This window comes from Quercus suber, unplaced genomic scaffold (genome assembly GCF_002906115.3).
Source record: "Quercus suber isolate HL8 unplaced genomic scaffold, Cork oak 2.0 scaffold_472, whole genome shotgun sequence".
Classification (NCBI taxonomy): Eukaryota; Viridiplantae; Streptophyta; class Magnoliopsida; order Fagales; family Fagaceae; genus Quercus; species Quercus suber.
This window is the reverse complement of record NW_027069923.1, coordinates 17,073-89,161: the sequence shown is the minus strand read 5'-3', so window position 1 is coordinate 89,161 and position 72,089 is coordinate 17,073. Positions and strand designations below refer to the sequence as shown.

The window sequence follows — 72,089 nt, the reverse complement described above, 5'->3', positions numbered from 1 at the left end:
AGTGGAATTTACCCTAAAAATTAAGTAGGGGGAGGGAGAAGGGAGAGAAGTAGTTGTATAAATTGATAATTATAACTTTTATTTACTAAATTTAAAGAAATAGATAAACATTGACATCTTAAGGGTAAAGTCGATCTTTTAAATATTTTTAATATAAGTGGAAATCTTCCAAAGAATCCAAACTCCTCCAATTTGGAGAAATTAAAAAAAGCAGAGGTTAGGAATGGTCAGATACCCCCCTCTCTTCCTCTTGATGTTTTTAATATAAGTGGAACTCTTCCAAAGAATAATTAAAAAGGGGGGCGGGGGGGTGGTTTGGAAGGGTAAGATGCCCCTTCCTCTTGGAAAACATTGTTGTAAGATTGGCTGGCTCTGCTTAAATGATTTTTGGGTGCTTTTTATTTTGTTATGTGAGTTTTTTTTGGGCAAAACTAAATGCTTTTTTAGTAAGAAGAATATTAGACATATAATGATAATATATATAAGTCCAATTTCATGGTTCACGCTATTTCTTTTATAGAATGGTTGTAGTTTAACTTATTCTTCCAATTTTCTTATGTAATCAATTTAAGATACAAACATTTTTAGTCGTAGATATTGTCGAAACTAAGTTTTGCAACAAAACTAAAAATAAAATTTTAATAGATTTTTTGTTTGTGCACATTAAGAAAAATTGCAGTAACATTTAGTATAGAACCAATCATGGATGATTTTCTCCATTTAAAAGAACATCGAGCTCCATATTGATAGATCATAATGGATTAAGTAAAAACTGCATTAAGAAATTTTCATAAATGATTGATCTCATGCAGAACAAAAATCAAGCCTATTGTCGTTGATCGGTAAAGCCAAAAAAAAAACCATGACAAAAAGCAAATTTGCCACTCAGCTATTATAGCAAACCCAAAAATCTATAAAAGAAAGTGAGGGTTTAAAACTTTAAATAGTGACATCCTAGGGTCACTGCATGAGGTCATGGGCTGGAATGTTTAAGCAATTGGGACAAAAATCATACAAAGATGGTGCCACTGTGCCACGTAGCACAATGGACTCTCTTAATTTACCTGTGCAATGGAAAATATGGACGACAGTGCACATGGACTATGAGTCTATGATTATGGACTTTTAATTCAACAATTGATTATTCTTAGCGATTATTGACATGCGCATTAATTAATTGGATTTCCAAATAAATTAATCATAGCATATTAGAAGAAAAACTCAAAAAATAAAATAAAATAATTTGACAAAATGAAGGGCTAATTTGACAAAAATTGACAAAATCGTGAAGCAACATATGGGTCCATTTGGATACTGCTTATTTTGCTGAAAACTGAAAATTAAAAACTAAAAACATTGTAACAATATAATTTTTAAATGTGTAAATAGTGTCGTAGAACCTATTTTTAATGAAAATTTTGTTAAAAAAAGAGATTTGTGAGTCCTGTGAACAATGCACGGGACTCGTTGGAAAGCAATGAAACACGCTTCTCAATAAAAAAAGAAAGGCTACACTATAGCTGTGGGTCCCACATATGAAAATGCCAAATGCCAAAATGCAAGAATAGAAACGCTAATCAAATGGCTATTAAAGGTATGTTTGGATACCGTTGATTTTGCAGAAAACTAAAAATACTGTAACGAAATAATTTTTAAATATGTAAATAGTACCATGAGACCCATTTTTAATGAAAGTTTTGTTAAAAAAAAAAAATTAAAAGTCCCGTAAACAGTGCATGGAACCTACCAAAAAAGCCAACACAACCAATGTTGTAAGATTGGCTGGCTCTGCTTAAATGATTTTTGGGTGCTTTTTATTTTGTTATGTGAGTTTTTTTTGGGCAAAACTAAATGCTTTTTTAGTAAGAAGAATATTAGACATATAATGATAATATATATAAGTCCAATTTCATGGTTCACGCTATTTCTTTTATAGAATGGTTGTAGTTTAACTTATTCTTCCAATTTTCTTATGTAATCAATTTAAGATACAAACATTTTTAGTCGTAGATATTGTCGAAACTAAGTTTTGCAACAAAACTAAAAATAAAATTTTAATAGATTTTTTGTTTGTGCACATTAAGAAAAATTGCAGTAACATTTAGTATAGAATCAATCATGGATGATTTTCTCCATTTAAAAGAACATCGAGCTCCATATTGATAGATCATAATCGGTTAAGTAAAAACTGCATTAAGAAATTTTCATAAATGATTGATCTCATGCAGAACAAAAATCAAGCCTATTGTCGTTGATCGGTAAAGCTAAAAAAAAACCATGACAAAAAGCAAATTTGCCACTCAGCCATTATAGCAAACCCAAAAATCTATAAAAGAAAGTGAGGGTTTAAAACTTTAAATAGTGACATCCTAGGGTCACTGCATGACGTCATGGGCTGGAATGTTTAAGCAATTGGGACAAAAATCATACAAAGATGGTGCCACTGTGCCACATAGCACAATGGACTCTCTTAATTTACCTGTGCAATGGATTGAAATATGGACGACAGTGCACATGGACTATGAGTCTATGATTATGGACTTTTAATTCAACAATTGATTATTCTTAGCAATTATTGACATGCGCATTAATTAATTGGATTTCCAAATAAATTAATCATAGCATATTAGAAGAAAAACTCAAAAAATAAAATAAAATAATTTGACAAAATGAAGGGCTAACTTGACAAAAATTGACAAAATCGTGGAGCAACATATGGGTCCATTTGGATACTGCTTATTTTGCTGAAAACTGAAAATTAAAAACTAATAACGCTGTAATAATATAATTTTTAAATGTGTGAATAGTGTCGTAGAACCTATTTTTAATGAAAATTTTGTTGAAAAAAGAGATTTGTGGGTCTTGTGAACAATGCACGGGACTCGTTGGAAAGCAATGAAACACGCTTCTCAATAAAAAAAGAAAGGCGACACTATAGCTGTGGGTCCCACATATGAAAATGCCAAATGCCAAAATGCAAGAATAGAAACACTAATCAAATGGGTATTAAAGGTATGTTTGGATACCGTTTATTTTGCAGAAAACTAAAAATACTGTAACAAAATAATTTTTAAATATGTAAATAGTGACATGAGACCCATTTTTAATGAAAGTTTTGTTAAAAAAAAGATTTGAAAATCCCGTAAACAGTGCATGAGACCTACCAAAAAAGCCACCACAACCACAAAAACGCACTTCACAGAAAAAAAAATAAAATATATATATATATATATACAGTGTCCAAACGGGTACTAAGGCATAACTTCTTAAAGAGAAGTAGAGGAGACATCCAAACATTCTTTTAAATGATATACCTTGCTGTAAACAAACAAACAACCAACGATGTTGTACACCAATCATATTTTTACCCATCAATCTGATTTCTTTCACAATTCATTCTACCTTGCAAGCAACAGCGCTAAAAGCAAAATGTCAAAAAGCGTTTCTACATTAAACTCTCTCAAAAAATTTCAACCAGATCTTTGAAATCGAAAAATCCATCTCAAAATCTCGCTCTTTACCCTGTACATACAGAGGAAGAATGTACCATTTGAGATAGATCTCATCAACAATTTCTACCCAATCATAAGAATGTCATCAATTAAAAGGGAAGGAAGCATCCAAAACAAGGGCAATTAACAAAATCCCATATACTTCAATGCCTGCATTTTGTCAAAGTTGAAATATTTGATCTTTTCTTTTTTCCTTTTCAAAAAAAGAGGAGCCTACACAATAAAAAGGGACTTATTTACACCCTCTTGGGCTTCTTCACACCCCCTTCCTTCTTATCACCCTCTGCACCTTTTTTCTTATCCTTTCTCTCCCTCTTCTTTAAAGCTGTCATGTGGGCCTTAAGGATAGTTGCATAAGAAGCTTGGAAGCGCTGATGATCCTTTGCTCCAACCTTTTCCAATGAAAACCAATTAATATCGTTAGCCATGCACAGAAAGAAAGACATTTTCCACCACAAAGAAAGAAAATAAATAGACATTCACCTCAACAAACATAAAGTTACATTACTCAAAAGGTTTCAGGATTGTTGGATCTTCAAAGAAAAGCTGTTTAGATCATGGATTTTTTTTTTTTTTTTTTAATGTCTTTGAAAGATAAATAAATAAATAAGTAAAACCTAGGCACTAGGCAGTCACATCTCAGTTTCCAAAGCAATTATACTTGATAAGGAGAAAAAGGAGATGAGCACACCCTTAAAAAGGGCATGGCAGCATTCTCAGATATATGTACACTTCATTAACGTATAATATCTATATATATTACTGCAACATTTCTTTTTGCTGGTGCATTCATTAGTGCAATCCAGAGTCATGGCTACATCAACAAGGCAATTATGGTACCTTGTAGGTCCTCAATTCCGAGCTGATTACATTTAATCAAGCAAAAGAGGCAAAGTACCTTTTTTTGGATAAGTTTAAAGAGCCAAAAGACTTTTTGGGATGACATCTTCATGTTGTCAAAATATCTAACCCAGAAAGATGGTTGCCATACCTGCTACAACAGGATACCATTCCCACATACATATCTAATACTATAGTTATATTTTAGGACATTGGATATTATGTGCCTAAGCTGCTTCGCAAATGTTGACAAGGCCAGAGTTAATTTTGGCAAGTCAATTGTTGATAGTCTAGCTATGCTGAAGCTCAAACTTGGCATGGTGTCCCACTCTACATGTGGGCACACAATATGAGAATAACATTGGTACAAATAACTCTTACCTTACTTTTTTCCCTTCTTAATAAGCTAGTTTTGGCACCAAGGGGAAGGAGAAGGGGAACAGGAGGCATATAAGAGACCTACGCTTAATGAGTTATGATCCATAATTGATTGTGCTACCTCTTGGGATGAGGTCTGAATTCTAGCTAATTTTGATTTTAATCTAATCATGTACCCAATCAAAGCTTTTTTCAATTATAAACTAAAGGATGGACCCCAATGGACTCTCAAAGCTTTAAGTAGAAAAACTATCTAGTCCAACAAAATATTTGGCCACGGCATGGGTTTAAGGTCCAATAAAGTCAGACTTAGTTGTAGACCACATAAAATGACAGCTCCGTTTTTACATATTGATGGATGATACAAAAAGAAAACAGAAAGGACAAATGGAGTGGTGGCACAATAACAAAAATCATGTTAGTGAGCTTTATAGCCTCCTACATATTTAGTTATTTCATTCATTAGTTAAACCAAGCCATCTCAAGTCTCAACTATCCCTTACTTCCTAGTTATGTTTTGTATGGTTCTCTTGTCTGAAGAACTATTGTCTTGCTTAAGTAGTAGGACTTCATATGGTGTGTAAAAAGAGGTGACCACAGTTCCTGTATCACATCCAAAGATTCATTGCCCAAGACTCATGTATATTCCTCCCATCAATCAACCAATTAAAAGATCAAGAAGTATATGTTCTATCTAACTAATTCTTATGACTCTCCATCTAACATCTTGAACCATCTCCCAAAAATTTCTAATTTTCAGATCAAGGGAGAAATTACCGCTGAAGTTGCCCTCAATTGATGTGCTCCACCATGATACTACTTTTTCCAGAAAAACTAATGTTTCAAAGAATAGAAACCACAAATAAAAAGGCCCTACCAATCCTAAGGCACCAACAATTTCAAATGCCAGTGTAACAAACATATAAGATTGTATTATCGAATGACATGAAACAATAAATGAGACATATTCATCATTCAGATCTCAGATCTAAACTTACATTCAATTCCAACAACAGAACTATGTGAATCCCTCAACCAAAAAAAAAATCCACAATACTCAAAGTCAAGCACCCAATTCAAAGCTTCTTAACTATGTAACTTCAATAACAAAGCTAAAGAACGGAAGGGGATGCAATGAGTATAAGGGACAAAAAGAAACATACTGAAGTAGAAATCGTCTTTTTCCCATCAGTAGCACGGATAAGGCATCTGTACTCAATTGCTTCACCAGCAGTTGTCATTTTATTTCTCTTCACCTTAGACTTTAAAGATGCTAAAACATTGCAAGAATGAAAAGCACTGATCAGGATACTAAACATAACACCACAAAATCGTTTAAGAGAAAACAATGGAATGCAGATTATACATACATCGTTTAAGAGTAACCCAAACAGAACCCTTCTCGGTGCTGCGCTCAAACATGCTGGTGAGTTCATTAAGAAACGGGTCTGGCTGTAAAAGAACCTGAACATTCCAAGGCAAAAAAAAGCCAAACAAACTTAGTTTCAGACAATAGCCTAGTAAAAAAAATTAGGGAATCAAATCATGTACGCAAGCATCGCAAATAGCGGCACACATACAATAAAGAAATTATATCTTAAACACATAATACATAGAATTTTTTTTATGGATACAATAGCATTCTAAACCTAAGGAAATCACTCCATGACAATTTCTCCTTATTACCAGGCCAAGACACCAATAAGATTTTTCTTTCCTTTCTTCAATAACCGGAATTCAAACCCACATCCTTTATTTGATGAAATAAAACTATACCAGTAGAAACCACTTGTAATACATAAGAACAATTTTATTTACAATGAATCATAAATCCATAACAACAACCATTTTCCAACTTGGCCAATGTGGAATGCGAAAACCATGCAATATATATATATATACAAATCTGAAAAGCAATGTATGTCTATACACAAATGCATACATACATACACTTTGTGCATTATATAAATTGAACCACAAAAACTTAAAAGGCACAAATCAGATTTGATATTCAGCAACGAAACCTATACATACACACAGAATATATCTATACACAAAAACAAACAACAGGATCACCCAAAAATCTTTGAATAAAGAAAATTCAACTTTGAAAACAAGAAGCTCCGTACACTGCAATTCAATATATATATATATATATACACACAAATTAAGAGAGAGAAAGTGAGAGAGAAGAGAATTTACCATGATGAAGGCTGTGAATGAGATCTGATCGCCGATGCAGAAACCCTAACAGTCTCTCTCTCTCTCTCTCTCTCTCGCTCGCTCTCTCTCTCTTTGTTTCTTTCTCTCTTTTTGGACTTATAAGAGTAGCGCACAAGTTTTCTGCGATTCTTTAAAAACTGAATACCTCACACTTATATATCGCTCAAGTGCTGTGCTTAATACGTACGTAATTACGAATAATTGGACCAGAAGTCTTTTGGGTCTTCCACCACTTTGTTACTCTCTAACAATATTTAAATATTTTTGGCAAAAAGTTAAAAAAAAAAAATTTTAAATAATATTTAAAATTAATCATAATAAAAAATAAGAAGGGTTGATAAAGTAATAAAAAGAAACCCAAAAATAATATTCAATTGATGTCTTTAGTAAAAAGGAAACATCATTGAGTGAACTCTATCTATATATATATATATATAAATTAAAATCAAAGAGTATGATTGAGTTTTGCAGAATTAAACTATACCAGTAGAAACCACTTGTTATACATAGAACAATTTTATTTACAATGAATCGTAAATCCATAACAACAACCATTTTCCAACTTGGTCAATGTGGAATGCGAAAACCATGCAATATATATATATATACAAATCTGAAAAGCAATGTATGTCTATACACACATGCATACATACATACACTTTGTGCATTATATAAATTGAACCACAAAAACTTAAAAGGCACTAATCAGATTTGATTTTCGGCAACGAAACCTATACATACACACAGAATATATCTATACACAAAAACAAACAACAGGATCACCCAAAAATCTTTGAATAAAGAAAATTCAACTTTGAAAACAAGAAGCTCCGTACACTGCAATTCAATATATATATATATATATACACACAAATTAAGAGAGAGAAAGTGAGAGAGAAGAGAATTTACCATGATGAAGGCTGTGAATGAGATCTGATCGCCGATGCAGAAACCCTAACAGTCTCTCTCTCTCTCTCTCTCTCTCGCTCGCTCTTTCTTTCTTTGTTTCTTTCTCTCTTTTTGGACTTATAAGAGTAGCGCACAAGTTTTCTGCGATTCTTTAAAAACTGAATACCTCACACTTATATATCGCTCAAGTGCTGTGCTTAATACGTACGTAATTACGAATAATTGGACCAGAAGTCTTTTGGGTCTTCCACCACTTTGTTACTCTCTAACAATATTTAAATATTTTTGGCAAAAAGTTAAAAAAAAAAAATTTTAAATAATATTTAAAATTAATCATAATAAAAAATAAGAAGGGTTGATAAAGTAATAAAAAGAAACCCAAAAATAATATTCAATTGATGTCTTTAGTAAAAAGGAAACATCATTGAGTGAACTCTATCTATATATATATATATATAAATTAAAATCAAAGAGTATGATTGAGTTTTGCAGATTTAATAGTGTTTGAATTGTTTAATTTCTAAAAAATTATATATGTTAATCAACATATTTTAATGATATGTTATAGGTTTCGATTTATAAGATTACATTTGGCAACGTCCAATAATTTCAAATTTTTTTTTAATTGGGATAGTTAAAAATTTTGGTATTTATAAATTTGTCAAAATTCAAACTTATAATAATTGATGAAGAGAATAATGACACGTCATCTCAGTTTAGAAATGAGGTCGAGTTTGATGGCATGGTCAGTCAACTTGGTGTTGTGGGCCTTGTGGCAACTTAGCCATGGCGCGAAAAGGCTGCCTAAACAACTAACCAAGTCAACTCTATCTATTCCATCCAAAAAAAAAAAAATTTCAGCTCTATCTCTATATGGAAGTGCATTCATGCCCATCCACCCTAACTGAAGTTATGATATCAATTATAACATTAGATAACCTCCAAATTAGAGGTGCAAATTACATAAGATAACTTATCTGATATCTCAAAGAGATTGGTTTCTTAAACCGCATACATAAAATCAAAGGAAGACCTACAATAGCATTAATATTAATAAAAAAATTGAATTAATGATAAAGTGGAGGAAAATAATTCTCTTGAATATCTATAATCAACCCCAAAATTTTAGGATTAAGCCTTGATCATTGTTATTACAAATTTTAATTGCTTAAATTTTATACATATTATTTTAGTAATAAAATAATTAATTATTTGAATATTATAGATAATATTTGTATTTGTGAAAATTAAATATTTTTATTCTAAAAATAAATCTACGTAAGTAGTTTTTATTTATTTATTATTCAGTAAGTAGTTTTAAGAAAGTAGAGTGAAAAGTTGGATTTAAATAATTAGTAATCTATATGCGATTAGTGACATTTTATATCTAAAAGGTTGGAGTTAAACTTCTCACTTAAAAAAAAAAAAAAAAAATTGCAATTCTCAATAATTTTTGTCAAATGAATAATCAAAATTTTATAAATTTTTAAGAGTTTAACAATTCTTATCCCACATTCCTATGTAGTGAACATACTAGTGAAAGAGTAGAAACTTTCCCTATATTTGGATGTCTCCTCCCCTCTCCTCTCCCTCCGTTCCAAACATACCATTTATTGTGTTTTAGATCTAACCCAGTTTCACTCTCCCGGCATGAAGCTTTGAGTAATAAAATAATTAATTATTTGAATATTATAGATAATATTTGTATTTGTGAAAATTAAATATTTTTATTCTAAAAATAAATCTACGTATGTAGTTTTTATTTATTTATTATTCAGTAAGTAGTTTTAAGAAAGTAGAGTGAAAAGTTGGATTTAAATAATTAGTAATCTATATGCGATAAGTGACATTTTATATCTAAAAGGTTGGAGTTAAACTTCTCACTTAAAAAAAAAAAAAAAAAAATTGCAATTCTCAATAATTTTTGTCAAATGAATAATCAAAATTTTATAAATTTTTAAGAGTTTAACAATTCTTATCCCACATTCCTATGTAGTGAACATACTAGTGAAAGAGTAGAAACTTTCCCTATATTTGGATGTCTCCTCCCCTCTCCTCTCCCTCCGTTCCAAACATACCATTTATTGTGTTTTAGATCTAACCCAGTTTCACTCTCCCGGCATGAAGCTTTGATTTTTTTTTTTTTTTGGAGCATGAGTGTTAAAAATCATCCTCCCTAATGCATTGTAATCCCATTTGAAATGTTTGAAGGAGAATGATTGCTTGCTTCAGAGTGATTGGTCGCATCCCCTTTATAAATTGAAGGGGCACTACTTGTATTTGTTATGCTTCATTATCAAGCTTTTTGTCTTTTGATCTTAATGCTTTATCTAGACTGCTTATTGTTTATACGAATTGCAATGAAAGCCCTTGCTGAGTCCCTGCTCTAAATAAATATTGAAGAAGGAATTGGCCACCTTTCAGTTTAAACAAGTTTAGTTTGTATAAAAGTTCCTTCCATAATCTAAACAAAGATATACCATATCCGAATGTGAAATCAAAATTTACATAATGTTCAGTTCATTTCTTGAAGCTGAATGACTACATCAAAGCTGAATTTTTGACCTGCCTCAAATGTGGCTTCAAGATCTTCGAAGCTCTGCTCAACTCTCAAGTCTTTGCCGACTTTTAAACCTTCCTGTAATAATTTAAAAGCACAGAGCTAAATTTAGGCTCCATGGGATTGTACATAACACAAAATCTCAATAGCCAAGAGACTGGGGTAATCATGTTGTTGGATGATGCATGACTAGGAATAGAGATTAGGCATCAATGTAAGTGAAGTACATCAAAAATGATTTAAATGATGGAAGAAGCATTACACTTCATCATGGCTGTGTTTTGTAACAATCAATTAATGCACTGATGTAACAATTATACATGGCATATTCAAGAAAGCTTGGTTAAGCAGTTAGTCAACAATTGCCAAGAGTGTTTAGTTACAAAGTAGCTAACCTAAGCCACCTGACTTTGCACCTATGAAGTATGAACAACAAAGTCTAAGAATTTGTAAAGAGGTCTTTGATTAAAAGTAAACACTATTTAGTTTAGAACTGAGTTTTCTTCCGATAGCAATCTTGAAGAGTTGTTAGCAATCTTCCGATACAAATCTACAATAATGCTATTATTATCCTTAACATTGACCACCCACTCATAGATCATTTCATCCCTCATAATGTTTAATGGGAAGACAAGTCCTCTATGTTCAAACTATGCACAAGCTATTAAGGCTAACATTCCAGGCACTAAATCAAACTACAATACACAATGTTCTAGTTTCCATTACAAAATGCAACTTTCGACTTTTTATTACAATTCTGGAACTTTTGATATTGGAAAAGATAAACTTGGTTTAAAACTAATAACGGTTCCAATGTTGAAATCATATCTCTTTTTTTTTCTTTTTCTTTTTTGTTCAATAGTTTGAAACCTTGATTTTTTAAAATGAAATTTGAAACCATGATTTCAATTTCCTACCATCAAATGCAGGCATTTGAAAACATTCACCTACTATTATCAAGCACATTAATGAAGCTAACATATTGAAGTAAATAGAGAGCATTGTCTAGATAAAGGAGACAAAAGAAAAATAAGTAAAAAATCATGTAATTTAAATAAATATACAAATAAAATAAAATATCATTCCTACCTTTTCTACATATTCAGCTATGGTAGAGTTAATCACCTCCTTGATTACTTGCTCGTAAACTTTAGAAGGTCCAAGTACCTCTAACAGAATGTCTTTTGGTATCTGCTAGACACAAAAAGGTATAATGCAACCGCCACCACAGTCAACAAAATTCTGCATCCATTATGCTTGTGTCTGTTTGTGTGCTATGTATATCAATCCACGTAAACATATATAATCGTGTTTGTACAGATCTTTCTCTCTTACACACACTGAGACACAGACACATGCATGCATTTCTATCTGTGTTCATGGGAGTGTCCCATTGTGCATGCATCTCCATTGGATGGTGTAGATGGATGCAACCAATGGATAAGATAAAAGTTATCATAACAGATTCAAAGGAGCCATAAATAAAACAAGAGAGCTTCCAACCCACACGGCCATGGTTGCATTTGAAGAATAATAACTTTCAAACACACATCATACTGTGCGGAGAGAGAGAGGAAGGAGAAGAAGAGAATAAGTTATAAAATCAAAGTGGAAAAAACTCTAATGGTTTCATTTAAAGAACCACTTCTAAACACTGGAAAAAAAGACAGTGCAATAGAAGGGAAAAAGAGAGAGAGAGAGAGAGAGAGAGAGAGAGAGAGAGGAATTAGTCCCATTACCTAAGCAGTTGATATTGGTTGAGAAAGGAACTACCCTCAATCTCACTCTCAGTTCACCTAATTGTAAAAATTAAAGGTGTTTCTAGTAGCTTGGTAAGCATATGAATTAATGTTTAGATAATGAGCCATACTATATTAGGAAAGAATTTTTTTTTTCTATTTCTGGTCAGGAGGGAGAAATAATCTCAAAAGAATTCATTGATAGGTAACAGACACACACCTATATAGATTTTCAACAAACAAAATTTGATTTGCCACACACACACACATATAGATTTTCAACAAACAAAACTTGATATGCCAAATATTTTCCCCAACCAACCATTTTCCAAGCCTTTATCTGTAAGGTGCATCAGGCATGCCTCATGTGTTGATGGTTGCGGTTGGGGTTGATGATGTGTGTCAAGAATGCCACAGTGAGACATCCTTCACTTACACTTGAAAACCATTTCCCAATTGGATTACTAATCACAATAAGTTAAACAAGTTGATTGCAGGCTGCAGCAGAATCAAAGTACACAGAAACTTACATTTGGTGTTTTTCCTGAGTTGTCAAATTGTTTGTCCAAGACAAAATAGCCAAGGGAAGAAATCATGAAAAGAAAATGTTAGAGATATATTCGTAGGAGGAAACCAAAAAACAGAAACGTGGTAGATGAAATATATATATATATATATATATAAGAAGTTACAAAATCATTTCCTAACTTATATCATTTAGACAATTTATATTAGCAGTCAAATTAACAGTGTTCAAGCATCCAGAAAAGGATGAACCAAATATCTCTGTTCATGTTGCTTTTATTTTTCAATCCAAGTTTACACAAGAACTCCCTCTTGTGGCAAAGAGCTCTGGAAAGAGATAATCAACCGAAGAGGACAAAAGAGACTACTGCTAGAAAATGTCAATGAACAACGGAGACAAGGCAATTGCCTTGCTATGCTTGTGAGCCTGTCTCTATTTCACATTCTAGCCCTTTTGTCAATGTTTTTATTTTTGGAAGTTACTAGTACTAATGATGATTTGAAGACAATTTTTTTTTTTTCCTAAACTAGACTTGTATCCATTCTCAAACTTATATGTTTTACCACATTTATTAATAACTCCCAGTATTCAGTTATCATTTTTAAAGCTTTGTTACATACAGTCCATAATTTCTAAGCTTCAACTCTCAATAAATTATTATAATGTGTGTAGAATACATCAACCATGTCACTTAAGGAACACAGATGGTTAACAAAAGTCATGGTTGAAGCTACAAACAGTACCAATGTTGGAGGACACAATGGTCTGATATTTTTAATTGCCTATTAGAGGTGTAATTTCTCAAACCGCATGCACATAAGAACACAGAAGTGGTACTAAGAAGTGCATGGTTAGAGCATGTGGAGGCCCCTCCATAAAAACCACAAGTACATGGAGTGCTGCTCTAAACTAGTCAACCACAACAAAGGATAGTTAAATAGTCATTAAATGATTGGAAGCCACTTCTATTGACTACTGTAACTCTTCATATATGACCATATGCAGTTAGAAAACAAAAACGAAAAACAAAAGAAATGAGCCTCTCCATGATAAAATAAACATCAAATTGAAAATCTTACCTCCTTTTACTCTTCGAAAGCCGGGTATTGGCTGTGCTGCAGCAACCATTTTGTCAAAAACATTGTCAAAAATTGCTTGAGTTTTGGCACCAAAAATCTCAACACTTATCTGGTGGCAAAAATTACAGATATAATTTGTGGTCAAAACCTCAACGCTTATCTGGTAGTAAAATTTACAAATACCATTTGTTGTCAAAATTCAACAATTGCAAAATGCAAAGACTATTTATGAACATATGCATTACAAATTTACCAATCCACCAACAAAAAAAATAAACAGAACAAAGGTGATCTCTATAACAATATGGGAATAGATGTCTTCATATCATCATTAATACTACTAACTACCAAAAATAAAAATCATTTTAGCATACCTTTAGTTCTCTACCCTTACTAGTACTCGTGGCAGCAACAGAAAAATCATCAAACTGAGAAGAAGAAACTCCAACATCTTTTACACCTAAAAAGTAGCACAAAATATTATATTATTGTGCAGAATAGTTAATAATATCATTAGGAAGAAGCTCAACGGTACATTTTGGAGGAGAATAAATTGGATCTGCACCTGATATTACGGCACAAACAGCAGGATGATATTTATGAATTCTCCTGTAAAATGAAAGGGAAACATGAAGATCAAATAAGGAATACATGCGGAATTTTTCAGTACTAAAAATTACTGGAATTGATACATTAAACGACACATTTTTTGCAAGACCTCATACAATATATATATATATATATATGCCCCCAATAATTAAACTAGTCTATATTACTTATGAAGCACTTAAAAGTAAAGAACTCCAATCAATGACCTCAATCTCAATTGTTATGGTGATGCACTGATGCCTCCCTATTATATACTACCAACTTCTTCATCCAAAATATAATCTAAGCCACAATGGTTTGACATTTTTCGATGGTACATCCAATCTCCTCTTAAGTCCCCGTCCCTCCCCCATTTTTTTTTTTTTTTTTTTTTACTGCATTTTTTAAGGCATATTCAGTTAAAAGTCAGGCATAGACTTATCTGTAGCATTAATGGTGTGTTTGGATGGCAGGATTTGGGCACATGCATTTACAGTTTGATAATTAAAATTCAAATACCTTGTTTGGATAGTTTACAAGGGTCAAGTATTTGGAATTCACAAACCCATCAAGGATTTTAAACCTTAAAATCCTTGAATTTGAAATAACTTCTAAACCCATAGAATTTTAAAAATCCAAATGACATAATTTAAGAAACCATAAAATCCTTAAACTTGGATTTTAAAATCCTTAAATTTGGTTTAAACCTTGAGGTTTTTGAGGTTTCTTTAAGGTGAAATTCCTTAATTCCAAATCCATCACTTCAAAATTCAAGTATCCAAACGCAACCTTGAGGTTTCGATTTGGAATTAAGGAATTCCAAATCCATCACTTCAAAATTCAAGTATCCAAACGCATCCTTAACGAAACCTCAAAAACCTCAAGGTTGGAGTGTCATCAATACAAACGTTTTAAATTAGTGTCATTTCATCAATCCTCAAAAAAGTTTGCTGTAATTTAACTAAAAAAAATTATGACAAATGAAATGAGTTTGCATATATTACATTTTTTAACAACCAAAGACATAAATTGCTTTATCATACCCAAAAAAAAAAATCTGCTTGCTTTTGTTATTAAAATGATTTTAAACCAAAGAAGACAAAGTTGAAAACTTTTATACCTTTTCATTTGATGTGGAGCGTCATATCTGAAATGAGGTGAAAAACGCAAGTTTCTGGGAGTAAAGCCGTTTAATACTGGTTGCTTGTGTTTGTGACTTACTGTTATCTGTACCCAAAACTCCAATTTGTGAAGTGAGTAATAAATACCATTGGAATGTAACGAAAATTTAGAGGAGAGAGAGAGAGAGAGAGAGAGAGAGAGAAAGAGAAACCTTTAGATTTAAAGCTGAGAAGAGACAATTAACGGCTATTTCCATTATTATCTTCAATTCTTCTCTCTATCCCTCCCTTGGGTTTTTGGCTCTCCAAGTAATGCTCAGTGAGTGTTACACTTCTCTTTCTAAGAGACCGTGGAAACGACGACGTTGTGGCGTTAGGAAGTAAAAACGATGGCGTTTCTTTGTAACAGAATAGTATCATGTTTGAATCTTCCGAATAAGATTTTATTTTCTCAATTTAATTTAACAATGTAATAACTAATAACCACTAGTAACTAATGCATCAATTTTCTAAAACTAAAAAAATAAAAATAAAAACTATCACATCATTATTTTTTTTTTTTTTTGAGGGACAAACATCATTTAATAATTAAAGTAATCCTTTGGGATCAATTTTTAATAATATGATATTAGATATACTTTTAGATATAGAATTTATACTCAAATCCATAAAAATGTATTTGCACAAAATCCTTATACATTTTCTTTAGATTTATTACTTTGGACAAAAAGTAAAAATATATAAAATAAGATATCTACACAATTTCTTAATTTGTGACTTGGTGTACCTTAAACCCCTCAATTAACTTCAATCATGTAATTGTATTGACCAATAAATCACATAGTTAAAATCATGTTTGAACAGAACAGTATCATGTTTGAATCTTGAATAAGATCTTATTTTCTCAATTTAATTTAACAATGTAATAACTAATAACCAACAGTAACTACTACATCAATTCTCTATATATTAAATAAAAAAAAAAAACAACTATCACATCATTAATTTTTTTTTTTTTGAGGGACAAACATCATTTAATAATTATTTTTTGAAAGATAATTACAACAGCTGTTATCTCCGCGGCTCGAACATTTTTCCCCCTAGACTCCCAAAATCCTAATACGTTTTCTTTAGATTTATTGCTTTGGACAAAAAGTAAAAATATATAAAATAAAATATTTACAAAATTCCTTAATTGGTGACTTGGTGTACCTTAAACCCCTCAATTAACTTCAATCATGTAATTGTATTTACCAATCAATCACATAGTTAAATTAGTTTTTCTTGAAAAATATAACATCGCTTTTGTATATTTTTTTAATTAAATTAAGGGGCTGTATTCAATTGTAAACCTAAGATACACTTAAATAATTTTATCTAATTTTTGTCCATAAAATATTACACAAGGTATCGTATTTTAGTCATTTTAGATTCCTCTCAAGTTCGTGTTGCCTTGAACATGCCACCCGCACTAGATTATAAATAGAGACCAAAACCCCATATAAGGAGTACAAACTCAGAGTCACTCTAGCTATTCCTAGTAGTTTATAATGGCAACAAGCTTTTCACCAAAAATTCTTACCAATATTTTCTTGGTATTGGTCGTAACCGCGGCCATGTATGCAGCCAAAGCTACGGAACTTAAAGAAACCAAGCTATCCTTTTACATGCATGACATCTCAGCCTTCGGCGACCCCAAAGCCACGACGATCCCAGTTGCAGGCATTGCTGGCAAGGCTTGGACATTCACCCAATTTGGCACAGTTTATGTCGTCGACGACAATATCACCAAAACCCCAGATCCAAAGTCACCTAAAGTTGCGCAATTTCAAGGCCTGTACGTGACAGCCGCGCTTGATGGGTTGCGTTATTTTGCTACGGCATCAATAGTGTTCACAAATAAAGAGTACAACGGAAGCACCATACAAATACAAGGTACTGATAAGTACCCTGCTACAGAGGTTGCAGTGGTGGGCGGGACTGGGGAATTCCGATTTGCTAGGGGCTATGCAACTTCTAAGATATATTTCTGGGACGTTGTTACCCAACACTCGGTTGTCCAGTTGAATGTTACGGTGCAAACTAGTTGAAAATATTGACGGTTCACAGATATATGGACCAGTGGAACATATATACGTGGCGCGAGGAATAGGCGATATGAACAGTAAAATCGACTCCTCTGAAGTCGAATTGTTAGAAATGCAATATGTTTGAAACGTTGCCTAACTAATAATATTGTTTAGGTTTTGTAGTTGTTTTCTTAAAAATCCCCGTATTTTAGCGTGTTCAGTAGAACTAGTCATTAGACAAATACCTCTCCTACTTATTTTCTATAATCCTATTTGTGTTTATGGTTTAAAAGCAATAATATCGTTGTCCTGTGTTATTGAAATAAAGTACTGGATTTCATCTTTGAATTTTTTTTTTTTTTTTGGCACTCATAAAGTATTACTATTATCATTTTTTCTCAAAAAAGAAAGAAGGAAAAAAAAAAATGTATTTCAATCATCCCATGACTGAAATTATTCACTCTTCCAAAAAATCCTATCACTAGTGCCCAGTGATCCTTCTCTCTAATCGCAAATTGCCATCTATTGTAAGATGCTAGTCATGCAATGTAAAGAAAATCTAAAACCTTCATGTTTGTGAGTTTGAATGGATATGCCAAGATATTGAAATTTTCATTCAAAGGATTAAAAATTTTAGTTTATGAAAATTCAACGGTTGATGTACATGATGTGGTACTGAAAATTACTTTAAATTAGTCGCAACGCCACGCAATGCACAGGAATATCTAATTATTTTGTAATGAAATATAATATATAATTTATTTTCTAAAATATTCATAAAATTATATAATTATGACTAATCATCTGTAACAAAGCATTTTTCTCATAAGAGAATTTTATTTTAGATGTATTAAACTATTAATCAATAATTTTTCTTTATATAACTGTTTACCAAACTAATAAAGGGTTTGGTAAATAGAGGGAAAGAATCTTTTTTTCCCCTAAAATAAACAATGTTATACTACTTTATTGGAGATTCTAGCATTTTACCCTTAATTTTTAAAAAAAAAAAAAAAAAAAAAAAAAAAAAAAAAAAAAAAGAGCAAGCATGGAACTCGAGTTCCATGCAAAAAATTTTTTACGATCGCCCCATATCAGGTTCAAGGAGCTCTATAGTGGCATTTTTAATCCCTATAATGACGTTTTAAAGCCCTACAGCAGAGTTTTCTTGCAAAAAAAAAAAAAATTTAAGTGTGATCGCCCCATACCAGTTCAAGGAGTCCTATAGTTGCGTTTTTAAACCCTATAGTGACGTTTTAAAGCCCTATAGCGGTGTTTTCTTGCAAATTTTTTTATAAGTGTGATCAACCCATACCAGTTCAAGGAGCTCTATAGTGGCATTTTGGAACTCGAGTTCCATACATTTTTTTTTTAAGTTTGATCAAGCATAACTCGATTTTCTACGAATCGAGTATCTCATTGAAACTCGATTTTAAGATATTCAAGTATCAAAACAGGGGCATATCCCTATATAGTTTTGAAATAGGGGCATATTGCTAAAAATTTTAAAAATTATGGGCAAAAGGCTAGAATTCCCCTACTTTATTAATATTTTTTAAGTAATGACTTTTGTGTTCTCTATAAATAAAAAATTATATATATTTTGCTTTCTTTTAATATTAAAATTTTTATCTTCTCATATTATGAGCCAATTTGCTAGTGATCGAATATAGTGTGTATTAAAATATTTTTGCCACCATTCAAAATTTCAACTTGTAGCCTTCTATTTTAATGTTATCCTTAATCCCAAATTACTCTCTCTCTCTCTCTCTCTCTCTCTCTCTCTCTCTCTCTCTCTCTCTTAAAGTATACAAAGTATGATCATGATCTCTCTTCTTGAATACAATACTTATCTCAATACATTCATAAAATATACCTAATCAAAACAAATCCATATATAGATACTTTTCAAACAAACAAAATGTCATATCAATCATCACTTAACAATGATTAATTTGACTACTTGGAAAAACAGTTTGTTGTTGATAATCTATTAAGATTATTTTTTCTGTAGAAACTACAAATTTTTTCACCCAAATAGATTATCAAATAAACAACTATTAGCAAAATCTCATTATTAAGTTTCTATAATAATAATAATAATAATAATAATACAATTACAAAAGCAAAAATATGTCACTCATTCAATTATTTTTGTTTGACTAAACTTTGCTTTTATCTAAATAAGTGACGCTATAGAATACTTATAATAAAACTATTAAGAGTATTTTCTCTACAAAAACTATAATTTTGCCTACCCAAAAGGATAAAAAAATAAAATAAAATAAAATAAACGAAACTTCATAAAGTCTCATAGTTTAACATCTAAATGGATCACTAAAAAAAATCAAATTCTAACTTGCAAAACAACTCATTATTAAATTAAATCAATTCAAACCAATAGGATAAAGGAAAACAATGTGATCGGGAGTTGGAATAACAAAATTCCTAATAAATATGCATAAAAGTCGATACAAATTTGCCAAAAATATTAAAAAAAAAAATGTGATGTGACAATTAAATCAACAATAACAAAAATAACCATTAACGGAAAAAAAAAAAGTAGTTGAAACAATAAAAAAAAAAAAAATTCACTAAAAAAGAAACAAAATTGGAGAGAGAGAGAGAGAGAGAGAGAGAGAGAGAGAGAGAGAGAGAGAGAGAGTATTGACCTTTTTGCCATGAACAACTTGGAAGGAATATGGGAGAGAGGTGGAAAAGAAGTAAAAAGAAATTTATAAGATAATTAAGATGGAAGAATTAGGATAAAAGTATATGAAATATTGAAAAAAGTGAAACGGTAGAATTTAGAAAGTAATAGAGGAGAAATTTAAAAATATATATAGGAAATCAAATAAAAAATTTAAGAAGATAGAGATTGGAGGAGATGAAGAATTGAACTAAAAAAACAATGGTTGAAGAAGATGAAAGTTGAACAAAGTAAAAATTACAAAAATTAAAAAATAAGAAAGGATGCTAATGACGTGGAACAAAAAGAGCTGTGTGTGTGTGTATTATATTGTTTGTGGTTTTAGATTATTCATTGAGTTCATTGTTTATGTATAAAGATCTAAATTAATGTAGGTCAATATGTAAATGCAAAATTATACATAAAGTTAAAATGTCAAAGTTGAATGTGTAAAGTCATGTGTGTGTTTATATATATATATATATATATATATATATATTATTATATTATATTATTGTCAATAAAATTTAGGAATAAAAATAAATAACAAAAAGAATGATTATGTAACCAATGACATGGCGGAGAGAAGCACAATACAAGCATAGTAATAATAAATACTAGGTTTCAGCTTTTTGATATATATATATATATATATATAGACTTATGACAACCACAACATATAGATTCATTTGTAGAGACGATCCTAAGACCTTTTTGTTTACCTTTAATAAGTCTTAACCATTTCACATCAACAAAATTATTAACCATTAAAAAAATTTAGAAGAACCTTTAAGTATGCGTATCATATAAGGTGTTTTCCATTATTTTTTCAATCACAAAAAGTCAGACTGTGGAACATGAATTCCGGTTTTGAATTTGTTTGATTCTATCTGCCATAGGATTTATTTATTAAAAAAAAAAAAAAAAAAGCATTTTTAATTCTAAAGTCTGAACCCAAATTTTTAGTTACATTCCAAATTGTATTAAATTTTAGGATCCAAATTCCAAACCTATACCATTTATATTTGAAGAACACAAACTCTTTTGTTTATTTAACAATGAATAGAGTCGAAAGGGTTGAGTCAAGTTGTGTTCACTGAAACTTGAACATTTGAAATATTAGTTACATAAATTCAGGTATTGAGAATCACTTTTATACTATATTAAATAATATTTTAAGAGAAAAAATGAGACACAGTTACTTTTGTATTCTTTTTTATAGGTGACAGTTATTTTTGTTATATTTAGTATGTTTTTGTAAATAAAATTAATATTGAGGCATTTTAAAATTTTAAATACATAGTTGAAACGATTTCAAGTACATAACGTGTAAGATCAAACCTTTCCCAAACTTACATTGTTCTTTCTCAAAAAAAAAAAAAAAAAAAATCTTGGGTTTAAAGATTTGAACCTAAACCCTCACTATTATGAATGGGTTGAGATTAAAAAAAAAAAACCCTACTAATTATCCATTGTCATCCATGTCCACTATGATTAATTATTCTGTATAAAGTTGAATGCAAGATTTCTCTCTCAAAATTGTTAGGTCTAACTCCATGGGAAACATGAGCTCTCTTGTTGTTCTTTGAGTAGTACCCTCTTCTTATTTTTAAGAGAGCATATTTCATTCTAGAGATAAAACATGTGATGCCTTATTAGAATTTGATTGACAGCAAACATATGTTCTCATAACGTACCCATCATTTGCAAATACAAATTTTTTGTACCACTTTTTTATATTTCACTTTATATTTCATCAATTACAACGTGTTATATATATTGTAGGGTCACGATTTTCAAACCAAGCCCAAAATGTAAGGGATCTTGGCCCAATGAGCCCAGTACAATAAATTTGTAGAAAGTGAGTCAAAGAGCTAGACTTTAGTGAATGTGATAACAGTTAGAATGAGTTTTCATGACGATCAAATAGAAACGAATTGAGTTTATTAGGGAAAGTTTGTCCACGGCACAATATGAGGGGCTCTGCTCTTGTATATATTGGATGACAATGGTTACAGAAGTTTTTGAGATTGCTATAGTGTTTTCTCTCTCTCTCTCTTTTCCAGCCCCCCTCCCTCTATGGTGGGTTTATCCTATTATATAGTCCTCATTAAACGATCTTGACCTTCCACTTATTGATCATCCAAGTCTATACTTGAGTGTCTGTCCCATCTGACACCATCTTTGGCGTTCTTTGAGTTGCGATAACTGATGTAGCACTATTCAATGGTCATTTCCTCATTAATGCAGTCAAGACGTTAGTTGTGGCCATTTAATGCAGAAGTGATAGTTTCTCCTTGAATTGCTCCTCCACCATGCGTCCATGACTGACCCATTGTACCTATCTTTTTTCTTGGGATGCTCTTGGAGGCTGCCTTTGATGGCGTGCCAACCCTCCCTTCTGTGATTTCGATTGACCGAGGACAGGATCATCCTTGGCGAAGTTTCTTGGATCCTTTGACTTCCATCGTTCGTCCTCAGACATTACTTCCTCTTCAGCGTAGGCCTTGGGCTTGATATAAAATGGGTCGGGGTTGCCAAATTCTTTGGCCCCATATATATATATATATATATATATATATTTTTTTTTTTCATAGTGCCTCATATTTTCCATATGACCTATTTCTCACTTAATTCTTTCAAGTCTTTGTTGCACGCAATGGTTAATGGCTATACAAGTTTTTGGTATTTTCTTAAAACTGAGAACTAAATTTGGTGGCAATCCCGTAAATACATCGAAAATTTGTAGGGGCCATACTTTATGTTGTCTCCTTCAGACTAATCAAAATTTGTTTTCAAAATGGGAACCAAACACAATTTTTGGTTTTCTCTTCTTGAAAACTTGTTTTAAAAAATAAAAGCCAAACACAAATCAGGTGAAAATTGTGTTTTGAAAACTGGTTTCAAATATAACTTTTAGAAAAAAAATTTCTAAAAGTTTGGAGAACAAAAAATACAAAAATTGGAAGACCAAACAGGCTCGAATCTCCTTAAATCCTAAAGTCAAACGACAAGTCGCATACCAAACGGTATGTCGTTGAGTCCCAGGATAAAAAAACCGGATAAGAGCCCGTTTGTAAGAACAAGAATCGTCAAAGAAGCAGCAGTAAGCAGCATGGCTTCAATCACGACGATGATGATGACAACAATTCCCTCAGAATTCCAACAACAACCTCGAACCTCCACAGTAAGAGACCTCAACTTAAAAATTATCACAAACCACACACCAACTTAAGAAGTAGATATGATCATGAACTGCATATATACATGGTTAGTTATGTCCATGCACGTGTAAGAATGGAACTGCACATGTTAACAGAGCTTCGAGAGAGTAGTACTAAGATTGATGAATTCAAGAAAAAACAATTGAACGAAGAATTACAACGTTGACGTTTTTCATTTTTATTTTTTTTTTAGTTCATGGCTTAGTGGGTAACAAAGAAAATGAATGTTTTTTTAAAGGTTTCCTTATATTCCCATGCTTCAAATGAAACTAAAATTCTTAGATTAGAAATTTAGTGAGTAGTGACCCCTTTGGTTGCTGAGGAGGTATCTTGTGGATTGGATAGATGTATTAGTTGTGAGGTCCACACTCTTTGAGAGGTTGGAAGCATATATTTGATGCATGATATAATTATTATTGGTTTTTGTGAAGCTGTAAATTTATGATTTCAAGCCCCTGGTTGATAAGATCACTAGTAGGATAAATTCATGTTGTGGCAAGCACTTGTCGTATGCTGAGAGGTTGCAATTTCTTTATAGTATCCAGGTATATTGGGCTAGCTTGTTTATTCTTCCCAATGAGGGTAATTGAGTTGGTGGAGCAGAAATTAGAGTATAATTTATGAAATGACTTGGGTATGGCATAAAAGGAGGGGTGGAATTCCTTTGGATTGTGGGTTGGAATAAGCTAGGTTGCTGTGTTGAGGTTTATTTGGGACCTTTTTGGGGCTCAAACTGACCTCCTTAAAGGGAGATATTTTGGGGAGGTGTCCATACCAGTTGATTGTTACTGGAATTGGAGAAATATACTTTAGTTGAGGGTGTGGCAGGGGCCTCTGTTGAAGCACATTGTGGGTAGTGGCAAGCATATTTTTGTTTGGCATGACTCTTGCCATGAGCATGGCCCTTTGCTTCAAAACTATGGCAATAGAGGAATGTATATGATGCTACTAGTTTTCCACTGACAGATTGTCTAGATTCCTTGTTGATGGTAATTGAATGTGACCTCCTGCAAGGTCTAATGACTTTGTGCAAATTCAGAGAAAAGTCTGTGAAATGCGGCTTGGTGGTGTGGATGCTGTGATTTGGCTCCCTGCTGCAAAAAATATTTATAACTGCATGGATAACTGGAGAGCTATAAGAGCTGTCAAAGCCTTCAAAGTTGTTGGTAGCACATGATATGTTTTGCTAAAAATACTCCAATCATGCATTTATGTCTTGGATAGCTTTTCACAAAAAGCTTATATGAAGGTTACTTGCTTTGCTCCTTTTGTAAGAGTAGAATCAAAATCTCATAATTATCTTTATTATGAGTGCTCTTTCTCTAAGAGGTCTGGATGAAGGTTCTGTCTAAGTGCCTCTATGGTAAGGCAGATTGTAGGATGGAATGAGGAGGCAGGTTGGGCTTTGAAGAAATTAAAATGAGAGAGCTTTCAAATGACCATAAGACTGAATGTATTCACGCTTCAAGGGGACCTTATTCACAAGATTCCAGCTTGAGCGAAGAATAAAAACCTTAGTACCAACAGAGGAATTAGCAGACCAGGATAGGAAATTAAAGAAAGAGCAAACTAACTAAGATTGTTGGTTCAAGGAAATTCAGGAATGATATAAGCCATAGGTTGTTGTGGCGAAAAAATCTTAGGAACTTAATCCTAAACAAATCTCTTTGTTTTTTGTGGAGGCTTCTGTCCGTGTCTCAGCTCTTGATGCTTATTAATTTATCTGTGTGTTGTGGGAATAGGATGGTTGTAGGTGTTGTTTTGCATGTCAGAGTTGTGTTGTATGCTCTTTTGCTGCTGGTTTGACTCTGTGTGCAGCCATTTTCTGCTTGGTGCTTGTACTTTGGTTTGTTTTTCGATGCAATCTATTTCATTCTCCAAAAAAAAAAAAAAAAAAAAAAAAAGAGACTGAAGCTAGGAGACATTAATTGTAAGTCATTACCTAGTTATTCTTGTGGAGAGTGCAACATAAATCATGTTCCACATCAGTCCTGTGGAGAGAGCATATAAAAAGATTAGGAAGCTTAAGTTTTTATTTTTATTTTTTAGCAGATAATTCAGCTTAGCTCTCTTCTACAGAAATCTTGTCGCGTAACAATTGGCTGCAGTCATGTTCTTACATGTCCAAAGTCCACATGCACCAATTTCTGTGATATGCAGCACTATCTGTGTAGAAGGTAAATCACTTATTTCTGTACAATGTTTTAGCAGTTATTTTATGCTTATATAGAGAATCTACTGTAGCTTATTGCATAATGTAAGAGGCGTAATTAAGCTAAGATGATTGTTTCACTGGCTCCAATGGATTGTGCATTCTTATTGTGATCACAAACTGAATTAATTTCCAATGTACAAATTGATACTGGAACATACAATGCGAGACAGGCATATATCAGTTCATTCGAATTAAATTATACACCAAAAGTTGGACTTTTTTCTTTTAGTTTAGAATAATCATATCAAGATATTACATGAGAGCTCCCATGTTGGACTACTCTCTAGGAAGCATTGATTTTGAATCAATTGCCATTTCAATAGTAGTCCTTAGTTAGTGCCTAGTTTACATAAATATATTTCAAATTAATTAAACTTTTGGATGGCAATAAGTCTATTGAAAAGATTGACAAAGATTTACAGCAAGACAATATGAACATGCTGAATGTACTGATTACACATTAATTGTTATAAGCTGCTGAATATCCTTACAGATTCCTTCGGTGTGTGTTTGTGTCAAGTATTTATTAGGCTACTTCATTATGCTGCTTACAAATCCCTTCTGTGTGTGTTTGTATCAAGTATTTATTAGGCTACTTCATTATGCTGCTTAATCTGAACCTTAACTTCTCCGGCTTAGTACAGGATTTAGTTCTCTGAAGTTAAATCTTTTTGTGTGCCAATTTTTTTGATGTTCTACATCTAAATTTTTTTAAGCTGTTTAATGCACCATACAAATATGGGTTTAACTTAATTAGCTACTGTTTCTGAGATTTATAAATTGTAGTTATAGGAACACTCATGTTACATAATTTTGTTGTTTTCAGTTTATTATTCCCTAGTAGTCCCCAAAAAAGAGGTCTAACACTTTTGACCAAGCCGATATCTGCTTCTAGTTCAGGTGAAGTAACTTTAAAGTACACTTATAAATTCATGCAATTTTTTTCTTCTTTCCCTCTTCGTTTTGCCTTTCTTCCACCTCATTGGTAGTAATGCAGTTTGATCTTACGCCTACATTTGTTTTTCGTAAGTAATCAAGGATTATGTTGTTTTGGCAATGTAGGTCTTGAGGCATCTGTTACAGATCAGAAGGGCAAAACAATAAAGTTGAAGAGTGCTAAGATAGTTATTGAGTCTCAAGATGAAAATAAGATGCAAGTGAGCCTGCAAGATTAAATTTGTATTACTCATTTGTTTTGTTGATAGATAATCCCATATAACAGATTTTTTGGCTTTTGTACAAGGTGATATGATGTTTCTGTGAATTAAATCTTATGCTTCTTTCCTGCTTTCTTTTCTCTTTAATTATGCGTGAATGTGAATTAATAAAATAATTACCAAATATGAACTGATCTTCTACTTGGTTTGGCTAAGCATGTTTGACTTGTGACTTTCTCCATTCTGGATATAGTTTTAAAATTTGGTATGTCAATTTATGAAGATGGATGAAGACAAAACTAGTTTTTTCTATGCTAATTAGAAATTCCCATACTATTTTTATCAAGTCGGCCATATAATTCATCTTTGGAAGATGCGTCTGAATGGATCTTTATTAAAAACAATTTTCCTGTGACAACATATGGTTTCTTAAACCTTTTGTGAAATAGATGGCCAGATTTAGTTGTGTTTCTTGGATTGCCCCTACTTAGGTGTCTTGGAAACTTATATTGCAATGCTCTCATGACATTCAATTGATAGATACAAGTGGACTTGACTGGGGATGAGACAGAAAAAGTATTTGATCAGGTTTTAACAAATTTGGCTCGCACAGCACCACCTGTTCCAGGATTTCGCAGGCAAAAAGGAGGTAAAATTCTGATAACCCTTGCCAATGTTGTTCAAGTTATAACCATGCTTTGTGTTTATTCTCTTTGGAAATAATTAGATATGGTCATGGAAAGAAGTTTCTCAAGATAGGGGCTTATTTTATCTGACAGGCATAGGTGGATACAAAACATATTATGGTTATTTTATTGCTGACCTCTAAAACTCTCAGATGCTTTGTAATTTCATGAAAATAATAATATACATAATTGTATATGTAAATATATGACAAAAATTATAACGCTTATTATTCTTCTGTTCCTTCTAGAATATATTTACTTTGTTGTAATAACTTTTTCCTAACCTTGCAAAGCCTGGCTTTACTTCAATTATTGAGGTTTAAGATCAGCCAGTATAAAATATATTCATTTTACAGTGTTTAGTTGTTCTTGTATAATATCTAATTGAAAACATCAGGATCGTTAAAAAAAACAATTCAGTTCATATGCTTTAGCCTTTTAACTGCATTTCTAATGGCTCAAACTGGTAGCTTTAGCCTTGTGATAAATTACGTGATACATTTTAGGCTTTGAACTACATTTTTAATGGCTCATACCGGTGGTTTTAGCCTTGTGATTAATTACATGGTATTTAATGATTGAAATAACATGGAAAAGGGCTTGATCATTTTGATAAGCTTATGATCATAAACTTGAACTTTAGTCCAAGGTAGTTAGTTTTGAACAGTTATATGTGTGAAGGGCATAGTTTATAATGATAGTACCATGACATCCTTCTGTTTATGATATTGTATTGTCCACAGTTTATTAGTTTTTCTGTTCATGAATTCTAACAATATTTTGTTTTGCTTGTGCACTGGTGCTACTCAAGGAAAAACATCGCAGGCAAGTGGCCTCTGATCTTAGGCATTCTATAAAATATATATATAAAACAATTGTTATTGCCCAAATTTTGGTATCCATGTTTAATTTGTAATTTTTTAGCCTCTTTCTAGTTATGTGCTTGAGATCTTCATAGTTCCAACTTTGATGTTGATTATTTGGAAAAGAGATCAATACTTAAACATCCTAGTCTCAAACTGCACCCTCTATATAGAACCTTTGCTCTCTTTTGAATGCCTGCAAGTATCCTACAAGTACAAATGGAACTAATTTTAGGAGTTATGTGTCTCTGGGTCGGACTTGCCTGTTCACCATAACTTACAAGTGCTTCACAAGCTCAGGTATTCTACAAGAAAACATCCTTTCGCACTTGAGAATTAAAAATAAAATCGAGATTAAATTACTTCTCCCATAGCAAATCTTGCAATTTCACATTACTTGGTTTAAAATTGACAAACTAAGTTATAACAGAAAAATTATTAACTTTAAACTTGACAATGGTATTGGTCATATGTAAATATTATATGAACATATATAACAGAAACTATTTTAAACTGTTTCTGTCAGCTCCAAATGTCAGGTTTGTGTTTGAATTGTTGGTATGTAAGTTATCTGATAAAAATCTGAGGTAAATTAAGTATGCAGTGCCTTTGCACTTGTCTCCTTTTACCAAACCTATGTCACTCATATGGAAGAAATTGTGATTTCATAAAATAGCTGATGCTCTCATCGTCTTTCTTGTGAAGGATTTATGCATTTTTATATTTTCTTTGGTTACATGCAACATAGTAGTTTCACAAATGGCAAACTTATAATTTTCCTCAGGTCCCAAAAAGCTTTCTCTTGCAAATGCTTGGTGAAGAGCGTGTCACTAAGTTTGTTATACAAGAAATAGTTAACTCAACCATGGATGATTATGTGAAGAATGTAAGCCATTGTCGACACTAATTAGTTATCGCCATTTATTTCTTGAGTTATGGTAATTATTTTGTTTCTCAACTCCATGCCAGGAAAATTTGAATGTGAAGGACAACAAAATTAACACAATCCAGAAGGTAGAAGAGCTAATGTCATCGTTTACACCTGGCAAAGAATTCAGATTTAATGCTATTCTTGAACTTGAAGGTTCAGAAATCAAGACATCAAGTTGAATCTCATGATGACATTGTTCTTTATGAACATTCATTTCTTTTTTTCTTTCTCTGAATCTTCTTTACTCATTCAATGTTGAAATTTATGTGTTCAGTTACAAATAAAAATAGTTTGTTATACTATCGTCTTTGCTCAAAAAAAAAAAGTTTGTAATATAAAAATAATCATATAAATTCCTCTATTATAAAATATTAATGCACAACTATAAATAATTAATATATGCATTTACTATATTAGTTAATTCAATGAACTAATATTTTGATATAAATGCAAACGTTATTGAGGTGAAAGACTAAATAAATAAAAATATCTAATAGTGATATATATATATTGTGGGGCCCGTGGGCCTGATAACCTCGGCCCATCATATAGCAAGCCTGAGGCCCATGCCGAGGAGTGCAAGCTATTTCTGAGGAGAAGGGGGGGAGGCCTACTTTCCTAGGACCAGGCCGAGGATACCTTGTCCTCGGCCTGACAAGGGTGGTTTTGGGGAGAGTTTAACCCCAAAGTAAGTTGTCACCATCGCATTGAATGCACTCAACTAACCCCCCCATGGTTAGAGCGAGCCACTTGAGTACCGATAAGGCCTCTGATGGGACGGACAACCAGAAGAAAAGCGAATAGATGATCAACAGATGGCAGCAGAAGATAGGAAGATGAAAACTATAAAAGAAGAGTTAGTAACCCCAAAAGAAGGGGGGGATGGGGGGGAAAAGAAAAGGCCTCCTCGGCCGCAGTCCGAGGAGCAATCCCTCATTTGTAAGAAAACACATAGCCATTTTCTAATATAAGTTTGGCCATGGTGATCAACGGCCAGCACCTAAGCCTTTCAACCCACTCTCTATAAATGTATTGTTTGGGCTTGTTGGGCCGGGAACCTAACATTCAACTCAAATTGAGCCCCTACATATATATATATATATATAAAGCATAATGCCTATATTATTAAAACTTGAATTTTAAGGTAATCTTTTGAATATTTATCTTTTTTATTTAGGGTCATATCTCTAATTTCTAATGCCTATTTTGTTTGTATTTTTTTTGTAAAAAACTAAAGAGTTTATTCCAAATAGAATAAAATTTCATACTTTTTAACCCAAAAATTAAGGGGAAATAAAGAAGAATTTTTTGGCCAAAATTGAAAATACAACCTATAAAAGGAATAAGAAATGCTAATAGATGCCCTTAAGGGAACGATTAATAATCTATTTAAAGAAAGTTTTTATGGGGGAAAAAAAAAACAATTAATGTTTTGACAGTTTTTTCCATTTCCTATAAAAGTAGTGTCAAAATTTTCTTAAAATAAATTATTAGCCATTGCTTTAAGAGCACCATTAGCATGACCAAAAAGAATTTATCTAAAGCCCAATTAGTCTAAAATTGACTGAACTGGACCCAGTGGACTGAACTGGACCAAAATAGACCGAATTAGACAAAAATTGACCAAAGTACCACGCTAATATAACTCAACTAATATAACTCAACTGAAGCAAAACAACATTAATGCTATGATTAATATTGAGTTTTGTCCGTTTATAACAGTAAACAGTTACCGCAGTGGACTCCCATCTCTTCATATAAAAATGTTATTTCCCTATCAGTGATCAAGGGCTTTGATGTTAGGGTTGTGGCCAAACATAAACAAATAAAATAACATTAAGGAGAAACAAAATTTTGGTACTCTTGTAAAGAAAATGCAATGCAGTATTCATGTCTATCCACGATAAATTTTTTTTTTTTTTTTTTTAAAGTAAGTGGGATAAATTTGATTTAAATAAAGAACTCAAGAGTTCTGTTAAAACTCACTGCATTATAAATTTCTCATAGCCAGTCGTTCAACCATATACTTGTCGTTGTCGTACATGGGAAGACACGAATACCATTGTGCACGTCCATACAATAAAATATTTGACATCCAGGTCTATCTTTGTTTTGCTTCAGTCACGCAGATCTTGGCTATGGCGATGGTTACACAATGCACAATGGGACCTGCCATACCTTTCATCTATGTGCCATTTTAAGACAACTTTGCCCAACTGATTTTCTTTTCTTTTCTTTTTTTCTTTTTTCTTTTCTTTTTGAAGAATTTCTTTGCTCCTTCGGGATATAAGAGGCATACATTAAATAGTTCCTTTTTTATGACATCACATCGATAGACATCTAAACCCCAATGAGAAACTCCACTACCGTGAGTCTGCATTTGTTTTGCTTCAGTCACGCAGATCTTGGCTATGGCGATGGTTACACAATGCACAATGGGACCTGCCATACCTTTCATCTATGTGCAATTTTATGACAACTTTGCCCAACTGATTTTCTTTTCTTTTCTTTTTTTGAAGAATTTCTTTGCTCCTTCGGGATATAAGAGGCATACATTAAACAGTTCCTTTTTTATGACATCACATCAATAGACATCTAAACCCCAATGAGAAACTCCACTACCGTGAGTCTGCTTAGACCATTTTCCTTCATTTGCCTGCTATTTCTTACAAAATTCACAGTTTCTGAAGCCTTATAGCGGTAAGGACATGAAACATCTTTAGAGGTTAGACTTCTGCAAAGACGAGAAACATTAGGCCAAAGCCAGAGAAAATTTTACTCTGCAATCCGTCCTATCAACAAACAATCTTAAGCAAAGGAACAGGCTAAACATGACCAACACAAACCACACCATCAAGAGTAACAAAAGAATTGCTAGGAGAGTGCATTGCATTAATTTTCTTCTGTAAGAGTTATAATATCTATATATAGAGACTTGATGTTCCTTCAAAGATTTGAGGCCTCCAAAATAAGACAATGAAAAAATTAAGAACCAGCAGATTTGGACCATATTCTTTCTATATTTTTCAATTTTAAAATCAGCCAGTCTTGCCAAGTTAACTGTACAAAGAAGTTTGCCATGCCTCATTTGCTGGAAAAAACCTGCGACAATAGGCTGTCTGTGATGCCCAATTGCAGAACCAACTTAACGTTGAGTTTCAAGCTTCTTCCACAAGTAAAACGCCCTTCTAATGATAGGATCAGCTGAGAATCCTTCTGCATAAGCACTGATGGCATTTAAGAGGCTCGTGAATTTCTCCCCATTATCCTGTACCCATTTTCAATTAGTTACTAAAGATGCATATGAATTACTGTCATTAAAGGCTCCATCAATATGCAAAGTATCCATGTGTAAGGTAGCCGTGTTAAAATGTATTTTAATGGGTAAATGCAATTAAAATATAAATATGATTCATTCTTTTGATTCACTACACCATAATGCATTTTCAACAGGAATAAACCCACTTAATAGGAAAAGAAAACAAAGAAATAAGCCCAGTAGTAACAGCATTACATATATGTTTGCTCTCCATCTCCTTTTTTTTTTTTTTTTGAGAAACATTCAAGAGAATAAAATATAAATACATTAAACAAAGAACTATGATCGCACTAGTAATATGGTACATGTCAAAATGTCTGAAGACGGCAAGGTGCCACCAAGAAAGGTGTGTTGAAGATCACAATGAACCCACTTAATAGGAAAAGAATATGAAGAAATAAGCCCTGTAGTTACGGCATTACATATGTGTTTGTTCTCCATCTCTAAACATTCAAGAGAAAAAATATAAATAAATTAAACAAAGAATTACGATCACACTAGTAGCATGGTACATGTCAAAATGTCTGAAGAGGGCAAGGAGCCACCAAGAAAAGATGTGTTGAAGATTGCAAACTCACAAAACACGGCTTCAAAAGGAGAAAATTGACAGAACAGTAATGGCCAGCTGGCTGATATTAGATAGTATATGGCTTAGTCAATGATGACAAACTGACAATGATGGGAAATGATTTTGGAAATGCAGTGAATTCATATATGAAACCAACTGAAATATATCTGTCACGAGAACCATAATTCCACAATGGTGTTAAGATATGGAAAGTGGCAAAGAGAATGGATACCAACACAGGTGACTAAGTAGACAGTGCATTAGAGTGTGGGGATAAGAATTCACACAGTATATCCAGAGAGATCAATGAATTCCTCCAAAGGAGTAAATTTGAAAAGACATTAACAAAACATGGTAACAAGACTTACATGAATGGAAATCCCTGAACCCCAATGCTGCTGACTGTTATTTTCTCAAGAATTCATTTCATAACAATCATGCATGAAAATTCAGGAATTCAACTATTCAAGGAGACTAGCTTTTAAAGCCCAATGCTTCATGACAACTGAAGCAAATAGACCACTAAGAAACTAAAACTAAGCATGGTCCTGTGTAATGCATGACTCAAGCACTTATTCTTGCAACGGATTTTAAATAGCCAAGTCAATATTTTGACTTAAAGACTTCTTTCTTTTTTTTATCCAGTAAGTTTTGGGCCAAGGGAAGGGGGAAGGGGAGATTCCCCTTGGGGCCAAAACTTACTTTTCAAGAAAAAAAAGAAAAAAAAAAGACAAATATATCTGGAAATAATAGCCTTGAATAAAGAAAGATTAGTCTAATGGTAACTGCACACACCTCTGGTTTCTTAAATGCGAGATCTCCAGTAGCAAATGGTACCATATAGAATGGGAGATCAGAACGTAGCAGAGCCTGCCATAACATAAAGCTTTCACATGTCAAAACATATTCCACTGAATACATATCCAAGCACATTATTGCTTGTCAATTAAAATGAAGATGATTGGTTACTTCCTGTTAGAAAAGTAGGGCTGAAAATCACTCAAATTTTCTCATATGTTTGGAGCATATGTTAGACCCAATCTAGTTTTTACAGTCTTCTATTGTAACCATTTCCTACAAGATATGCAATGCAAAATGACTTATGAAAAAAGGAAAAAAAAAGATATGCAATGCAAAATGGATGAAAATGAAAAGGACGAGCTAACACATACAGGCTGTGAAACGCTATTGATTGTTAAAGCACTAAAAAGTACAGACTTCACCTTCCTGGACCTAGGACTTAAAAATAGTTTTTTGGAGGGGGGTTGTTGTTGGTTGGGGGTGGGTGGTGTAGTTAGTATTCATGTATAGAGATAAAATGGATGACAAATTGGGGGGCAGAACAATTGAATTTCACTCTATAGCCCATGGTGCGCAGCTACCTTCTTTTTCGTTTTTCTTTTATTGGCAAGAGTTTGGTTATATTTTGATTGATGTTCATTTTAATTAATTTCATGGGAAACTTAAATAACTAAATATGGTTATATTTGTAAAAAAAATCAATAATTTCCACCTCCCTTACACATGCAACACCAATCCACCAGGATGACATTTTTTTTTTTAATCAGATTATCTACTGTTGAGATTTTCACCAAAGCTGCTGTTCAAACTAAGAAAAACAACATTTCTAACTCCAAGAAAACTGTATATCATTGTAACTTCTTAATAAGACTACACATCAAATTTACATGCATGTTTTAGTTTCCAATGTAATCTACCATTCCCACAGCCCCTCAGGCATATTATAGGCTGAAATGGGAGAACACTACTTCCTAACTCCCAATCTTGAAATGCATGGATAAAAGTTGGATTCCATAAACAAGATCTCCCATTTTCGGATCAATCCATGAAAAGAATATACACACATTTTTTTTATCTGTAGCTATTAAGAACATTGTGTTTCCACATCACACGTAATGCCAAAATCGCACACTTCTACCATCTCTAACCAGACCCAGTAGTCCAACCTGCCTTAGCACTTCACCACAAACAACATCCACAAGGTCTCCTTACTAAGTCAAACGTCCAATGTCCCTAAGCTTCCCAATATTTCACCCCAATAACATGTCTTCATAAATGATTTTCTTCATCCCCATACTGCCATAACCATTTGCCAAGAGAGCTTGATCGAATCTTGATAACTTTCTCACCCCAACCCTCAGTTAAGCAATCACAACATATTCCAATCCACTGAATAAATTAGGCCTGTCAGCCTAATAATTTAAGATTTTTGGTTTGGATGCTTTAGCATTGTATCAGACTTGGTTTGTTTGTTCCTTCTAGGACTCCACATGCCAAGCTCATTTGTTTCCATACCAGTTGAAAAGTTTCTTTATATTGAGGGTTGGAAAGGTGTCATCTTTTAAATTTGATAATTAAGATATTAAGTTCCTTATGCTCTCAAAAATCATCATTTTTGGTACAAATAAAATCACAAGAATGAGATCCCATGCAAAATATATATCTAAAGAAAAGTTACCAGTGCAAACAATATCAAAAGGTTAGAAAAATTACCAAGTTCTTGCTCAAGACAGCCTGATCAGCATTTGCAATCAAGGCCTACAAGGGTAAAAAAAAAAATATATTGGATTATGGGAATAATACTAATTAACCAGAGACTGTAATTATGCAAGAATACAAGGTGTAGAATAAAGTTCAAAGGAATATGTATGTATGTATGTATGAATGAACAAGAGAAGATTTATATAGCCAGAACATTTGCTTTTATTATTATATATGGGTCATATTCAACTAGAAAGGAAATCAAGGCATGTATAAATTCCAAGAACCTTATAAATAAAATTACAATCATTTTTCCTAACAAAGACTTATAGTCAAGGCGCTCGCTAAAACGGTTTTCGTATTTTTCCTTTTTTCCTGGATGGACAGGAATAAAAGTACCAAACTCTGCAGCATTGTTTTATGTTTATATGAAAATTTCTTCCCACTAATCACATTTGTATTATGAACTGAAACAATATTATTAGAATTATGGTTAAGTGATTAAATTCACATTTCCTAACAACTTAAGCATTTAGGAGAATTCGTAATTTAACATGGTATCGTAGCAGGAGATCCTGAGTTTGATCTCTGTCTTTACTCTACCTCCCAATTAAAATGTTAAAAATCCCACGTGTTGAGCCCCACTTATTAAGGGGAAGTTAAGGCTCAAACGTGAGGGAGAGTGTTAGAATAATGGTTAAATGATTAAATTCATCATTTCCTAATAGCTTAAACTTTTGGAAAAATTGATAATTTAACAAACACATTCACAGATCTTTGGAGAAATTTTTTTCTTTTACTATCGTTCATCTATCATCAACTTCTCTATTTGGTTTGGCAAACACTATTCTTTTCTTGGAATCTAGCTCCCACTAATAGAACCAAAACAACAAAATTAAAAGTGGATACCTATCTTCTTTGTAAATTTTGACTAAATACAAAATGGGTTCTAGAACTTGCCCAATGTACTATAACATACTTGATCTAGTTCACAGTGCATAGAAAATTCAAACAAGATAATGTTTTCCAATTTTCTGGATGCCCTGGTTATGAATTTTTAAGAGATCAATGTTGATTTTAATACACGAACCATGGTAAAGATCAATATATATTTATGCCCAGATCACTCATGTGATAGTCATTGCCTGAATAGTCCTACCTTTCTTATACGCTCCTCCTCAACTTCATCAACACATTGCAACAAATTCTCTAATGTGCCTGCCCAAAGAAGTGAGGATATCTTACCAATCAGCAATTAAGAAAGTTCAAGCACCAGAAAGAAAGTAATTGAAAATGAACAAATTAGAACATCATGAAAGACTACAGATCTTGGACTATTATGCTTAAGGAGTTACTGGACAGTTCAATATAATTTTAGAGGATGACTCCCAAAATTGTTGGGTTGCTTGGAATCAATAGCCAATCATTTACCATTGAAAATTAATTAATATTTAACAAAATGGAAAGGTTGATGCCATTGGTATTTAAACAATTTATTGGAAGGAAAAGTTTCTGAGCATTGACATACACCTTCATCCATTTTATTTTTATTTTGAATATTTTTTGACAATACTAATGCTAACCAACTGATACTTTCTGAATTTCTTATAAATTTACTGAAACTTTTTGGCATTTTGGGATTATAGCACATCTGCTCCTGCATTTTTTCTTTTTTTTTTTGGTACCAGTATGATTTAAATAGAAGAAGCTTGAGAGACATCACAATTTTAAATTATATGAAGATTTTACTTTGATATAGTGAAATGACAAAATAATTAGATAAAAAAACTTACGATTGGAAGTTAGAAAGGTTAAAGTAAAGTGATGGGCATAAAAAACTTGTAAAACAGTTTGCCAAGGAGCTCTTGCTCAAATGCCACTTCCTCCTTCCACAAGAATAGGTAAATGTGAGGTCATGCATTCAAAAGTCAAAACCCACTCAGTATTAAACAGAGTAGTTATCAATGGCTGCTTAAAAAATATAAAGTTTTTTTTTTCTGGTGGGGGGGGGGGGGGAGGGGGTGGGGGGGGGGGGGGGGGAGGGGGTGGTGGGGGAGTGAAGAAAAAGAGACAGAAGGTCAGGAGATGATGCGTGCACCAAACAGGCAGGCATAGTAGGCAATGATGGTAAACAATTGGCTCAAGTCAAATCATGCCAAACTGGACCTTTTTTTTATAAACAAGTTTCAAAGTCAAAAGGTAGATAATTCATAATAGTGCTTTGCCTTGAGTGGCCCTAATAATTTCTCCCTTCCAATTATCTAACTTCTCAGTGTTCTTGCCATGATATTATCCCAAATTGATGTTATCTTTCAAATGTAAATTTTGAAATTACAGAAATTTTACATATTCACTGAAAGCAGCAGTATATAACTTTTTAATTTATATTGCTTTGCTTTAGAGTAAGTAATGAAGGAGAAACATGCTGGCACTGGCACATTGGATCACCCCAATTATCTTGTCAGACAGACTATTATTAGTTGGGCCAACAAGGCTTTAAAAAATAAATATAAAAAGCTACATATAAAAGAGAAATAAACAAATAAAATAGTTTGCAAATACGCTAGGTCTACAACAACTTTTACAAATGTCAAAACATAATATTACACCTATTTTTCACTGCAAATGATATACAGAATATACTCTGGTTCACATTTTCTAAAGAGAATATGAGAATGAGATATTAACGTACCAAATTTAGTGATCAGTTGCACTCCATGAACATTTCCAATTCCATCAACTCCTGCATTTATAAAATAGATGTATGAGGCACCAATATTTCACACTAATTTAAATATCAAGAATATTTTATAGAAGTTACAAAAATGGCTACTTTCTCAAGGATTGTAAAAATTAAATGAAAAAAGTTGCAAATCACAGTCCAGATTTATGATTGATATTCCAAAGAACCATTATCCAGATTACGGATAACAGTCCTTCACAGAATATTTTTATAGAAGGAAATTTTATTCAAAGACAAATTTTAATTACAATGGCCAATCCTTGGGTGTATATACACTAAGGACTTGGTCATGCTGACCTCATGTTAATAACAACTCCTTAACAAACTATAGCCAGCATATGTGTAAAAACAATTAATCACATGTTTTAAAAGCATAAGAAACTATAGCCACATGTTTTGGCTAGGTCTTCATGCATTCTGGCAAGTGGAATACTCAACCATGTCATTTCCATTTCCATATGACATACTCAGCCATATCATTATCATAGCTATGCAGCATACTCGGCCATGTCAACATTTCCCTGTGCAATTGCCATGTTAAATTGCCCTACATCAGGATCCCCCCTCTAAAAGAAAAATTTTTCCTCAAGTTTTGCATCAATCTACCATGGCTGCATCAGCATCTAACACATCCCAGCCACATCCAATTCGCATTGATATGTGATAATAGATATGTTTCTTTCCGACAACTAGGCCCGTAAAAATTATAAAAAGAAACTACTAAAATGTTTCAGATTAGAGAATTCTGAAATTAATTTTACAAAGAGAATGAAAAAAATGACCTGGAATGTTATCGGACTTATCACCAACAAGTGAAATCACATCAACAAATTGAGAAGGATTCAAGGTTCCATATTTTTCAGCAAAATCTTCAATTCCAAATGAAACCATCCTGAGAAAGCAAACGATATACATTAAGCCCAAAACTATATGAATCAAAGAATATAAGTAAAAGAATACTCTTGTGTTAGGCAGCAGACAACACTAAAAAAGATGGAGACCTACACTTAAAACAACATCAAGATAAATCAAATGCCATATAACTTATAGAATCGGAAAAAGATTAAGCATAAAACAATAAATTTAAAAAAAAAAGGACATGCACAAAAATTTACCAACCAAAATGTGAAGATTCCTAAAGATCTTATACTAAGATTGACAGAGGGCAACTTCTGTGTACATGAGGTGGTTCCTCACTTTTAATAAAATTTTATCACAAATTAAAAAATATTTTTTTGAGGATCACACTACAAAAAGGTGGAAATAAAAATGTGACACTTACTCAAAGCCACGTGGAGCAATCCGTAGAAGTCGTAATGAAGGACTTAGTATCTGAAAAAAGTCCTTGTCTGGGGACACAACTCGTACCTGTCAAAAAGACATCACAATCAAGAGTGACTAACAAAATTTACATATATTTCTTCTAACTTGTACCATTTTTTGTTTATTACTTCAAAATGCTACATTGCCCACCATAACCTTCTGATTAAAGTACATTCCTCACCTTTGCAAGAACACTTTTGACTAATAGAATGCTATGTTGCATGGTCAAAATGTCATTCTAATTTAAATTCTCACCACTGTAATTAAGATGACAACTTACACAACACATGGCTCCACAAAAAGAAAAATGTCAAAAACATAGGAAAAAAAGGCAAAAACGCATTTTAGTCCCTCTGACTTTGGGCTTACTGTCATTTTGGTCCCTCAGGGACTAAGTTTGAATTTTTTTTTTCTAAGTTCTAAAACAAATTGACATTTTTTAGGGGTGAAGAATTGTTAGTAGTTAACAGAACCTGATGGGAGGCCAATTGGACGTCAATTTGAATGTTTAGAGGGTTAATTGTAAGTCTTAAAACTTTTTTTTATACCTATCAAGAAGAATTGAGCAATACCATTGAACCACGGGACTCAATGTATTGAAAGTTTTGAAACTTAAAAGGACCAATAGTGAATTTCTTTTCTAACAAAAGAAATTCTATATATATGCAATTCCTATATTATATAAATATATAACTCTCGTCTCACGGTCCAATGTCCCAATTCTCCATTGATCCACTTTTTAACCCTACCTAACGTAATCTTCTCAATCATATCTCTCAATGACCATATCCTTTCTCACTATTTTGCTGTGTCATTTTTGGCTTCCCTTTTAACTGTTTCACTCCAACTTGAAACAAATCATTTTTTTCTTCACCCATGAACTGGCAGGTCTTCATTGCACGTGACTAGACCAGCTTAAGCAACTCCCATCATCATCTCAACCACAATTGATGTTACGTGCGCCTTTCACCAGAAATCTTCCTCCCTTAATCTATTTTTATTGTGTTTCCATCTTAATATACTTATCTCAACTAGTCATTTGATGGATATGTTATCTCTTAATTACCTAACATCCCATACAATAAAGCATAGCTGGCCTTCAAGGATAAAATGCAGTCCTAGAACTCATGTGAAGTTTCTTTCCTCTATCACCATTATCATTATCATTATCATTATCAGAGGGGTTAGACAGCAAACAAAGTCTTAAAGTCCACAAATAAACTTGAGCTCAAATCTAACAAATCACCAAAACACTAATTGGAAGATACCCAAAACCAACCAAAAAAATAAATATACATCTTTTTGCATGGAAAACTCATCCAAAGAACTGACTTTCAAATTTCAAGGTATAATAAATAAAGAAAGAATTTATATGCTGAATGCTAGTCAATGACCTGTATGAATAAGGAATAAAACAAGAGTACATATTTTGCATGGAAAATTCATCCACAGAACTGACTATCAATTTTTTTGTTGGGATGTTACACATGCACCAAGTAGGTTTTGAACCCACGATCTCACCCTCCATCCACCCACTCTTGTTTGAGGAGTTAGTGCTATCTGAGCTAAAGCTCATTGGCTTTCAAATTTCAAGTTATCCTAAAATTGAGAAAATTTTTGATGCTGAACGCTATGGGCAGACCTGCACTTATGTTACACTATAATACCAATTGACCATTAACTAAAACTCAAAATGACTCTAATTGAACATAATAATGCATTTAGCTAGAACTATTGAAAAGCAGACACTCATAACTAACTACTTAACAATGACATAGCTATTCAAGCCTCTTCAACATGTCTATTTTCCCTCATTTTTTTGAAAAGTAATTTCACTCATTTTTTGTGTCAATAAATTATTGAAAACCGCTTAATGAGCTTTGGCTTAATGAAACTTCCTCCCCCACAAAAATGAGGAGTTTGAGATTGTTGGATCATGGCCCATTGAATGCGTGTATAAATTACGGATAAAAAAAAACCATTATTGCACAGCCACGATTATTGATTGTAAACATTGCTCATATGTCACTAGCCATTTGTTTCAACCATCAACACCACTTTAGAGTTCTAAAAAGTTAACCAATGCTCATCCTTACAGCAAGAGGAGCCTTTATTCACAAAGCTGTATTTTTTGCTTCCAAATCTGAAGTATCCAATCTAACACATACGATACTCACATGTGACAACCATGGAGACAAAACAATCCCTACTGGAAGAATATTGGTTATGTTTCAAGGACATATTTCCATTTTCTCAAATATGGATTCAGAACATCACCTTGTACCCAGCATCAACGCTCCGTGCTGCCAATGTTCCAATCACATCATCAGCTTCTACACCCGGTACCTGCCTTTGAGTATACTCATGATCAACAACCATATTTGACTGGGTCTAGCAGCCATATAAATTTGCAATAAAAAGCTATTACCTCAATCACCTTTACTGACATTGCCTTGATGGATGCTTTCAAGTACTGAAGTCCCTGAACAATAGTGTCAGGTGTAGGAGGGCGGTTGCTCTTGTATGCAGGATATAAAGTGTGACGAAAATTCTGGCCTTCAAACAAAGAAGAAACAAAAGTGAATATAATAAAGCACATGAAATAAGGCACGTCAGTTCTAACTTCCAAGGGAGCTAACCTATATAGATGTATTGCCTTGACAATACAAGGTGATAAAAGATATGTCTATAGTTATACAAATGTAAAAATAATTATCCTTACATTAAGAAATAATTAATTCAACTGAAGGAGAAAGAAAGAGAAAGGAGAGAAAAAACTACATACAAACAGATAAACAAGGGCCAGGCTATTAAGAAACCATCGATTAACAAAATATAAGACAGATGCAGGGAAAGTGATGGACTGTGATACGATTTAGAATTAGATGGAAAGTGAGTTGCTTAGAACACATTGATAGGTGGTTAGGCACCTTTGCAAAGAACACAAAGTCCTTAAATAAAAGCTCTCAAGGCTTATTTTCATTCACATATACAAAATGATGTACAAAGTGCTTACTTTCTGGCACTTATACTAGTTTTTTGGCATTGGCAACCTCTAGATGATTGAAGAATGTCTAAAACCTATTGGCCAATGCTTAATCAATCATCTAACTAACCTCAAGTAATTAGTTTTTTTCTAGAAGATTAGGATGTAGCTGCTTGAAATGCCCTGCATCAAAGACCCCCAAAAGAGCAGAATGGGAAAAAATGTCTTTTGAAGCCAAAGCCAAAGCCAAGTGGTTGGGACACAGCCCCATTAGGTTCAATAGAAAAATGCAATTTGAACATTGACTTTAACATCATTAACTCCTTATATTGTTCAGGATATGTCTCAAAATTCTATACAATAGCACCCACTGATTTCAAGTATCAGCACTAGTCATAATTATTAGGTACCACAAACACAAAGGAAATTAGCAATAGTACTAACTGGAAAGCCAAGCCACATGGACATGGGGCACGCATGTGCCACTTGTCAAAGAATCAATTAGAGACGCTTTATATTGTAACTTTAGAAATGTTTAAGATGCCAAAAGAACTGATTATAGATTAACTAAAATAATATTAAAAAATTGTATGTTGTAGATTTTTAAATAATGCTAAAGCATAAAAGGATATATGATAAATATTATTTTCATCCTATCAAGATCATCGCCAACTATCCTTTCTCACAAATTATGAGAAAAATCAACCATTCCAGCCGGTTGTTCCCACACCAACCCTTGGGCAACAACAAAATTAGAAAAAAGGCACCTTTTACCTATCTTTTTATTGTCATCCTTTCCATATCTGGCGGTATGGTAGCTGTAACCCCTACCAGTGTCTATGACATTTGTCAACATGGAAAGTAGAGGTAACAATCCACGTTAAAATAAAGAAAAGTGGCATGTACACAAGTAAAACAACTTATAGCAAGAGGTGAAAAGCCAAGTTGGCTGGATCTGAAAATGGCTGATTTGGTAATTTAGTTAAATTAATGATTAGATCATTATTAAAAAAAGGGTACTAAAAGGACAAACACGCACAGGCTCAACCTCATTTAGGTAAGTAATAATGACTCCGAAAGAGTTTTGAAATATAAGAGATCCATAAAATCTAGCCAACGTGTTATAGCTCAACTAGCACTTTCTTCTCCCATAATAATGGATAGAGGTTGAGGTCATGGGTTCAAGATCTAAACGGTACGTATGTAACTTACTAATAAGTAAAAGAGGGAGAGAGAGAGATCCATAAAATCTACTTTGAGAGAAACAATCTTCAAAGAATGTTGTCTCATGAGAGGAAGACTGAAGAGAATTAGCAGCCTATCATAATATCAAAAATATATAACCTAAATCAAATGCATTCAGTGAAAATGACAAGTTGCAAGACATGAGGCCATGCCTTCAACTTGCACACACGGAAATTCATTAAAATGTAATAAACGAGGTTTATCATGCATATCAGGTTCAAAGTCATTTGCTAATAATTTTTATACTGGGGAGTCATTTGTACCATCCTGCAATTCTAGTATTACTAGTTGCAAACAACCTCTCTCGTCATTGGATGCTCCAGTAATTCAAGAAAGCACATGGACACACAATATACATACCATATCAAAACAACAACAAAGCCTTAGTCACAAAATTTGCTATGGATTAGGTTGGCCGCATGTATTTTTCACCACTATTCTATCCTATAAAAAATCATTTTCTCTATCACCTGTTCAATTAAGGTGCTATTTTTTACAATTTCTACTGAAGTTATTTTAGGTCTTCCTATATCTCCTTTTGTTCCCTATAACTTGAATCAAATAACTATTTCACCAGTGCATCAAGCACTTTCCTTTGTACATGACCAAACCATCTCAAATGACTCTTCTTCACCATATATTACCATATATGTTCAAGAAAAGGAATAAAAAGACTTCTGCTATGTTGGAGATCGTCTATTCAGAAGGGTTTGGAGGTTCGAACTTATTATAGAGCTTTAGCTTGTAAGGGTGATGAAATGTTCCCATGGAAAAGCATCTGGAAGCCAATAGCACAAACAAAAGTAGCATTCTTCCTTTGGGCAGCTTCAAAGGGGAAAATTCTAACAGTAGAAAACTTGAGTAAGCATCATATTATTCTCATGAGTTGGTGTTGTATGTGTCTGGGAGATAGGGAAACAGTGGATCGTTTATTATTGCGCTACCCTATTGCCAAGGAGTTATGGGAAAAGGTTTATGCACTATAAATTTGGGGTTTAGTGGGTGATGCCTTGGAGGGTTGTTGATCTAGTAGTGAGTTGGCAAGGCCATTTTGGGTGGCATCACAATAGGGAGATTAGGAAGGCGATTCCTCATTGATTGATGTGGAGTATTTGGAGGGAGCAAAATGCAAGACATTTTGATGGGTGTGAGATGTCAATTTTAGATCTGAAGTCACAGTTTCTGAGGACTTTGTTCTAGTGGTTATCAGCCTCAGGGAAGTTTTTCTTTCTCAAACTAGATGGAAATAATTGATTATTGTTCTTTTAAATCATAGTTGTATGTAAATCTAGTATACCACCCGAGTACTTGATGTTTATTTCTTTTTAATAAGATTATTACTTCTTATAAAAATAAAAAATAAAAACCCTTTCAATATTGACTATCATTGTGAGCACCTGACTCAACATATGACTTATTTTCGACGGGGAACTTCCATTAGCTTTCTTTCAATTTTGACTAAAATTGTGAGCGCCTGACTCAACATATGACTTATTTTCCATAATGAACTGCCATTAGCTCTCTCTCTCTGAACATTAGATCTCTCATTTATAGTGTAGAATTAGCCCACATGGCAAGATACAGCTTCACTAGTAAGCAATTAGGAAAACATAAGTTACATGTCTGGTCACATGCTCATAACATTAGTCAAAATTAAAATAGGGCCAACAGAAGGTTTGCTTTGAATGCACAAGCTTAAGATTAGTTTTCCAAAATCAAAAGTTCTAGAACTAATGCTTCACTGAGTTTGAGGTAAGAAAATTTAGTTCACCCTGTATTTTAATATTGTATTCTCTAATCATTTGCGTAAGGGTCTCCTAGTCTCTTACAAATTAACTTATATTATGAACTCTATCATGAAAAAGAAAATTTTTTTTGAAAAAAAAAAAAATTACAGAAAAATACATACCTTTTGCTCTAACACTTTCTTTGGATGAATTACAAGTATGACCAAATGGAAATCCTGAAAAGAAAAGGTTTGCTCTATCAAAAATTTTGATTGAAGGAACATCTTCACAAACAAAAGTTTCCGAAGACCCATATAAATTAGTCACTGTTTGGGGTAAAAGGTTTGCAAGACTAAAAATCCTATTTCAACATATTAACATAAGATACTACCTAGAAATTAACAAGTACTAATATCTTACATGTTAACATGAGATACTACCTACTTTCAACATGTTAACATGAGAGTACAGCTAATATCTTACATCCCAAAACGAGAGCTAAAATGCACAAGCTTAAGATTAGTTTTCCAAAATCAAAAGTTCTAGAACTAATGCTTCACTGAGTTTGAGGTAAGAAAATTTAGTTCACCCTGTATTTTAATATTGTATTCTCTAATCATTTGCATAAGGGTCACCCATAATCACCCACATCTACCTCAGAAATTCTGGTCTTTTTTCTCTTTTTTCTAAGAGAGATTGTGATCTCCTAGTCTCTTACAAATTAACTTATATTATGAACTCTATCATGAAAAGGAAAATTTTTTTTGAAAAAAAAAATACAGAAAAATACATACCTTTTGCTCTAACACTTTCTTTGGATGAATTACAAGTATGACCAAATGGAAATCCTGAAAAGAAAAGGTTTGCTCTATCAAAAATTTTGATTGAAGGAACATCTTCACAAACAAAAGTTTCCGAAGACCCATATAAATTAGTCACTGTTTGGGGTAAAAGGTTTGCAAGACTAAAAATCCTATTTCAACATATTAACATAAGATACTACCTAGAAATTAACAAGTACTAATATCTTACATGTTAACATGAGATACTACCTACTTTCAACATGTTAACATGAGAGTACAGCTAATATCTTACATCCCAAAACGAGAGCTACGAGACTATTTTCAGCTTTGCACATACAAATTTGGCAATAAATGTTCACTTCCATCCCCATTCAAGAGGTTAAATATACAACAATAACAACCAAACTTTAGTCCCAAATTTTTTTGGTCGGCTATGGATCCTTATTAGATTAGTCAAAGTCAGCCATATGCATAAAGAGATTAAACATATACTCTCTATTTTTTCCAATAAGTTTAACTATATACTCTGCCTTTGTCATTTTAAGAAAGTGCCTTGACTGAGAACAAGCTTGAACACCAATATGTTTCTGCAAGAACAATGTGAACTAAGATTGAATTAATCAGCACAAGCACATGCATACACATGCGCATAACAGGGACAGGGAGAGAGAAAGGGATAATCATACATAAAAGTTGACCAATATGATCATTCACTCAAGCCTCACATCAAGGAGTACGATGGTGACATGTTGATAGAAATTAGCCACCTAAAGTTTTTTTTCAATAAGTAAAAATAATTTTATTCAAAAGAGGAGACTTGTCAAATGTACAAAATGTGCACTTGAACCACTCCTAAAGAATTTCAAAGTCAGATTCAAAAGATCTATGAAATCAGAATAACACAATGAAGTGATGCTACCCAAAGTAGCCATCCACTCGTAGTCTCATACAAAGATCTAAGCAAAAGTTGTTTGATAATATGATTTGGGTATTCAACACCATAAGAAATTCTTCTATTCCTCTCTCGACAAATTGTCCACAAAACACACATACGAGTTGCTTCCCAAACCTTTGAATCAAAATGGCAAGGTTATCCATTTGGCCAACACTACAGCAACTAGAGCACAATCTAATGGAAACACAGACAACCATTTATCTATTGAAACTTAACAATGGAGGAGAAGATGCTATACTGACTCTCCGCTATTCTTACACATACAACACCAGTCAATAATCATGAATTTCTTTTCCAAAGATTATCGATTGTCAAGATGATTTCACCCAGTGCCGCAGTCCATATACATTGTGAGGCACCTTGGCACCCCATATAGATCCCCAAAGGGAAGAACTCTCCTTCATACCCTTTCAAAAACTCATAATAGCCAAAAAGTTTGAATATAACAATCTAAAAAACTTAGCCACAGTCTATGGTTCCCAATCATGGAAGGGGTGAATAAATTGGCGATCCCAACTCCATGCATTTTGATCATATACAATACCCAAATTGGATGCCACTAAGGCTTCTTTATCCACTGCTAAACTGAACAAATCTGGGCAATGATCTTTAGGAGAAAATTCCCACGTCTAAAGTTTAAAGGAGAAATAAGAAGGGAAATATTTATCAATCTTAAGTAAGATCTAGTGGGATGATTATAATGTGCATCTTTTTTTTTTCTTTTTTGATATGTAAGAATGATATATATATATATATATATATGAAAGGCTACTCTATGCAAGAAAAGCACAGAGCAAACCAAAAAATTACAAGAAGAAAAAAAAAATAGAGAAAATACATAAAAGAAAACTAAGCAACAAATTAATTACAAAAGAGAAAGAGAGCTAAGAAAAAAAGGGAGAGAATCACTAGTCGTGAATCCTCAAGCCCGAGACCGATCAAAAAGAGTTCCACTAAAAGAAGTAAGCATCTGGTCATCGAAACTTTCCAAATCCTCAAAAATCTGCCGATTTCATTCCTTCCAAAGACACCATAGTATGCACAACAGAACTAAATTCCAGATCTGAGATGAATGCTTCCCCAACCAATTCCACCAGCCAAAAAGCAAATCTAGAATCGATCTAGGTATGACCCACGACACTCCAAAAGTTATAAAAACAAAGCTCCATAACCGATAAGCCATCTCGCAATGAAGAAGTAAGTGGTCCACTAACTCCCCACAGTGTCGACACATAATGCACCAGTCCACAAAATCCAAGCCTCTCAATCTCAAGTTATCACCCATTACGATCTTATTCCAAGCTACACACCAAATGAAGAAAGAAACACGTCTAGGGACCTTAACTCTCTATATACATTTCCAAGGAAAGACAACTGAGGGAGAATCCCACAACTTGTTATAATATGACTAGATGTCAAACTCCCCATTAGGCTTCAACTTCCATCTCAACCGGTCTCCAACATCCATTGAAGGAGTATTGGCTCCCAAGATACAAAGAAAATGCAGCCCTTCATCCATCTCCCAATCATTAAATTTCCGAATAAAATGAACATCCCAAATTCTTCTATCCTTCATCCCTTGCCTTGTTAAAGAAGCTTCTACAGAAGCCTCCCTGTCAATAGCAATACCATATAGCCTTGGGAAAGCCACTTGGAAAGGTTGATCCCCATACCATCCATCCTGCCAAAATCTCACTCTATTCCCCAAGCCAACAACAAACTAAGCATTTTTGCTAAAATCCTCCCAGCCCATCCGAATACCTCTCCACAAACCACACCCATGAACTCCCCTGCCTAACTTAGAAGTCCATTCCCCCCACTCTTCCCCAAACTTTGAATCTACCACCCTCCCCCACAGCCAATTCTCCTCTTTCCCAAACCGCCACAACCATTTACCCAATAATGCCTTATTGAAAGTAGTGAGTTTCCTTATACCTAAACCACCGTTGGCTATAGGTGCACAAAATTTATCCCATCCTACCAGAAACTTAACCAACTTTTTGCTTGCTACAAGTCTAATTTTTATTTATTTGTGGGTCCAATTAGCAAGGGTTTCTAGTCTTTCATATGCATTCTCTTTAGCAATAAAGCATTCTCCAAATTAGTCTATTTAAGTCGAGAATTAGTTTCTTAGGTCATCAGGAAGCCAAATTGAGTTTAAGAACAGTATTATTACTACTATTAGTATTTATTGGAGTTTTCTATCAGTTTAGAGTTTCTCTTAAACCTAGAAAGCATGATGGTTTCTTCTTTGGAGTGATTCCTAAGAACCTACAGGCATGAAGCTAATAATTATTATCTTATTTTCTTTTTGATCTCCAGCGAGTACAATCAGATTTGATTAGAGCCTTAATTTGCAAAAATTGATTTCAATTCATCCCAAATGGTAACAAACATAACCCCAAATTTTTCTCTTGACATGGTCTCAGGTAAAATTGAGGCTAGCATGCAACCTAAGGTTTCTCAGATAAAAGAAACCTATGAAAAAGATACCTGTCCAATCTTAGACAAAGAGCAAGGACGATATGAAACTCTTCTGGGTAGATACGGTCCAAGGTTGTTCATGATTGGTTTTTTGATACACGTAGGACCAGACTCTATATGAACACAACACTATGCACATTTATATATGAAATGAGATGAATACAAATATTAATTAAGCATCCCACACCCGAAAGCTTGCCACATAGGTGTCCAAATCCCTAATGGTTGAGTGGCTTCCACTCTTATTTCAGAGTATATTGGTAAAGATTGCGTACTTGGAGGAACTCTATAATGCATTCCCCAGTCTAGTCACATTTCCTATCTCAGTACTCAAGACAGAAGAGGAAATCACCAGAGAAAACTTTTATTTTAAAAGTAAAATCACAGGAGACAATTGGAAAAAAATGTTTGCAACAATGACTGGAAGAATCACAGGAGATGGATTTTTTTTTTTTTTTTTAAAGTAATAATGCTCTACTAAAAAAACAACTAAAGTGCTCCCCAGGTACACAGGCAGTGTACTAAAGGAGGCAACAAAGTTTCAACTAAAAGTGAATAAACCTAGAAACTCCTCTAAGGTAGAATATGGAATATAACAAGCTACCCAATTTTTTTTTCAATTGTTGAGAATCCTACAGGCACTACACCAGTTGGGTAGCTTCATTTCTCTGTCTAACCACAACCATCCCAAAGGTTGATGCCAAACCCAGAACCAAAGGCAGATATAATTTGTCAAGATGGATGGAAAAGATTGAGGTAACCCAAGAACATGAGTCACATCACTATCAAATTATGCATACATTGGAGATGAACTCCAGAACAAAAATTAGCAAGTTTAAAAGGCTTAATTCATGCAGAAAGAGATACTGCATGGCATGCATAACAGCTAACATAGTTATAAAATATAGAGAATAGAAGAATACATTATAAGCATAAGGTAACAAAAAATAGAAGAATGTGCATGCTTTTAAGGGAATAAATCAAAAAGAAAAATGCGGCCGAATATCTCACCATCATGGTCAAATACCACCTGCATAGGAAAAGAAAAATGATGAGTCAACTTTTATAATTACAAAAGAAAAAATATATTAAAAGGAAGTCCAAAAGAATAAGGAAAATCCATTAAGATAATATAAGCAAAATCTGACAGACGATGAAAACGATAAAAAGATTTTTTTTTTTTTTTTTTTATAGGTAAAAAAATTCTATATGCAAAACAGGAATCCTTTAACAAAACAAACATTCTAATAAAGCAACTCTTGGGGAGATAAACAACTACATGCTTATACAACCATGAATCAACTTGTGAGCGAGCACGCTCATATTAGAAAGAAATCATACCGCCACATGGGAAGGAATAAATTCTAAGACATCAATTATCTGCAAGAACAAGAACAATGAGAAATTTCTTAGAGCTACTATTCAATAAAAATTGAAAAGATAATAGGGTTCATCAACAAGACAAATGAAAATGTTGCCATTGTATTTCTTGGGCTCCATAATCCTTCAACTAAACATACTTGGTACAACACTTGAAAAAAAATAAGTCGTGTCTTCCAACATCTACATATCTCCATTTACCATACCTTCTTTTGTGACTAATAAAAAGGTTACAGCCTAATTTCTTATAGAGAAGGCAGCATGATTAGTTAAATTCCATCTTGTGGATTGGAATTTTATGTGCTCTCCAATGAGAAATGGAGGCTTTGGGGTAAGAAAATTGGGCACCTTCAACCAAGCCGTGTTGGGCAAATGGATTGTGGAGGTAGGTCATTGACTCAAATCATGGAGAGGATTGATGAAGTAAATTGGTGTTGCATGCGTAGGCGTGGTGGTGAGTCTGTGGACATATTTGTTTTTGCACTGTGATACTGCATATGCTCTGCAGACTTATATTTTCTTTTGTACTAGGAGTCCAGTGGGTCTTGCCAAGAAGTGTTGGTGATCTTTTGTTTCGTTGGAGGAGTTGGTTTGGCAAGAATGCTTCTTTTGTTTGGAATGTAGCCATTCTAGGACATCATAGAGGAAGAGGATTCATTGCACTTTGATGATGAGGAAAACTTGGTGATTCAATTGATAACATGTTTCACTACATCATTATATAAGCAGTCTTCTGCTTTAAGTTCTAGAGCTACTCTCTTTTTTCTTTTTCTTTTTGTAGATTCAACTAATTCTCTCTCATTTCATTTGCAATTCTTTAGGATACCTTATGTATACACCCTGTGTACATGAGGTAAATCCTCATTTTCAATAAAAGTTTATTACTTATCAAATATATATATATATATATATAATCAGGCTCAGCAGAAGATATTCAGGGTAACACAGCGCATATTGGATGCTCAATTTTCTAATAGGAAAGAGAAAAGAACAAAATTACATAAGTTTGCCACTAGATCTCATATTAAGAGAAAATATAACTCTAACAAGGATCTGAGAGAAAAGAAGTTACACCAGGTCAGTGCTTTAATAAAGTCATTTCAAGCACAGTAGAAGAAACAAACTGAAAGAAAATCTATAAACCCAGTATAAACATTACTTACAAGAGATAAAGCTGAAAATATAGTTAAAACCCAATCTCCATTTCCATCAGCATGTGATAGATGGCCATGGTGCAATTTTGCTACTCTCGATCAAAAGAAAATGAAATAATGGTAAGTAGAATTATATTATAGTCAACAATAAAAAGGAAGAAAACACATTTTCATTATACTATGCTAATATTAGTTGCACCCTGAAGCTAAAAGTTGCTGTTACATAGGAAGCCTTTTTTTTTTTTTAATTGCTAAGTTACACATACACGCACCCAATGGGTCCTGAACCCATGACCTCACCCAAAAGGAAATCTCTAAGACTTCAGAAAACAGGACAAGTCAAATGGTGAAGTTTCTCCCTTTTGTACAAATGAATGGAAAAACTAGTCCAGCTTCAGGCTGGGACAACACTTCAGCTCAATCAAATTGGAACAAGATGAATTTCACTACTGTCTTATGAAGGTTCAAAATTGGCCTATGCAATCAAAGGTTAAAAACTTATTCAACTTCTAAATAACTTAGTTTCCACCAAAGTAAACAAAAAATAATAGCTCAAACCTTTCTATTTTCTGATGAAATAAATGCTAGGAACACTCAGCAATTTCCCCTTTTTTTTAATTAATGGATTTAGGAAGCAACTTCAGACAAAAATAAGTGAAAGATTACCAATGGCCATTACTGTAAATTTCAAATGGTCCATTGGCTATTTCACATGATATTTGAGATAATTATAGTGACTGGACAACCAGTCCAAACAGAATAGTTCTCTTTAAAGCCCCAAATATTCTAATAACTTTATCCTGACAGCAGTAACACCATCATCATTTATGAACCATATAGTCAGTCAATTACCTAATTGTTAGATATAACCACTGTCGGGATACCATATGCAGTCAATTACCTAATTGTGGTCTTCTTCGTGGTTTTCATTTGGGGCCAATTAACTCTATTGGAATACACATTTCACACTTGTTGTTTGCAGATGATACCATCTTGTTTTGTGATGCTTCTAGAGATCAGTTGCTGTCCATTAGGCTGGCTTTGACTTGCTTTCAAGCGTTTACTGGTTTGAAAGTAAATGTGGGGAAGAATGAGATTGTTCCAGTTGGGAGGTTGGAAATATAGGTGCTTTGGCTACCATACTTCGATGTAGGGTGGGTAGTTTGCCTATGAAATACTTGGGAATGTTGTTGGATACTCCATATAAAACAACATCTGTTTGGAATCCTATTTTGGAGAAGATGGAAAAGAAACTCTCAGGTTGGAAGCGTCTTTATTTATCGAAGGGTGGTAGACTTACTTTGTTGAAGAGTACTCTTTCAAGTCTTCCTACATACTACCTATCCTTATTTACCATCCCTATAGCTATGGCTAATAGGTTGGAGCGTATTCAGAGAAAATTTTTATAAGGGTCTTTAGAGGATTGTTTCAAATATCCTTTGGTGGCCTGGGAGAAGGTGTGTTCACCATTAGAGATGGGTGGTTTGGGGATCAAGAAGCTAGTGCATTTTAATCAAGCCCTATTAGAGAAAAGGTTATGGAGGTTTGGACAAGAAGGCACCCATCTCTGGCAGAGGGTTGTTGCAACTAAATATGGGGAGGGTCAAGGGGGATGGAATACTAAAGTATGTAGAAGGGCCCACGGGTGTGGTCTATGGCGTGGTATTCATGATGGATGGGAGAGTTTCTCCAAACATGTGGCCCTAGTGGGTGATGGCCTCGTATTCTTTTTTGGCATAATAAGTGAGTTGCGGATAACTCACTTAAAATTCTCTATCCTCAGTTTTATGCGTGTTCAAATGACAAGGAAGCTTGCAATTCTGATGTTCAATGCTATCAGGAGGGTGGAAATGATAGAATTTGGAATTTGAGATATTTTAGGGATTTTCATGAAAGGGAATTAGAGGCTGCCTTCTCTTTCCTTGAGTACATTCAATCTCAGATTCCTAGGGGTGTTGGGTGTGATATTTCCTATTGGCGCCTCAATAGGAATGACAAGTTTGATATTCGGTCCTATTACAATAAGATTCGGGGTGCATCTATCTCCAATTTTCCTTGGAAGGGTGTTTGGAAAGTTAAGATTCCTAAGAGGATAGCATTTTTTTGTGGACAGCAGTTCATGGGCAGATCCGTACCTTGGATAATCTTATGCTTAGGAGGCGCTCTTTGGCAAATCGGTGTTGTATGTGCTATTGTAATGAGGAATCTGTGGATCATCTCCTCCTCCATTGTCCTTTAGCTCACTTGCTGTGGGTGCATATGCTTCAGTTTTTCGGGATACAATGGGTCATGTCAGGCTCTGTGGAAAGCTTGGTGTTTTGTTGGAGCTATTGGCTGAGCAAATTTAATTCAGACATTTGGAACTTGGTTCCTGGCTGTTTGATGTGGATTGTTTGGACGGAAAGAAATTAGTGCTCTTTTGAGGTTACTGAGAAATCACTGGTTCAGTTACAAGCTCTGTGCCAGAAGACTCTGTTTGATTGGTCTAGGTGTTGGGGCTCCTCAAATTGTTCTTCTATCATTGAGTTTCTTTCTTCTCTTAGTATTGCACCTCAAGTTTTTTTTTCCCTTGTTGTTTGTTGCTTTTTCTTGTGTTCACCATCATGAACACCTTGTATTTGCTTTCTTCATTTTTTCATCTAAATTAATATTATTCTTATTACCTATTAAAAAAAAAAAAATACACCCCCATTTCATATGCACTGTAAAACATATACTATAAATTAGCTTAGCTACATAACGCTAAACCCATAGCCTGAAACTCAAGCACTCTTTTCAATATTTTGGATAAAGTAATCCAAGTTCCTTATTTTTATATAGGTAAGAATAATTTTATTAAAAAAAGACTACTTCAAAAACAATCAACATGAAGAAGCCTAAAGATTTACATAGAAAAATTATGTACAAAAAGACCTCTAGAAACACAGCAATGGAATCACAATTCATAAAGCCCCCATGTATGAAACCAATCAAATAAGGAGTTAGAAAAGCTGCTAGCAACTGACTCCCCATACACTCCACATTTTCAAATATGCGCTAGTTACATTCCTTCCAAACAGTCCACATTAAGCACAAAGTAACCATGTTTCAAGTAATCCTAGTTCATGCAGTAAAATAAAATTACTAAATAGAAGAACCCATCATCCCACACAAGTATACTAAATCTAGTCCAAAAGACATAAGAAGCAAGACAAAAGTTCCAACTTTGTCCTAAGCCAATGAGATCTAGCTCAAATAACACCTCCTCCCCTTGTAAGAGCAAGGTGGAGAGTAAGGTCATCGGTTCAAGGCGCACTGAATGTGTGTAATTACCAATAAAATAAAAATAAAAGGTTCGGACTTTGTCCTATATAAAAATCATTTGATATAAGCCAAGAGGAAAATATCATAACATACCTAAAAGCTTGTAGTAAGCCCGGTAGATGATTGATGTGCCATCAATGAGCATTACTCTACCATCTGAAGGATTAGCATTCAGTGCCCTTTCTTCACACTTGGCTAAATTAAGCTGTGCATCTTGACGCAGTATATCAGAAGGAATGATTACATTATTAAGAGATGTTGCATTTGCAACACCAGTTAAAGACAACTTTGCATTATTGGATAAATTACAATAGCCCTGAAAACACAAGAATTGGGTACCAAAATAAGATGAATGAATGACAAACACAACATTTAAAATCACTTGTCTGTGCTCTAAAAATGAAAATTTCCCTAAAATTTGTAATGTCATATCCATTGTTGAAACTGCCAATCCTAAGGAAGAAAGCTTGTTATATTTCAGAGAATCTAATAAGTAATAATCATTAGATAATAGATACATATAATTAAGTATACCTTTCTCGATAGCCTGTAGGAAGGAAGAATCACATATGATCTCTTTAGATTGCATAAATAATTTCCAATGTTCAGTATACCTTTCTCGATAGCCTGTAGGAAGGAAGAATCACATATGATCTCTTTAGATTGCATAAATAATTTCCAATGTTCGGCGTCCTTAACGAATTTCTCCCTAAGCATGTAAAGCTGCTCCAGAAGGAATGAATGTGGACAAGCGAAGATTGATAGGATGCCATGAATTCATAGCAGCAAACCTTACATTGTAATGTGTGCAACCCTGAAATTCCAATGATTTTGACCATATCACAATTACATGCATAATAAAATGACCAAAAGCAATGGAATAATCCAAGATGAAAAATAAAAATAAAAAATTTAAACCCAACTAAAATTACTTTTTTTTAAATTACTTATTTCCTATCAGATATTCAGTTACCTAAAGTACTATACTTTCTCAAGAACCAAAACAATAATAATATGAGGTCTTAAAAAACATTTTCTTTTCTTTTCATGTGGAATCTAGGCTACCAAACATAGTGCAAAAAAAATGAAAATTAAACCAAAAAACTCCACCAATGAAAAAAAAAAAAACAATTATTTTCCAAGTCAAAGCAAAGTCTCGTTTTCGTGAATATTAAAAACAAAAGAGCGTAATTAAGCCAACCCTACATGTCGAAAATTGGCTCTATATGTTCATAACTAAGCAATTTCTTACACAAGTTCCAACATTCACTGAACTACCTAACATATAAAATCTGGTACATTTCTTATACAATCCTCTTTAGTGGTTTAACTGAAACCTGCTGCTTGGTTGCCGAGAAACTGAGGGAAAATTAGAACTTTAATATTTTTCAATTATGTGCTGGCGAAAATCCCTACCAAAAAGTAAGCCAGAAGTTCGTAACAGCCACTGAGTGAGTGAAATTCTTAGGGTTTGTTTTCTGGAGTCAAAAAACAGTACAAAACCCTAATGTTGTTTTCTATGTTATTTTCTCAGTAACCAAACGGAGAACAAGTGAAAAATCAAATTTTGAGAGAGAGAAAAAGAGTTTATTTTCTCTAACCTGATTTCGGCAAAGCTTTGAGTCTGTGAAGTATAAATACAATCGCCCGCGAAAACAAAATTTATGAGTTTGGGATTAGACTTCAGATATAAAAATGTGGGAATTTGGATAAGCTGCTCTGCGTTGCTTGATCTTCCATGGATGTTTTCTCATGCCACTATGATCATAACACGTGGGTTTACCTGCTGGCCCCCACAATTTTTTTTTTCCCCCTTTTATACATTCAATTGGGAGTGGGCTATTTGAAATTTTGAATGTCTACGTCACAAGTCTCAGATTTTGGCCGAATACTTATGCCTTTTGTAAAATGATATTTTTAATTTTGGGGTAATTAAACTTTGCCCACATGTGATTTGCCTCTAATTCTATGTGCTCACTTGTAGTTTCAATTTTGACGCCTCTAATTCTATGTGTTCACCTGTAGTTTTAATTTTGACACTTTACCCATCTGTGATTCTAACTATGAGTACTCCGTAACCTAACTCAATATTTTTCGTTACTCTAACACCAAATAAGCAAAAAAATACATCTCAAAACGGATCAAAACTCACTCTCACTCTCAAAACTCACTCACTCTCATCCAACCCAACGAAGATCCTACATTACTCCCAAAACAGATCAAAAAATTGTTTTGGTTTTGGAAAAGGTTTTTTTTTTTTTTTTTTTTTCTGCTGACTCTTTTTGTTACTGCATCAAAAAATTGTTTTGGTTTTGGAAAAGGTTTTTTTTTTTTTTTTTTTTTCTGCTGACTCTTTTTGTTACTGCATGTGTAAGAATAGTGGTTCATGTTTCATTGTTTATATTTTTGTTGTTTTGTTGTTTTTGTGTTAGGAAATTACTTTTTGGTTTTTCTGCTGACTCTGTTTCTTTTTCTGGGTAAAAGCCGTGGTTTATATTTCTCAGATTTTAGTTTTTTTTTTTTCCCCTATTTGGAGCTACTTAGTTTTTAGTATGTAACTTGGTATAATTCAAAATGATTTTCCAAAATGTTTTTAGTTTAGTAAAACACAGGGAAATATTAGTTAGTGTTTTTTCTTTTGGTTCTCGAAAAGAATGAGATAAAGGAGAGGAAATAACACCCCCAAGAATAAATCTCCTTAACTGACGAAGGCAGCTCCTTAATTGCAGTACCATTTAAATAAAGCTCACTTAACTGTTGCATGTTTTTTGCAAAGTCTGGAATCACCTTGACATTGAAGCAACCAAAAAGAATAAGAATCTCAAGAGATTCTGTTTCAATCCTACTTTGAAGACTTCTAAGACGAATGCAATCTTTCAGATCCATAAAAATAAGCCTTTTGAGGACAACAACGGATGAGTGAACCTCAATCAAATTTGTACAACCTTCAAGATATATTTTCTGCAGATTTGGAATCCCTGTGAAATTTGGGGTGTTTCTTAGATTTTGGGAATGACTGAGTTTGATGACTGTTAAATTGTTCAAAGGGTTTCTTGGTTAACTTCTCAGCAAGACAATCAACAAGAGTTTTCCCCCTAAACTTTATATCATAACCATTCATTCCTCAGAGACCAAAGATTGTATTTGAATTAATCATCCCATCTTGGGAACTTAGATCCATAGAAATAAAATATTCATGGCTTCCATGTAATTTCTCAGCAAGAGCAAGAGCTATTTCCTTCTTACCAAACCTATCAGGTCCAACAAAATTAAACCATATATCTTGGGAACTTAGATCCATAGAAATAAAAACCCTAACTTTTTGATCTGTTTTGTGTTTTCATTTTGAAAGAAAACATGTTAGAGTAATGATAGACAGGGAGGTGGATTACGGAGCAGTAACAAATTGAACCTCGAGTAGGTAAAGTGTTAAAATTGAAACAACGGGTGGGCACATAGAATTAGAGGTAAACCACAGGTGGCCAAAGTGTAATTATCCCGCTAATTTTTATAAATCAACCTATTTGATTTAATTATTGGACTAATTAATTATTAGGTCACATCATTAAAAAAAATATACAAATTCAAACCCTACTAGTCTACTAGTACCAAATCGATAAGGTGTGATATTGAAAAGGGGTTTATTACTTGCTCCACAACACTAACTGTTACATGCAGTTTTGGTGTTAGCGTGTGAGTGTATTCCCTTATCTCATCCTCCTTCCCCTATATATGTGTGTATGTGTGTTTCTCAAATAAAAAAGATATTCAGTGTTGTCGAGTCATCCCACATCGGTAAGGTGTAATATTGAGAAGGGGTTTATTACTTGCTCCGTGACACTAACTGTTGCATGCAATTTTGGTGTTGGCGTGTGAGTGTATTCCCTTATCTCATTCCCCTTCCCCTATATATGTGTGTGTGTATGTTTAAAAAAAAAAAAAAAAACCCTACTACTACAAGAGACATCCCAAAACAAAATCCTTTTGTGAGTGATGTGGTTAGTTGAGTGTTGACGTCTCATAAGAGATACTATAATATTATTGGACCTAAGCTCATTACTTTAAGCTTCTAGGTTAAGTGACATCTTTTTGTGTATGTTTGGTTGGGATTATTTTAGGGATATAAAATAGAGAAGAGAAAATAATGGAGATTTTGGATAGGAAGGGAAAGGGGAGGGGATTTTGGTAGGGCTTGGTTGTTTACTCCCTGAACCCACAAAGTCCAGCCCCACAAATTGGGGAGAAAATGGGGCGAGGAGAGGGGCTTGAAGGAAAATTACTCATCTACCCCTTTGTACTCTCTTCCTATTTTGTGCATTAATTTTCCTCCTTTTATTTTTATTTTTTAAGGTTAAACCGTTTATTTATTTTTAACCGTGGCCTTTTTCCCTTATAATATACATTTGTATATATTACAAGGGAACTGTGACCAAGTGACACTAAGGCATTAAGAAAATAAATACACATACGTCCACAGAATATTTCAAGATCATGAACACAACAGATTATACGAATTATGAAAAAAAAAAAGGGGCTTCAATAGGAACTGTCGCCAGAATTTGTAATTTGCTGGGTTGTACCTTCTCTCAGCAGAAATTCATAAATTTCTTATTCTTGTTTGATCCTGCCAATGCCTTCTCTTGCTCCTTATTAAGGAAGCTGAACAACTGATAGTCTGATAGTGCCAAAAAGGAATAAATCAACCTTAATGCTTGTAAATTCTTGTATTAAAAATCCTCGTCACTAATCAGGGTGAAACGAGCTTGAAGACGTGAATATAATGAGCTATCTTGCCATTCTAATTTTTCCCACCAATCTTTCTCCGCTTTAATCTCTTTAATGGTTCGAATTAAATTGGAGTCGATGCCAAGCTTCTTCAACATAGGGCAATCATAGAAGCTAATGTTTTCTAATGGGGGCCATGCACCTTTCATAATGTTAACCAAGTTGGGTAGAGAGTGAAGCTTTAATCTTTTCAAGCTAGGGAGTGTACCACCATCAGAATCAACTATCTTCTTAATAGCTGAACAATCTTCAACTATCAATTCCTCTAAGTTAGATAAACACTGGACCATGGAGCTTGCAAAAGCAAATTCCAAATTGGGGCATGTATACACCGTCAATACTCTTAGCTTAGCGAAGCTTCCCTGTGGTATCATTTCTTTACAAATCTTCCCCGAGTCTGGCAGAGAATTAATGGTTAGGTGCTCCAGAATCGGAAACACAGCATCAGAAAGTTCCGCGCCAGCAATAATTTCTTGAATCTCAGGACATTCCCTCACTACACACAATCTCAGTCCATTGAAATTACCAAGTCCAAACTCTGAAAGGCTTGTGAACATTGATATGATGATCTAGACAGAACGCAGAAGTGCGAGTTAATACTTCTAGCACCGCATTTGGTATCATCTCACCATTCACAAACCTCAAGCATTGACCCCATTGAACATGAGCATATATAAAGCAGTATTAAGTAGATTAGGATCAAAATAATATAAAATCTACAAATGCTAAAGGCAAACATGTATTTGCTATATTCTTATATCCAACCAACCTGTGTAAGAGATTCAATGCCTTCATAACAAAACAACCACATAGGTAAACACCTCCTATCAACACTTAACAGGACTCAAAAATTGCAAACAGCATTGAGTTGAGGGCATGATGAGGAGCTCAATAGAAACAGAAAGTTGATGTGGATGGAGGAGCTCTTTATCATCAACCACAAATACTGAATATCTTTAGATGGTGCTGCACCAGCCAAATTGAATATGATAAAACATTCTCTTAAATTTAATTTCTGCCTCTAGTTAGCTGTCTAGAATCTGCGCCAGGCAATAAAGAAAAAGCGCATCCATAGATACATATCATGCAGTGCTTAATAGAAGCAGCAAGTGTGTATGGAGGAGCACTTAATCAACAACCACAAATACCTCCACCAGATGATAGCACATTCTTTAAAACCATACATGAAAGGAAAAACATCTACACATGATATAACCTCTAAGTGTCCCTTAACATTTCAAAAAACAAAAATAAACATTTACTCGTGTCAACACAATACATATGTACCTAATTAAATACGAGGACGACGATCCAAAAAAGTTTTGACAAATATGAACACTAGAGCAATTAAAGCCAGGACGATGACCCAAAGCAGATTGTCTGGGAGGCCCATAGCTATCACAAATATGAACCCAAAAGCACTAGCAGCGAATCCTAGCCTGGCCAAAATTGTGTTAGCCGTTTGGGTTGTATGAGTATCAGTAGAAGGAGTTGATGAGAGAGTCATGAAGGCTGCCGCGAGAGAAACAAAACCCACTACGCTTATAACCAATACAAAATTAAATATAAATCTGTTTCGAGATGATAGCTCACCAACACCGATGGAAACAACAGCAGTAATTGATCCGAGAAGAATTGCAAAACCCAATTCAATAAGCCTCTGATTCGAGCTCCTCGCTACTTGAGAGGATTTACCAGCTCCTGGGGTTGACCACCTTCGGCTTCCGCTTTCCAAGTCAGGAACTTCAGAGTCTGTAACAGCCCACAGACTTGACCCTATTCCGTAAGGAACTACATCAAGGGCGCCACTTGATAATGATAACCTTCGGCTTCCGCTTTCCAAGCCAGGAACTTCATAGTGTGAAACAGCCAACAGACTTGACAATATTTCGTAAGTAACTACATCTTGGGCACCACTTGAGAACCTTAGCCTTCGAACTTCAACATATACCTCACTATTTTCATCATCCCTTTCGCCATTAAAGTTTGGCAGCATCATCACCCCACCATCTTGGGCTTCCGCTTGTAGACCAGCAGGCTCATTGAACTCCGGGATTGAATCTGAATCCACATCCACATCCACATGCGCACTATCATATCTTCTAAGAGCTGATGAATCAGGGAAACGATTACTTTTTAGGGCCGCGAAAGCATCTCGACTAGCCTCCTCCGAATTGAATCCTCCAGAAGAACTTCCAATCCCGGTGGGTGTACGACCATAGTCACCATACCCAGTTGAAAAAAGGAGTTGGATTACAATTAGCCATAGTATCACTGAGAGTTGCTTCCCCATGCTGAAAACAGAGTAAGTGAAAAAGATCAGAAACAAGGAATTTTTTTTTTTTTTTTTATTTATGGAAATGAAGTTTAGGAAGATAAAAATGGAGTATTGCGGCTTTACCTTAAGAAGCAACCAGATGCATCATAGCAGCCCACAGACTCAGTTAGTCATCCACTAGGTTAGAAGCTTCCTACGAATCCTACCTCTCTCCCCGTTCAAAGTGTCCGGAATTCCAACACCAAACAAAAAGTCCATTAATCTCTTTCAATTTTTTTTTTTTTAAGTTTTTTACTTCTACTTTTTTTCTCTCTTTTTGTGTTTGTGCTTTCATATTGACCACACACAATGGAATTATTCTTACTCATTTGCGCTTTAAAATTGATTGAAGTTCTCAATGATTCTCTCAGGAACAGAATTCTTATGGAACAAGTGATGATTGATTTTCTTTCCTCATGTGTGGGAGATGAGTAATTACTAGGCACTTTTGAACTCATTGGGTATGTTTAGATTGAACTTATTGTTGCTGAAAATTGAAAACTGAAAACACTGTAGCAAAATAATTTTTAAACCTGTAAATAGTATCGTGGGACCCATTTTTAATTAAAAAGTTATTGAAAAGTGGTATTTGTGGGTCCGTGAACAGTGCACAAAATGCACTGTTCACAGTGGAAAAGTCAGCCTTTGCGGCTGAAAGAAAAAAAAAAAAGAAAAAAAAAAGAAATGCGGACGCACTGAAACGCGGACGCAAACGTGGAGGCCAAACGACCTCATTATGTACGGCAAGAAGAGGAAGCACCGTTTCTTTGTGCTTCGGAAATATTTAAGAATTTTCCGCAAAAAAGTAACTACACGTGTTGTCAGATACTTGAATAACTCTAGAAATTCATTTTAAAAAAGTTGTGGACTGAAATTTTTTTCATGTACCATTTTATGCACCAACTTACATATATCAATTTGATATTGGATTACATTATTTATGTATGAAACAACCCACCATTCTCTAGGATTTTGTAAACTTAGTGCATTTCAAGATGAAGTGATACAGGACAATTAGAACAAAATTAAACAACAGGAAAATAAAGGGATATGATCTATGAGTCAGCATCTAGGTCTGGCTTTAAGTCAGCACCAACTGGGAAAACTACTAGGAGTCACCATTTAGAGTGGAACTGGAGTTAACACCAGACCAAAGAGAGACCAATTAACTATCCTCTCAAGGAGTATAATAATTTGTTTATAATGGATGGCTAAACCCTAGTTCTAATTGGCTAGGAAACTCTAATTGCCTTATTACAAGAATAATCTTGCTTCCAAATTAAAATACTAATAGCCTAATAAACTATTAGAACCTAAAACATCAAAATATAGTTGACTTGCAAACATAAATAATACTAAATAAAAATCTTCTTGCATCTCTCGCATCATGAAGACTTCTCATGATTTACACTTGAGACAGGTGCCTTTTAAGAGGAAGGGTCTGATGCAGTAGCTTTTAGTTTACCACTTGTGATTGTAAAAATTAGTCTTTTGTAACAAGCAGTCTTGGATAGAATAGGAGCTAAGTTAGTTAAAGAGGTTGTTGTAATCTAATGTACAGTGAGATAGTTAGCTCCTAGAAACTAAACCAAGGGCATGCATCTATAAATAACCTCACTATTGTACAGTACATTAGTTTTTTGACTAATACCCTTTTAGATAAGCTCAAGAGCTTTGTTTCTAAGAAAGTATTCTTGAAGAATTCTTTTTTTTTTTTTTCATTCCCTTCTTGCATCTCCCACATCATTCTCCCCTAATTGGAGAAAACTTGACCTTGAGTTTTAAAGCTTTGAAAGATTAGGATGTTGACAAGTAACACTTGCTCCAAGTTTAAAATCATCTTAGGGAGCACAGAGAAAAAAAAAACCTTGAATTCCACCACATCAAACTCTTCAGGAATCACAAAATCAATGTGTGAAATTAGTATAATCTCATCTTGAACCTTAAGAACCATAGGAATCACTGCAGTTTCAACCTCTTCAACTTCACCAAGTTGTAAATCTTCCACCATTATAGAGGGTTGATTAATAGCATATTCAACAAATTCAACTTTCTCATCATGTGCACCATCTAACATAATATTCATTTGATGTTTCTCCGCTACCAAGATCTTATCATTATGTTTGTCTTCGATGAAGGCAACAATAATTTCATTGTGGTTTATCATCCTTGGTTTCCCAATCGAATCAGTTTGAGTCTTCATTTGCTTCACCTAAGTAGCCAAGTCTTGAACACCTTTCATGAGCTTTTTAGATAATTCATTTATTTCTTTGAAGTTGTAATGAAAGGTAGATTGTTCAAGAGTGCACTGAAGACATGAAATAGGATGAGGATTCATCATATTTGCTGCAACCTGAAAGTTACTGCACTGAGATTGGAGTAGATATTTAGCTCAAAAGTATGGTAATAAATACTCATCACAAAACCTTCTTTCATATCTTCCCAAGCACTAATGGCAGGTTCATACTTGATATAATGAAAATATTCTAGATCCTCCCAAAACATTTTTGCTCCACCTATTAACTTCAACTTTGCATATCTGACCTTTATGTTATCTGCAAAATTTTCTTGCTCAAAGAATTGTGCTCCATCATCCTGTTCATCTAATCAACAAAATTCCATGTGACGGTACTGACGAACTTATTTACCAAAGACGACGACCATGATATCGACGAAGATATCCCTGGACGAGCATATTAATACCCACGTCATTGACGAAGGCAGGAAGGCCATTCAATGCAGCACAATTACACCCAGAACGGTTACAAAGCCAACTTTATGAACCGTTGGAGCATATTAAAGCCACATTACACAGCACCAAACGTTACCAAGAGGAGCATTAAGACCTCCATAACTACCCCAACGGTTAGAAGCTATGAAAAGCATATATAAAACCCACACATTGCCAAGTACAAGGTACGCACACACATAGACACTAAGAGATCTCTTTCATTCTGTTCAATTACATTGTTTATTCCCAAGAGAGCTTCTTATACTGACTTTGACATAGGAGGCATTGTGGCAGGCACCACATTGGTGACCACCTTTGAGAGTACGTTCATACAGGCTGAGGATTGCTTCCATCTGACCAACTTGACTGATGAGCTTACGCTTCATCAGTATAACTCTACTCACGAACTTATTCTATTGACGAACTTACTTGACTGACGAACTTATACTTCATTAGTTTGGCGCCGTCTGTGGGGATGAAATTTTCGTGTTCAGACTCGAAAGAGTAGTTTCCGACCAACTATTACGACCAGATGGAGTCCAATCAAGATTCTGCAGCCTTGGCTCAACAGGTCCAGGCTCTTGCAGCTACCATCGAAGAACTTACCAGGCAAAATCAGGAAATGAAGCTAAGGCTTCAACAGGAGGATAATCGATCTAAAGAGAACCAGGATGACGAGGGAGACAGCCACAGAAGAAGTGACCATCGAAGGCCAAACACTCCCGCCGAGCAAAATTCAGACCTTCTTCGAGAGATGAGGAGGGAGATGGACGAATTAAGAAGCGCCATCAAAGAGAAAACAGAATGGAGTGTGGATCGAATGGTCAGGGCAACAGATTCGCCTTTCACCACGATAGTCCTCGAATGTCCCGTGCCGTCGAAATTTCGGTTGCCGCTACTTGAACCGTTCGACGGGCTCAAGGATCCTCAGGATCATCTTAATACCTTCAAGACAACACTAGGGCTTCAGCAGCCCCCAAACAAGATATTGTGTCGTTCCTTCCTTACCACTCTCAAAGGAGTTGCAAGGGAATGGTTCACAAAGCTACCAACGTCGTTCGTCAATAACTTCGAGCAGTTGAGCAGCTACTTTTTACGTCATTTCATTGGAGGACAACGTCCTAAGAGGCCGGCAGATCATTTACTCACCATCAAACAAGGAGAGAAAGAAACCTTGAGGTCCTATTAGAAACGCTTCACTCGGAAAACCCTGGAAGTGGATGAAGTTGACGATAAGGTGCAGTTGACGACCTTCAAAGCGGGACTGCGATCCAGGAAGTTCGTTTCTTCACTCGCAAAAAATCCTCCAAAAACAATGGCAGAGATGCTCCTGAAAGCACAGAAGTACACGAACGCAGAAGAAGCACTGGCTGCCATGAGGGATGTGGAAAAATTAGAGAATAAGGAAAGGAAGGAGGACGAATGTAGAGGACGGAAAAGGGACCGCTCAGATCGTCGGTTCAGTGACGAAGGTGAGTCTAAAGAGGGTTTCTCCCGTCGGGGTTCTCGCTGTGGTTCTGTAAGCCCACATGGGAAGGACCTTACCAAGTCACCCACTACTCTGGACAAGGTAGCTATCACCTGGAAACCCTAGACGGACAAAGGCTCCCGAGGCCATGGAACATCGAGCACTTGAAGAAATACCACCAATAGATGTAACAGAAAATGCATTCGTCATTGAAATTAATAAATGAATTATTCAGCTAATGTCTCCATAACAAGCAGGTCTGAGCAGCTACAAGTCTAAAAAATGACTAAGTAACAAGATTCCGCCTCGACGGATGTAAGTTACTGACGATGACAAAAATGGATAAGTAACAAGATTCCGCCTCAACGGATGTAAGTTACTGACGATGACAAGATCCCTAAATGGGTGTAAGTCACAAAAGCCAAAAATAGCTAAGTAACAAGATTCCGCCTCGACGGATGTAAGTTACTGACGATGACAAGATCCCTCGATGGATGTAAGTTACTGATGATGACAAGATTCCTAGAAGGGTGTAAGTCACAAAAGTCAAAAATTGCTAAGTAACAAAATTCCGCCTCAACGGATGTAAGTTACTGACGATGATAAGACTCCTAAAAGGGTGTAAGTCACAAAAGCTAAAAATGACTAAGTAACAAGATTCCGCCTCGACGGATGTAAGTTACTGACGATGACAAGATCCCTAAAAGGGTGTAAGTCACAAAAGCCAAAAATGGCTAAGTAATAAGATTCCGCCTCGATGGATGTAAGTTACTGACGATGACAAAATCCTTAAAAGGGTGTAAGTCACAAAAGCCAAAAATGGCTAAGCCAAAAATGACTTAAAAGAGTGTAAGTCACAAAAGGTACTGACGAAGTTATAGACAAAAGGTACTGACGAAGATAAGGGGAGAAGTTTAGAAACAAAGGCTCAGAAAACTGAAAACTAGTGGGAAACCCAATGGTCACACGAATTGGAGTTATTTACAGCCCAAAACCTTTCACATTCTACGATCATCATTACAAGTCACGACGACCACAGAATCGGGGGGCATCTGACAGTACTGACGAACTCATTTACCGAAGACGACGACCATGATATCGACGAAGATATCCCTGGACGAGCATATTAATACCCACGTCATTGACGAAGGCAGGAAGGCCATTCAATGCAGCACAATTACACCTAGAACGGTTACAAAGCCAACTGTATGAACCATTGGAGCATTTTAAAGCCACATTACACAGCACCAAACGTTACCAAGAGGAGCATTAAGACCTCATTAACTACCCCAACGGCTAGAAGCTATGAAAAGCATATATAAAGCCCACACATTGCCAAGTACAAGGTACGCACACACATAGACACTAAGAGATCTCTTTCATTCTGTTCAATTACATTGTTTATTCCCAAGAGAGTTTCTTATACTGACTTTGGCATCGGAGGCATTGTGGCAGGCACCACACCGGTGACCACCTCTGAGAGTACGTTCATACAGGCTGAGGATTGCTTCCATCTGACCAACTTGACTGACGAGCTTACGCTTCATCAGTATAACTCTACTGACGAACTTATTCTACTGACAAACTTACTTGACTGACGAACTTACGCTTCATCACCATAGATTATTTTTACAACCATCAAAATAAGGTGCTTTTGATATTGCCATAGCTCACTGGGCAAAAAGATTTTGCCATAACTACCCCAACGGCTAGAAGCTATGAAAAGCATATATAAAGCCCACACATTGCCAAGTACAAGGTACGCACACACATAGACACTAAGAGATCTCTTTCATTCTGTTCAATTACATTGTTTATTCCCAAGAGAGTTTCTTATACTGACTTTGGCATCGGAGGCATTGTGGCAGGCACCACACCGGTGACCACCTCTGAGAGTACGTTCATACAGGCTGAGGATTGCTTCCATCTGACCAACTTGACTGACGAGCTTACGCTTCATCAGTATAACTCTACTGACGAACTTATTCTACTGACAAACTTACTTGACTGACGAACTTACGCTTCATCACCATAGATTATTTTTACAACCATCAAAATAAGGTGCTTTTGATATTGCCATAGCTCACTGGGCAAAAAGATTTTGCCAACTTGACTTGCTAAGTATGGCCCACTCGCCCACTAAAGAACGGATTGTCATGGATTAACCAAATAAAGCTTCACTGTTTGAACACGAGTAGAAAAAAACAATGCATCCACGTGGACTGGACTGAAGGTCTAGAAGGCTAGGCCTTTTTTTTTTTTTTGGTATGCACGTAAAGAAACTAAACCAAGGGTATGCATCTATAAATAACCTCACTATTGTAAAGTACAGCAGTTTTTTTTACTAATACCCTTTTGAATAAGCTCGAGAGCTTTGTTTCCAAGAAAATATTCTTGAAGAATTCATATTTTTTCATCCCCTTCAACTCAACTGCTATCAACCTAATTTCTTTCTAGAACCCAGCCTAGCCTTAAAACAGTTTGCATCAACCGCAGGAGAAAGAGAAGTCACCCCTCCTTTTACTAAAAACTCTAGACTTGGCTGCTGGGTTCTATGGGAATTCTTCAGCACAACAAACATTAGCTCTTGATAAGGATAATGCAGCAAAGCCTCATGATAATGATAAGGCTCATCACTCAGATAGAGATAAAGGCTCATGATAATGATAAGCCTCATGATAATGATCTACTATGTAAATTATCCCTTATGTGTTTGTACTTATCAGTTGTAACAAACTATTCTATATATATTACGTTAACTCCCTGAACTATTCAATCAAGGGAGATTCACTTACTTTTGGTTTATAAACTATTTTAGCTCTAGCACAAAGGAGAAGATCCAGCCCCTATACTCCAGATAGTGAAAATTACAAAGATCAATCAACAGCTAAGTACTGAATGTAATCTCTGAGGGATTGGCCACTATTCTAAATATAGTAAGACAGAGATTAATAGTCATTTTGCAAGAAATTAACTAATTTTAGAGTATCACCAAGGTGAGGGGAACCTGATTCCCAAAGGAGAGGCAGAAATACAAAGCATGTATAAATAATAGTGTATCATCAATAGTGAAACCTATGCCACATTTCGCACACATCATGCATGTACCACCTTTTTCCACGTATTAATACAATCAAATTATTGTTTTAGGATCAAAACACTTACTTGTTTTAGAAAATAATCAGCTTTTTGATCGAGAGGAAAAAACCTTAAGGCAATAAGCTCTTGATCTCTACAAGGCAAGCAAGTAGCTGATGATCACAAATGGGCTGCCCATCAGACTTCAGAAGACCTGCTTTGCCTCCAAATAACGCACTATTTCCATCATAATTTCATCCTTAACATTCTTACAACATGAAAGCATTTACTATGCTGAATGCTAAGTAACCAGTCAAATGCATTTATACATTTTATGAAAATTGGTGATGAGGACTCTAGCAAGATGCACAAGGAGAAGAGTAAGTAAGAATCATAACTATAAAAACCCAGAACTTTGTATCAAATGGTAGAAAAAATATAATGACTCAGATCAACAAGCATTAACATTCAAATATTCTAATCTTTTGAAAGCCAAAAAACTCATATATTATTAAGCATCTGATATCTTTTTTCTTATGTATAATAAAAATTTTATTATTAATAAAAGAGACCCTCAGTACACAAGAAATATAATAAGAGAAAAAACAACATCAAGAACAGTAACAGCTATGAATGCAAGCAAACAAAGTAGAAGAGCAATGGTTGGGTAACATAGCCATCCACTCATACAAAGCATGTAGAAGGAACAGCTTCAAAGAGAAACCTATTATCAACCCCCTGCAGATACAACATATAATCAATGCATATCCAGGCACACACCATCTAAATCATCCTTGATGGAGCAATGTACATTATACGGTAAAAAAAAAAAAAAAAAGAAACAGATAATACCATGCTTAGAAGTGGAATCACTTTTCTTTCAAGATGTTCAATTGCATCATTCAGCTCTGAAAGCAAGACAACTAATTCAGGAGCAGAAGTGTGGGAAAAAACATTATTAACCAAGCATGCAGAACCAAAAGTTATTAACACTAGTGACGAAAAAGAAAAGCAGAAGCAGACTTTTTTAGCAAGAAGCAGTGATTAGAGGCCCCCAAAAAAATTTTTTTTGAAACCCAGCAAAACAGCTTTTGAGCATATATAAAGCAGTAATAAGTAGATTAGGATCAAAATAATATAAATTCTACAAATGCTAAAGGCAAAATGTATTTGTTATATACTTATATCCAACCTATGTAAGAAATTCAATGCCTTCATGACAAAACAACCACATAGGTAAACACCTCCTATAAACACTTAACAGGGCTCAGAAATTGTGAACAGCATTGAGTTGAGGGCATGATGAGGAGCTCAATAGCAAAGTTGATGTGGACGGAGGAGCTCTTTATCAACAACCAAAAATACTGAATATCTTTAGATGGTGCTGCACCAGCCAAATTTGATATGATAAAACATTCTGTTAAATTTAATTTCTACATCCAGTTGGCTGTCCAGAATATGCGCCAGGCATTAAAGAAAAAGTGCATCCATAGATACATATAATGCAGAGCTTAATGAAGAGGTAAGTGTAACAGCCACAAATACTTCACATCTATATATCCTGCTCCACCAGATGATTTTACAGAACCAAAGCCAATTTAATATGATTAGCACATTCTCTCTTTCTTTCGTTCCAAAAAAAAAAAAAAAAATGATAGCACATTCTTTAAAAGTTAAAACAATATATTAAAAGGAAAAGCAATCTTTTGAAATGTTAAGGGACACTTAAAACAATTCATTAATTGTCCCTAATCATTTACTCGTGTTAACGCAATACACATATACCTAATTAAATACGGGGACGACGAGCCAAAGAAGTTGAGACAAATATGAACACTAGAGCAATTAAAGCCGGGCCGCTGAGCCAAAGAAGATGGTCTGGGAGGCCCATAGCTATCACTAATATAAA

General features: G+C 34.2%; 6 protein-coding genes across 8 annotated transcripts; 2 read left to right on the top strand and 4 right to left on the bottom strand.

Moving 5' to 3' along the window:
• Positions 1–3,430: 3,430 nt before the first annotated feature.
• LOC112034403 (signal recognition particle 14 kDa protein) lies at positions 3,431–7,102 on the bottom strand. The gene is made up of 4 exons (XM_024067230.2): positions 6,933–7,102; positions 6,101–6,194; positions 5,894–6,003; positions 3,431–3,904 (listed from the first exon to the last, which is right to left on the bottom strand). Exons 1-4 carry the CDS (start codon positions 6,933–6,935, stop codon positions 3,749–3,751), a joined length of 363 nt encoding a protein of 120 aa, XP_023922998.1. The 5' UTR covers positions 6,936–7,102; the 3' UTR covers positions 3,431–3,748.
• Positions 7,103–10,217: 3,115 nt separating this feature from the next.
• Positions 10,218–15,811, bottom strand: LOC112034411 (uncharacterized). The gene is made up of 8 exons (XM_024067242.2): positions 15,688–15,811; positions 15,475–15,581; positions 14,332–14,375; positions 14,141–14,226; positions 13,767–13,875; positions 12,692–12,705; positions 11,512–11,613; positions 10,218–10,500 (listed from the first exon to the last, which is right to left on the bottom strand). Exons 1-8 carry the CDS (start codon positions 15,730–15,732, stop codon positions 10,378–10,380), a joined length of 630 nt encoding a protein of 209 aa, XP_023923010.1. The 5' UTR covers positions 15,733–15,811; the 3' UTR covers positions 10,218–10,377.
• Positions 15,812–17,005: 1,194 nt separating this feature from the next.
• On the top strand, positions 17,006–17,565 carry LOC112034390 (pterocarpan synthase 1). The gene has a single exon (XM_024067208.2). It carries the CDS (start codon positions 17,026–17,028, stop codon positions 17,563–17,565), a length of 540 nt encoding a protein of 179 aa, XP_023922976.2. The 5' UTR covers positions 17,006–17,025.
• Positions 17,566–23,339: 5,774 nt separating this feature from the next.
• Positions 23,340–28,396, top strand: LOC112034387 (uncharacterized). The gene is made up of 6 exons (XM_024067203.2): positions 23,340–23,420; positions 25,537–25,634; positions 26,499–26,572; positions 26,735–26,829; positions 27,370–27,478; positions 28,327–28,396. The coding sequence occupies exons 1-6, from the start codon at positions 23,349–23,351 to the stop codon at positions 28,353–28,355; spliced, it is 477 nt and encodes a 158-aa protein (XP_023922971.2). The 5' UTR covers positions 23,340–23,348; the 3' UTR covers positions 28,356–28,396.
• Positions 28,397–32,169: 3,773 nt separating this feature from the next.
• Positions 32,170–57,565, bottom strand: LOC112034407 (uncharacterized). 3 transcript variants are annotated; one of them, XM_065762743.1, is made up of 16 exons: positions 57,403–57,564; positions 56,416–56,615; positions 55,895–56,117; positions 52,508–52,587; positions 51,306–51,344; positions 50,976–50,994; positions 45,905–45,958; positions 42,193–42,320; positions 42,042–42,110; positions 39,724–39,809; positions 39,224–39,333; positions 38,391–38,441; positions 36,858–36,916; positions 35,711–35,755; positions 33,992–34,066; positions 32,170–32,577 (listed from the first exon to the last, which is right to left on the bottom strand). In XM_065762743.1, the coding sequence occupies exons 2-16, from the start codon at positions 56,572–56,574 to the stop codon at positions 32,455–32,457; spliced, it is 1,320 nt and encodes a 439-aa protein (XP_065618815.1). In that variant the 5' UTR covers positions 56,575–56,615; positions 57,403–57,564; the 3' UTR covers positions 32,170–32,454. The 3 variants fall into 3 exon arrangements, with proteins under 3 accessions (XP_065618815.1, XP_065618817.1, XP_065618818.1); XM_065762745.1 differs by lacking the exon at positions 57,403–57,564 and adding an exon at positions 57,218–57,323; XM_065762746.1 differs by lacking the exon at positions 45,905–45,958 and having other exon boundaries at positions 57,403–57,565.
• A 4,148-nt stretch (positions 57,566–61,713) lies between these two features.
• LOC112028954 (uncharacterized) lies at positions 61,714–63,143 on the bottom strand. Its single transcript, XM_024061646.2, has 2 exons — positions 62,988–63,143; positions 61,714–62,880 (listed from the first exon to the last, which is right to left on the bottom strand). The coding sequence occupies exon 2, from the start codon at positions 62,877–62,879 to the stop codon at positions 61,878–61,880; it is 1,002 nt and encodes a 333-aa protein (XP_023917414.1). The 5' UTR covers position 62,880; positions 62,988–63,143; the 3' UTR covers positions 61,714–61,877.
• Positions 63,144–72,089: the final 8,946 nt, after the last annotated feature.

What these genes read in the sequence shown, in the direction of transcription:
- LOC112034403 (XM_024067230.2), bottom strand. An exon ending in TTGGGTTACTCTTAAACGAT is followed by an intron (nt 6,004 to 6,100) that starts GTATGTATAATC and finishes GCAATGTTTTAG; the next exon opens with CATCTTTAAAGTCTAAGGTG. An exon ending in AAAAGACGATTTCTACTTCA is followed by an intron (nt 3,905 to 5,893) that starts GTATGTTTCTTT and finishes TCATTGGAAAAG; the next exon opens with GTTGGAGCAAAGGATCATCA.
- LOC112034411 (XM_024067242.2), bottom strand. Translation starts at nt 15,732, where the DNA reads ATGGAAATAGCCGTTAATTGTCTCTTCTCAGCTTTAAATCTAAAG. An exon ending in TCTCAGCTTTAAATCTAAAG is followed by an intron (nt 15,582 to 15,687) that starts GTTTCTCTTTCT and finishes TTTTGGGTACAG; the next exon opens with ATAACAGTAAGTCACAAACA. An exon ending in GTAAGGGTAGAGAACTAAAG is followed by an intron (nt 13,876 to 14,140) that starts GTATGCTAAAAT and finishes TTTTGCCACCAG; the next exon opens with ATAAGTGTTGAGATTTTTGG.
- LOC112034390 (XM_024067208.2), top strand. Translation starts at nt 17,026, where the DNA reads ATGGCAACAAGCTTTTCACCAAAAATTCTTACCAATATTTTCTTGGTA.
- LOC112034387 (XM_024067203.2), top strand. Translation starts at nt 23,349, where the DNA reads ATGGCTTCAATCACGACGATGATGATGACAACAATTCCCTCAGAATTC. An exon ending in GATATCTGCTTCTAGTTCAG is followed by an intron (nt 26,573 to 26,734) that starts GTGAAGTAACTT and finishes TTGGCAATGTAG; the next exon opens with GTCTTGAGGCATCTGTTACA. An exon ending in ATTTCGCAGGCAAAAAGGAG is followed by an intron (nt 27,479 to 28,326) that starts GTAAAATTCTGA and finishes GTGCTACTCAAG; the next exon opens with GAAAAACATCGCAGGCAAGT.
- LOC112034407 (XM_065762743.1), bottom strand. Translation starts at nt 56,574, where the DNA reads ATGGCATCCTATCAATCTTCGCTTGTCCACATTCATTCCTTCTGGAGC. An exon ending in GGCTTACTACAAGCTTTTAG is followed by an intron (nt 52,588 to 55,894) that starts GTATGTTATGAT and finishes GATCGAGAGTAG; the next exon opens with CAAAATTGCACCATGGCCAT. An exon ending in TATTTTCAGCTTTATCTCTT is followed by an intron (nt 51,345 to 52,507) that starts GTAAGTAATGTT and finishes TTGTTCTTGCAG; the next exon opens with ATAATTGATGTCTTAGAATT.
- LOC112028954 (XM_024061646.2), bottom strand. Translation starts at nt 62,879, where the DNA reads ATGGGGAAGCAACTCTCAGTGATACTATGGCTAATTGTAATCCAACTC.